Source organism: Phyllobates terribilis, unplaced genomic scaffold (assembly GCF_046119375.1).
Source record: "Phyllobates terribilis strain yellow unplaced genomic scaffold, ASM4611937v1 Scaffold_4__5_contigs__length_816908805, whole genome shotgun sequence".
In the NCBI taxonomy this organism is placed as follows: Eukaryota; Metazoa; Chordata; class Amphibia; order Anura; family Dendrobatidae; genus Phyllobates; species Phyllobates terribilis.
The window spans coordinates 6,949,701-7,010,648 of record NW_027362764.1 but is presented as its reverse complement, the minus strand read 5'-3'; the positions used below and the strand labels follow the sequence as shown (position 1 = coordinate 7,010,648).

Below are 60,948 nucleotides of genomic sequence, written 5' to 3'. Positions count from 1 at the left end.
CAGAGACGGCCGGAGCGTCAGGACCCTTCTCCAGAGACGGCCGGTGTGTCAGGACCCTGCTCCAGAGACAGCTGGTGTGTCAGGACCCTTCTCCAGAGACGGCCGGAGCGTCAGGACCCTTCTCCAGAGACGGCCGGGACGTCAGGACCCTGCTCCAGAGACAGCTGGTGTGTCAGGACCCTGCTCCAGAGATGGCGGGGGCATCAGGACCCTACTCCAGAGACGGCCGGTGTGTCAGGACCCTGCTCCAGAGACGGCCGGTGTGTCAGGACCTTGCTCCAGAGACGGCCGGTGTGTCAGGACCCTGCTCCAGAGACGGCTGGGGCGTCAGGACCCTGCTCCAGAGACGGCCGGGGCATCAGGACCCTTCTCCAGAGATGGCGGGGGCATCAGGACCTTGCTCTAGAGACGGCCGGTGTGTCAGGACCCTGCTCCAGAGACGGCCGGGGCATCAGGACCCTGCTCCAGAGACGGCCAGTGTGTCAGGACCCTTCTCCAGAGACGGCCGGGGCGTCAGGACCCTGCTCCAGAGACGGCCGGGGCATCAGGACCCTGCTCCAGAGACGGCCGGGGTGTCAGGACCCTGCTCCAGAGACAGCTGGTGTGTCAGGACCCTGCTCCAGAGATGGCGGGGGCATCAGGACCCTGCTCCAGAGATGGCGGGGGCGTCAGGACCCTGCTCCAGAGACGGCCGGAGCGTCAGGACCCTTCTCCAGAGACGGCCGGAGCGTCAGGACTCGGATCTTACACCGCTTATCTGAGCTAATGACGGATTCTCTCTCCTGCTCAGTCTGTATTGTCCATGTCCCTGTATTCTGCCTTCTCTTCTTCTTGTGAATATACTTAACATAGTAACATAGTTTTAAAGGTTGAAGGAATAAGTCCATCTAGTTCACCCCACAGCCTAACATGTTGATCCAGAGGAAGGGAAAAAAAACCATGTGGCAAACACCAAGCTCCACATTGGGGGAAAAAATTCCTTCCCGACTCCATACAACAATCAGACTAGTTCCCTGGATCAACGCCCTATCAAGGAATCTAGTATATATAACCTGTAATATTATACATCCAGGCCCTTCTTAAATGTTAGTAGTGAATCCCTCATTACACATCATGCGGCAGAGAGCTCCATAGTCTCACTGCTCTTACAGTAAAGAATCTGCGTCTGTGATTATGATTAAACCTTCTTTCCTCCAGACGTAGAAGATGCCCCCTTGTCCCCGTCTCTGGCCTCAGAGTAAAAAGATCAGTAGAAAGGTCTCTGTACTGTCCCCTCATATGCTTGTACATAGTAATAAGATCACCCCGAAGCCTTCGTTTCTCCACAGTAAATAACCCCAAGTGTACTAACCTGTCTTGGTATTGCAGACCCCCCAGTCCTCTAATAACCTGTCTTGGTATTGCAGACCCCCCAGTCCTCTAATAACCTGTCTTGGTATTGCAGACCCCCCAGTCCTCTAATAACCTGTCTTGGTATTGCAGACCCCCCAGTCCTCTAATAACCTGTCTGGGTATTGCAGACCCCCCAGTCCTCTAATAACCTGTCTTGGTATTGCAGACCCCCCAGTCCTCTAATAACCTGTCTTGGTATTGCTGACACCCCAGTCCTCTAATAACCTGTCTTGGTATTGCAGACCCCCCAGTCCTCTAATAACCTGTCTTGGTATTGCAGACCCCCCAGTCCTCTAATAACCTGTCTTGGTATTGCAGACCCCCCAGTCCTCTAATAACCTGTCTTGGTATTGCTGACACCCCAGTCCTCTAATAACCTGTCTTGGTATTGCAGACCCCCCAGTCCTCTAATAACCTGTCTTGGTATTGCAGACCCCCCAGTCCTCTAATAACCTGTCTTGGTATTGCTGACACCCCAGTCCTCTAATAACCTGTCTTGGTATTGCAGACCCCCCAGTCCTCTAATAACCTGTCTTGGTATTGCAGACCCCCCAGTCCTCTAATAACCTGTCTGGGTATTGCAGACCCCCCAGTCCTCTAATAACCTGTCTTGGTATTGCAGACCCCCCAGTCCTCTAATAACCTGTCTTGGTATTGCTGACACTCCAGTCCTCTAATAACCTGTCTTGGTATTGCAGACCCCTCAGTCCTCTAATAACCTGTCTTGGTATTGCAGACCCCCCAGTCCTCTAATAACCTGTCTTGGTATTGCAGACCCCCCAGTCCTCTAATAACCTGTCTTGGTATTGCAGACCCCCCAGTCCTCTAATAACCTGTCTTGGTATTGCAGACCCCCCAGTCCTCTAATAACCTGTCTTGGTATTGCAGACCCCCCAGTCCTCTAATAACCTGTCTTGGTATTGCAGACCCCCCAGTCCTCTAATAACCTGTCTTGGTATTGCAGACCCCCAGCCCTCTAATAACCTGTCTTGGTATTGCAGACCCCCCAGTCCTCTAATAACCTGTCTTGGTATGGCAGACTCCCCAGTCCTCTAATAACCTGTCTTGGTATTGCAGACCCCCCAGTCCTCTAATAACCTGTCTTGGTATTGCAGACCCCCCAGTCCTCTAATAACCTGTCTTGGTATTGCAGACCCCCAGTCCTCTAATTACCTGTCTTGGTATTGCAGACCCCCCCGTCCTCTAATAACCTGTCTTGGTATTGCAGACCCCCCAGTCCTCTAATAACCTGTCTTGGTATTGCAGACCCCCCCAGTCCTCTAATAACCTGTCTTGGTATTGCAGACCCCCCAGTCCTCTAATAACCTGTCTTGGTATTGCAGACCCCCCAGTCCTCTAATAACCTGTCTTGGTATTACAGACCCCCCAGTCCTCTAATAACCTGTCTTGGTATTGCAGACCCCCCAGTCCTCTAATAACCTGTCTTGGTATTGCAGACCCCCCAGTCCTCTAATAACCTGTCTTGGTATTGCAGACCCCCCAGTCCTCTAATAACCTGTCTTGGTATTGCAGACCCCCCAGTCCTCTAATAACCTGTCTTGGTATTGCAGACCCCCCAGTCCTCTAATAACCTGTCTTGGTATTGCAGACTCCCCAGTCCTCTAATAACCTGTCTTGGTATTGCAGACCCCCAGTCCTCTAATAACCTGTCTTGGTATTGCAGACCCCCCAGTCCTCTAATAACCTGTCTTGGTATTGCAGACCCCCCAGTCCTCTAATAACCTGTCTTGGTATTGCAGTCCCCCCAGTCCTCTAATAACCTGTCTTGGTATTGCAGACCCCCCAGTCCTCTAATAACCTGTCTTGGTGTTGCAGACCCCCCAGTCCTCTAATAACCTGTCTTGGTATTGCAGACCCCCCAGTCCTCTAATAACCTGTCTTGGTATTGCAGATCCCCCAGTCCTCTAATAACCTGTCTTGGTGTTGCAGACCCCCCAGTCCTCTAATAACCTGTCTTGGTATTGCAGACCCCCCAGTCCTCTAATAACCTGTCTTGGTATGGCAGACCCCCCAGTCCTCTAATAACCTGTCTTGGTATTGCAGACCCCCCAGTCCTCTAATAACCTGTCTTGGTATTGCAGACCCCCAAGTCCTCTAATAACCTGTCTTGGTATTGCAGACCCCCCAGTCCTCTAATAACCTGTCTTGGTATTGCAGACCCCCAGTCCTCTAATAACCTGTCTTGGTATTGCAGACCCCCCAGTCCTCTAATAACCTGTCTTGGTATTGCAGACCCCCCAGTCCTCTAATAACCTGTCTTGGTATTGCAGACCCCCCAGTCCTCTAATAACCTGTCTTGGTATTGCAGACCCCCCAGTCCTCTAATAACCTGTCTTGGTATTGCAGACCCCCCAGTCCTCTAATAACCTGTCTTGGTATTGCAGACCCCCCAGTCCTCTAACAACCTTGGTCGCTCTTCTCTGCACCCTGCCGCCTGATGAAGAGGTTGGAGCAGTCTGCAGCGCTCGCTCTGTCACGTCACTTATTGGATTCCTGTTGGCCATTACTAGGTCTCATATCTATAAGATTGTTACTTTGTGTCTCTTACTGAGAACAATCAATCTTTTTTTATCGGGTTAATAAGGAATCAAAAGCTTTTTTTTTCTTCTCACTTCCATAGACACATATTGAAATGCACCATCACATACACATGTATATATATATATACAGCTACATAGGCACAAAATGTATAATATATATAAGCAGCACGGTGGCTCAGTGGTTAGCACTGTACTATATATGGGGCAGCACGGTGGCTCAGTGGTTAGCACTGTACTATATATAGGCAGCATGGTGGCTCAGTTGTTAGCATTGTACTATATATAGGGCAGTACGGTGACTCAGTGGTTATCACTGTACTGTATATAGGACATCAAGGTGACTCAGTGGTTAGCACTGTACAGTATATAGGACAGCAAGGTGACTCAGTGGTTAGCACTGTACTGTATATAGGACATCAAGGTGACTCAGTGGTTAGCACTGTACTATATATAGAACAGCAAGGTGACTCAGTGGTTAGCACTGTACTATATAAAGAACAGCAAGGTGACTCAGTGGTTAGCACTGTACTATATATAGGGAAATACGGTGACTCAGTGGTTAGCGCTGCACTATATATAGGGCAGTACAGTGGCTCAGTGGTTAGCACTGTACTATATATAGGGCTGCACGGTGACTCAGTGGTTAGCACTGTACTGTCAGCACTTCACTGTGTAACTCCCTGTGCCAAGCGGGGAGTTACACAGTAGGTGAAATAAATATTGGACACTTCCCCAATTTTCTAAGTAAATCTATTTCTAAAGGTGCAATTGACATGAAATTCTCCCCAGATGTTAGTAACAACCCATCTAATCCACACAGGAAAGAAATCACCAGAGATGTCCATAAATTATGTGTAATAATGAGAAATGACACAGAGAAAAGTATTGATCACATGAAGAAAGTGAGGAGCAAAATGTCCTGGAAAGTCCTGACACCGGCTGAGATCGGTCACTGGTTAGAAAGCGATCCTCTGTGGTTCCTGTTTGGTTACTTTGTTTCCTGATCCTCTGCGGTTCCTGTTTGGTTACTTTGTTTCCCGATCCTCTGCAGTTCCTGTTTGGTTACTTTGTTTCCTGATCCTCTGCGGTTCCTGTTTGGTTACTTTGTTTCCCGATCCTCTGCGGTTCCTGTTTGGTTACTTTGTGTCCTGATCCTCTGCGGTTCCTGTTTGGTTACTTTGTGTCCTGATCCTCTGCAGTTCCTGTTTGGTTACTTTATGTCCTGATCCTCTGCGGTTCCTGTTTGGTTACTTTGTTTCCTGATCCTCTGCGGTTCCTGTTTGGTTACTTTGTTTCCTGATCCTCTGCGGTTCCTGTTTGGTTACTTTGTGTCCTGATCCTCTGCGGTTCCTGTTTGGTTACTTTGTTTCCTAATCCTCTGCGGTTCCTGTTTGGTTACTTTGTTTCCCGATCCTCTGCGGTTCCTGTTTGGTTACTTTGTTTCCTGATCCTCTGCGGTTCCTGTTTGGTTACTTTGTTTCCTGATCCTCAGCGGTTCCTGTTTGGTTACTTTGTTTCCCGATTCTCTGCGGTTCCTGTTTGGTTACTTTGTTTCCTGATCCTCTGCGGTTCCTGTTTGGTTACTTTGTTTCCTGATCCTCTGCAGTTCCTGTTTGGTTACTTTGTTTCCCGATCCTCTGCAGTTCCTGTTTGGTTACTTTGTTTCCTGATCCTCTGCGGTTCCTGTTTGGTTACTTTGTGTCCTGATCCTCTGCTGTTCCTGTTTGGTTACTTTGTTTCCCGATCCTCTGCAGTTCCTGTTTGGTTACTTTGTTTCCCGATCCTCTGCGGTTCCTGTTTCGTTACTTTGTTTCCCGATCCTCTGCGGTTCCTGTTTGGTTACTTTGTTTCCTGATCCTCTGCGGTTCCTGTTTGGTTACTTTGTTTCCTGATCCTCTGCGGTTCCTGTTTGGTTACTTTGTTTCTCGATCCTCTGCAGTTCCTGTTTGGTTACTTTTTTCCTGATCCTCTGCGGTTCCTGTTTGGTTACTTTGTTCCCTGATCCTCTGCAGTTCCTGTTTGGTTACTTTGTTTCCCGATCCTCTGCGGTTCCTGTTTGGTTACTTTATGTCCTGATCCTCTGCGGTTCCTGTTTGGTTACTTTGTGTCCTGATCCTCTGCGGTTCCTGTTTGGTTACTTTGTTTCCTGATCCTCTGCGGTTCCTGTTTGGTTACTTTGTGTCCTGATCCTCTGCGGTTCCTGTTTGGTTACTTTGTTTCCTGATCCTCTGCGGTTCCTGTTTGGTTACTTTGTTTCCCGATCCTCTGCGGTTCCTGTTTGGTTACTTTGTTTCCTGATCCTCTGCGGTTCCTGTTTGGTTACTTTGTTTCCTGATCCTCTGCTGTTCCTGTTTGGTTACTTTGTTTCCGAGATCCTCTGCTGTTCCTGTTTGGTTACTTTGTTTCCTGATCCTCTGCAGTTCCTCTTTGGTTACTTTGTTTCCTGATCCTCTGCGGTTCCTGTTTGGTTACTTTGTGTCCTGATCCTCTGCGGTTCCTGTTTGGTTACTTTGTGTCCTGATCCTCTGCGGTTCCTGTTTGGTTACTTTGTGTCCTGATCCTCTGCGGTTCCTGTTTTGTTACTTTGTTTCTTGATCCTCTGCAGTTCCTGTTTGGTTACTTTGATTCCTGATCCTCTGCGGTTCCTGTTTGGTTACTTTGTTTCCTGATCCTCTGCGGTTCCTGTTTGGTTACTTTGTTTCCTGATCCTCTGCGGTTCCTGTTTGGTTACTTTGTTTCCTGATTCTCTGCTGTTCCTGTTTTGTTACTTTGTTTCCTGATCCTCTGCGGTTCCTGTTTGGTTACTTTGTTTCCTGATCCTCTGCGGTTCCTGTTTGGTTACTTTGTTTCCTGATCCTCTGCGGTTCCTGTTTGGTTACTTTGTTTCTCGATCCTCTGCAGTTCCTGTTTGGTTACTTTTTTCCTGATCCTCTGCGGTTCCTGTTTGGTTACTTTGTTTCCTGATCCTCTGCAGTTCCTGTTTGGTTACTTTGTTTCCCGATCCTCTGCGGTTCCTGTTTGGTTACTTTATGTCCTGTTCCTCTGCGGTTCCTGTTTGGTTACTTTGTGTCCTGATCCTCTGCGGTTCCTGTTTGGTTACTTTGTTTCCTGATCCTCTGCGGTTCCTGTTTGGTTACTTTGTGTCCTGATCCTCTGCGGTTCCTGTTTGGTTACTTTGTTTCCTGATCCTCTGCGGTTCCTGTTTGGTTACTTTGTGTCCTGATCCTCTGCTGTTCCTGTTTGGTTACTTTGTTTCCTGATCCTCTGCGGTTCCTGTTTGGTTACTTTGTTTCGCGATCCTCTGCGGTTCCTGTTTGGTTACTTTGTTTCCTGATCCTCTGCGGTTCCTGTTTGGTTACTTTGTTTCCTGATCCTCTGCTGTTCCTGTTTGGTTACTTTGTTTCCCGATCCTCTGCGGTTCCTGTTTGGTTACTTTGTTTCCTGATCCTCTGCAGTTCCTGTTTGGTTACTTTGTTTCCTGATCCTCTGCGGTTCCTGTTTGGTTACTTTGTGTCCTGATCCTCTGCGGTTCCTGTTTGGTTACTTTGTGTCCTGATCCTCTGCGGTTCCTGTTTGGTTACTTTGTTTCCTGATCCTCTGCGGTTCCTGTTTGGTTACTTTGTTTCCTGATCCTCTGCGGTTCCTGTTTGGTTACTTTGTGTCCTGATCCTCTGCGGTTCCTGTTTGGTTACTTTGTTTCCTGATCCTCTGCTGTTCCTGTTTGGTTACTTTGTTTCCTGATCCTCTGCGGTTCCTGTTTGGTTACTTTGTTTCCTGATCCTCTGCGGTTCCTGTTTGGTTACTTTGTTTCGCGATCCTCTGCTGTTCCTGTTTGGTTACTTTGTGTCCTGATCCTCTGCGGTTCCTGTTTGGTTACTTTGTTTCCTGATCCTCTGCGGTTCCTGTTTGGTTACTTTGTGTCCTGATCCTCTGCGGTTCCTGTTTTGTTACTTTGTTTCTTGATCCTCTGCAGTTCCTGTTTGGTTACTTTGATTCCTGATCCTCTGCAGTTCCTGTTTGGTTACTTTGTTTCCTGATACTCTGCGGTTCCTGTTTGGTTACTTTGTTTCCTGATCCTCTGCGGTTCCTGTTTGGTTACTTTGTTTCCTGATTCTCTGCTGTTCCTGTTTTGTTACTTTGTTTCCTGATCCTCTGCGGTTCCTGTTTGGTTACTTTGTTTCCTGATCCTCTGCGGTTCCTGTTTGGTTACTTTGTTTCCTGATCCTCTGCTGTTCCTGTTTGGTTACTTTGTTTCCTGATCCTCTGCGGTTCCTGTTTGGTTACTTTGTTTCCTGATTCTCTGCTGTTCCTGTTTTGTTACTTTGTTTCCTGATCCTCTGCGGTTCCTGTTTGGTTACTTTGTTTCCTGATCCTCTGCGGTTCCTGTTTGGTTACTTTGTTTCCTGATCCTCTGCTGTTCCTGTTTGGTTACTTTGTTTCCTGATCCTCTGCGGTTCCTGTTTGGTTACTTTGTGTCCTGATCCTCTGCTGTTCCTGTTTGGTTACTTTGTTTCCTGATCCTCTGCGGTTCCTGTTTCGTTACTTTGTTTCCCGATCCTCTGCGGTTCCTGTTTCGTTACTTTGTTTCCTCATCCTCTGCGGTTCCTGTTTGGTTACTTTGTTTCCTGATCCTCTGCGGTTCCTGTTTGGTTACTTTGTTTCTCGATCCTCTGCAGTTCCTGTTTGGTTACTTTTTTCCTGATCCTCTGCGGTTCCTGTTTGGTTACTTTGTTTCCTGATCCTCTGCAGTTCCTGTTTGGTTACTTTGTTTCCCGATCATCTGCGGTTCCTGTTTGGTTACTTTATGTCCTGTTCCTCTGCGGTTCCTGTTTGGTTACTTTGTGTCCTGATCCTCTGCGGTTCCTGTTTGGTTACTTTGTTTCCTGATCCTCTGCGGTTCCTGTTTGGTTACTTTGTGTCCTGATCCTCTGCGGTTCCTGTTTGGTTACTTTGTTTCCTGATCCTCTGCGGTTCCTGTTTGGTTACTTTGTTTCGCGATCCTCTGCGGTTCCTGTTTGGTTACTTTGTTTCCTGATCCTCTGCGGTTCCTGTTTGGTTACTTTGTTTCCTGATCCTCTGCGGTTCCTGTTTGGTTACTTTGTTTCCTGATCCTCGGAGACGACACAATGTAACTAGTGCTGGCGGTGAATGATCTGGCGCAGCATTGCTCAGCACCCAGTGCTGCCACCCTGCTCCTTCACAGCTCAGGATCTACCCAGGGGTGAAGCTACTGGGAACTCTTCTTCTAAATGATGGACCTCCGCCCTCCTCTGTCATGTGGCTGTGAGCGCCCTCTGGTGGCACAAAGATCTTTAGCATCTTCCTTGTTTTTCATGAGCTGCTCAGACTGTATTTCTGGGCTCAAGAAATGTGGGGCTTCTATGGGGCCGTGTTGTACCCCAAATCTTCTCCCTGCTCCCAAAGGAGGAGATCAGCACTAGAGACGGTAGTTTCTGTTGCAGAATTTACATTGGGTCCTGGAGTTACACAATATCCAAGATTTGTAATAATGAATGTAACAACATCTTTTATGTTTCCATTCTTCATTTTAATGTTCATGCTTGCTGTCAGTGAATGGAAAGTTTGCTGTCCGGACTGTACAGACAGGACAGATCATCTATAAGGTCTGATAGATTATTACTGACTCGTCCCCTAATAGACGCAGGTGATTGCTCCGATGTCACCTACACCCGGGTTGTCTTCTGCTGGACCCTCACTGTGCGGCATCCTGGGCCCCTCGAGGATTCTTTGCCCTCTGGGGGCTTCTGATTAAAGTGTGACTTCTGCCCCCGTGTCCTTTCAATACGATTAGGATGTTGTAATAAAGCATGTCTCCATTCACATTAGACGTTCCACATACATCCGGATACATCTTGTGTCTAACGCTCCGTTGTTTTTGCAGAACGCTGTGAAGAACGTAATTAACGGGACGCAGGTTTCTGAATTCTCCCAGGACCCGGGAAAATTACATAAGCAGCAATGTCTGGGCTGTATCTTCAGCCTCCTCCCGACTCATGGGTCACAGTCGTCACCCCCTGACCCGTCCGGGTGACCAGAGCCCCGTCTGCTGGTATCCAGGATCACGTCACCATCAGATCGCACATCATCAACTCTGCCCAGCACCGAGTTATCTTCTCCCATATTCCAGAACACTCTGAAGTCCTCACATAATAAATGCACTGCTTGCTGCAAGTGAATGGAAACATTCATTGATTATAATAGTTTTTATTTTTATAATAGTTTTTATTTTTATAGTGCCAACATATTCCGCAGCACTTTACAAATGATTATGACCAAACACCCAAAACTTGTGCCAACTGCAAGCTTAATAGAAAGTATTTTCCCCAGTGGACAGAGACTGAAGGGGCCCCTGTGCAAGAACAGTATAGGGGCCCTCCGCAGCCCAAGAGCTCCTCTCATTTCACAATCCCACCTGCCGTGGGATGTGGCCCCCTGATCTCTTGGGCCCCTGTTTGGCTGCACAGATTGCACCAATGATATCCATCCATGGTCTTTTCTACACAACTGGCACATATGAAATTTACTTATAGCCCCAAAACATCCAGCACATTGCAAATCAGCGCCCTTTTTCCCGAATTGCGTCGTTCGCCTTCATTTTTAACCCATTCTGCTTTCCTACGCGGAGAGACAACATAAAAATCATATATCGCACTCAATATAATGGCCGACATGAGCTGCTATATATATATATATATAGATATATATATATATATATACTCCTGAGGTATAGAGTATGTGATCAGAGCCGTACAATGTATCAGTGTTTGTTACAATGTATCAGTCTGGAGTTCCGTCAGTTTAGCTCACAGAGGATTGTCTAGACTGGGTGCAATTGTAACAGAGCCTCAGACAGAAACCCACCATGGTCTAGTCCAGGGGTCTCAAACTCAGCTGGGTATATGGGCCGCACACGGAAAAACATTTAATTTGGGGGGCCGCATTATTTGCAGGACAAAGTGACATTTTTAGTGATACCATTTTTTTTTTCTATGCACATTTTGAACAGGTCCCCATATTGCAGACTAGACTCTAGTCCTTCCTATTCTCACAGGTGAGGGCTTGTTACAAAGTATCAGTGTCAGTAACAACTTACATCTCAGGTTAACATAGCGCTGATATAGGATTGTCTGTACTGATATATTGTAGCAAACCCTCAGCTGTGAGAAATATTAGATAAAGTCAGATTTTTAGCCTCAGGGTATAAACAAGGATGTTCCTATTGACTGACAGTGAGCAGTGATGGTGAAAAAGGACCTGAAGACAAAGAAGGGACATTACCAAGTCTTCCGCGGCACGCCGAGTCCTGATCCATGTTCCGCCCTTTGTCAGCTCAGAACTCTCCGATACATTCCACTGAACCCATCGCATGGAGATCGGACGTCCGCTCCTCCACCGAGCTTTTGTTATTTTAAGAAAATTATCGAGACTGCCGCAAAATCAGACAAAACACTTACAGAAATATTCATGACCACAAAGTCTACATCTTTTATTCCTTCATGTGATAGATACAGTTCAGGTGACAGATGTAATGTACAGGAGGAATAACACAGCGATGCAGCTAATCGGGGTCACGGACGGGTCTGGTTTTGTAGTGACTGATTTATCTGTTATCGGTTTATTCCCTTCATCTCCATATTATGTATAACGACCACTAACCTGGTGCTGAGAGGAGACCGGAGAGCTGTGCCGCCCTCTAATGGACATATCTGGTACTGCCACAATGACACGAGATTTGCCGAATTCAGGTGAGCAGGTTATTGAATAAAGTTAATAAAACTTCCTGATGTCCGTTGAACTCCTTTTTTTATACTTTATATCTCTGTTATGTCACTGACACTTGTGCAGCCACCAAACAACAAGCAGCAGCTGTCATACTGACGGGCTCCAGTTGTCACGAATGGTGACACGCAATACTACACTTCACCTGTAGAGGCCACTACAACCCCAGAATCTGCTTCCACTTGTGTCAGAAGTTTGCGGGTGCGTGACCTGGGGGCTCATAAGTCTGCAGTCACAGAGTGACACACAGAGGGACGGCACACTTATCAGTTTTGACCGAACAACTGCTTTAAACCTTTCACTGCTCAAACACTAATGTCACGGGTGTGTCAGATGTAACAGACAGTCCCTCTGGATCTGGCTGCAGAAGGTCACTGCGTTTGGCTTTGCAGACACCTTCTTAATCCTTCTCACTTTTGGACCTAGCGGCAACCTCCCTCCTGCTCTGATTGACACACCCTGGTCTGAGTGTTTATAAACTCTCTGTCTGCTCCAGGCAGTCGCTGGTGATATTCTCATTTTCCCTTGTGAAGGCTTGGAGTAATAGCAGTCGGCTAGCTCCCTCTCTGGTGCCCTTGGAGGATGTTTGGTGTTATCTCTCTGATGTCTGCTCAAGCTAAATCCCCCCCCCCCTTTGTTTGTCTCCCTTGTTGTCTCTAGTTTATAGTGGGGACAGACCAGTGCTCACCCCCCCCCCATCTAGGGCCTAGCTCTAGGGATATACAGGGATTAGGTTTCCTGTTTGGCGATAGGTGTGGAACCTATATAGGGACGGTAGGACAGGTAGAGTAATATTAGATCTGCCTAGGGGACTCCACCCCCCCTTTCCCTAGTGTTTGGGCTCTCTGCAGGTAGGCCAGTCCAGCTTGAACTCAAGTTTACCCTCCCGGACAGGTTTTCAGGAGGTAAGGACACGTGTTTTGTGTTCAACGAAGCATGCAAACTGTATTTTAAACTTTGTCCTTACTCCTGAGATGAGATGCAGCGAGTGGGGATTGTAGTAAAACTACTGTATTGTTACTGGAGCCGGTTGCTCAAGAAACTCAGACTGTACTGTAATGAAGATTGTTGCTGTAATATCCCTGAATTGCACTGGCCGTTCTTCAGATTAAATTCCACTGTTAAACTGTTGAAAAAGACTCTTGTCAGATGTGTCTGGTCAGCAACTGAATCTATCGTGTGCCTGAGAGAAGCTGCAGCACATGGTCTATGGTCGCCCTAAGTAACAGTTCCCTCAGGATTCCAAAGAATTCATGTAACCGGTCTCGCCCCTATCTGAAGCTAGCGGCGTGCGCGTAACACATAATTCACAAGCAATGTTTGATCGTCTTTAGTCGACAGTCTGTAAATTTAAATTCAAAATTACTTTTGTCAATTTCAAGTTATTTCAGTGGCCATTGTGGGATTTTCTTAGTTTAACAGAAGGGTATCGAACTGTGTCCACATCTGTATATCTAATGTTATAAAGACCTAATGTGTCCTATATCTCCAATATGATCTAAGGAAAGGCAGCAGCAGCGGGAATGTGAAAGAGGGGGCGCCGCCTCTAAGGATTTGATCCAACGGTCACCACATGCTCCAGAAAAGCTGAGTGGATCGGAAACGTCGCATGGGTTAATAAAAGCTTCATTTTGCTGGATGTGCTGCCTCACTCTCCTTATCTGCTGACTTTATCTCCAATAAATATTCAAAATTGTAATAGATTCATTCAATGGTAACCAATCCGATAGAGACACAATTATAGTATGCGGCATATGTGACATGTAAGTGGTTAGATACAGGTAATGAAAAATTGCAACTGCAATAAAAATATTATAAAAGGTAGATAATCTCCCAATAATTTAGTAGCGCATTTGGCTGTTCTATCCCATAGTGCTCAAAAGTGACTATGTAACAATCACAAATAGAGTAGAGCAATATTAAATAAGTGCAACCAATTGAACACATCTCTGCACAAATAATGTTAGAATGATCCAAATCAGACATAGAACGAGGGTCTGAAATATGAGAATATAAAAAGTTAACCTAGTAGAATAACTTTCAGAATTTGTCCCATGACATCACAGTGGAAAGGGTAACAAACATTATCCTTAACACGCGTTTCACTATGTCAACAGCTTCATCAGGAGGCCTTCTGACATAAGTTGTGCAGAAATGTGTTGAATTGGTTGCACTTATCCATTATGGGATACCTCATCTGAATTTGCTATTAAATTATTGTAAGATTATCTACCTATAGTAGTGCCTTTTATCATATTTGTATTGCAGCTGCACATTTTCATTAGTTGTACGTATTACTCGATGAGTTCATATTGCATTTGGTTATTGTGTTTCAGAATAATTCATGTGATCATTTAATAAATTTATTAATATGTAATGTATTTAATGGAGACATGAACATAGTTTAGATTTAGGTCTGTATATTTTATAAATATTTATAATATTACACATTTTTATAATTAGATATAATAGCTTAGATGAAATAGTGTACAGGCACCTTTACTTTCTGATAACTAAATACAATAGCTTGAAGAAAAAAAACAGTGTCTAGGCCCCATAACTGTCCCACATTAGACAACATGACTTAGACTGACTAGAGTGCAGAACCATTACACTACATGCAATACTTAGAGGGAACAGTGACACACCCATTACTGTCCCACTCACCAGGCAAAATGGCTTAAAAGGAATAGTGCCAGACCCATTACAGTACCACACTCTAGATACAATGGTTTAGAGGGATCAGTGCCAGACCCATTACTGTACCACTCACTAGATACAGAGGCTTAGAAAGATCAATGCCAGACCCATTGCTGTCCCACTCACAAGGCAAAATGGCTTAAAAGGAATAGTGCCAGACCCATTACAGTACCACACTCTAGATACAATGGTTTAGAGGGATCAGTGCCAGACCCATTACTGTACCACTCACTAGATACAGAGTCTTAGAGAGATCAATGCCAGACCCATTACTGTCCCACTCACCAGGCAAAATGGCTTAAAAGGAATAGTGCCAGACCCATTACAGTACCACACTCTAGATACAATGGTTTAGAGGGATCAGTGCCAGACCCATTACTGTACCACTCACTAGATACAGAGGCTTAGAGAGATCAATGCCAGACCCATTGCTGTCCCACTCACTAGATATAATATTTTAGAGAGATCAATGCCAGACCAATTACTGTACCACTCACAGGATACAATATTTTAGAGGGATCAGTGCCAGACCCATTACTGTACCACTCACTAGATACAATGGCTTAGAGGGATCAATGCCAAACCCATTGCTGTCCTACTCACTAGATACAATATTTTAGAGGGATCAATGCCAGACCCATTGCTGTCCCACTCACTAGATATAATATTTTAGAGGGATCAATGCCAGACTCATTGCTGTCCCACTCACTAGATTCAGAGGCTTAGAGAGATCAATGCCAGACCCATTGCTGTCCTACTCACTAGATACAATATTTTAGAGGGATCAATGCCAGACCCATTGCTGTCCCACTTACTAGTTACAATGACTTTGAGGGAACAGTGTCTAAACACATATTGACCATATTTATTAGCTAACATGGATTAGAAGAAACAGTTTCCATACCCCTTATTGCCCCACTGACTAGATGCCATACAATGGCTTAGATGAAAAGTGTGCGCAGACCAATTGCTTCCCCTTCATTAAGTACAGTTATTTAGAGGAAACAATGCCCTGACCTGTTGTTGCCCGCTTATTAGAAATAGTGGTACAGATGAAATAATGACCAGCCCCCTTAGTGCCCTCATTGATGGTGTTAGTATTACAGCTTTGTTTAACTCATTTGTTGCCCTTTATCAGATGATACATCCAAAAGAGTGGACAAAAGACAAGAGCAACCAAGTGGAAATGAGATAAGACAGTCGACCATTGCTCCAGAGTAGTAGTTCTTCAGGGATGAGCTGCTTGAGATGCTCCGCTGCAACTTTAAGATTGGTCGATTCTTACTTCTTAATGTGTCAGCACAGGTTTCATTATGAGATTTTGACACCTCTGGGATTGAGCCGTGTCGTCTGGACTTTCCCTCAAACATTAATTATTCCTATTAATAGTCAAGGAAGGAACGCTGAACTTATGCAAATGTCAACCTGTCTGGGCAGGAATGTCTCGTAAAGTGAGCTGAAGTCACTGGTATCACAAGTCCATGATTAACAGTCTCATGTCATCATCTCCAGGAGACATTTCTTGGAGAAGGAAATGAAGCTCCAGTAAAGTAATATCGTAGCGTCCGCTCGACCTCTATGATGTTAAGAGTGTGACCGGAGGGAGGAAGGCTGCACTTTAATGGAAAGGAGAACCACTCTCACACCACAATGGCAGGCAACTCTCAAACTCAGAACTGAGTGTGCGTCTTTAGTCTCAGCGTAAGATGTAGCATCATACAGAGTCCAAATTGTGCCAGGGACTAATGGGGAAAGTAATAAAAGCCGATGAAGTGTAATAAAAAAGCAAGAGGAATCCAAGCCAGGAAAAATATATAGGACAGATCGAAATTCAGATGAAGCTAAAAGTACAAAAGGTCCAGTAAAGGCTAAAAGAGAAGTTATCTAGGACAACAGCCGGAAGGTCCAGTCTATGTTAGAAGAAGGAATCTAGAATAAAAGAAGGAATTAAAAAAAGTTTCTAGGACGGAACAGAAGGAAGGTTTAATCCAGGCAAAGAGAATACATCTTGGACAATAGTCACAAGGTCCAGTCTTGGCTTGGAAGAAGGTGTCTTTCCCAACAAAAGATCGAGATCAGGTTAGAAGGTTAGGAGAAGGTTTTAAAGGGGTTGTCCTGTACTATTGATAATGCCCCAATGTATTTTTATGGTTAAAAGAAGTATCTTTGTAATTACCTTGCTCTGCTGTTCTTGCCTCCGATCGGCGCTATCGCCGGCAGCTCACAGGCATCACGTGACCCCGCGCTAACGTTACGTCAAGCGCCACTCACAGGCAGAAGCAGCAGCACACCGTATTTACAAAGATGCTTCTTTTAACCATAAAAATACATTGAGGCATTATCAATAGTACTGCATCTAGAACAAAAGAAGGTCCAGAAGATACAGATCAGGTTAGAAGGTTTCTAGGACATCCAAAGGCCCAGGTCAGGCCATGCCACGACAGCAGGCGGAAGGTCCAGTCTAAGCTGGGAAAAAATATCTAGCAAAATAGTAAATCCAGATCAGGTTAGGAGAAGGTTTCAAAACTGTAGTCATTTTTACACATTAAAAACCAAAACTGAGTAAAACACACAAACTCCTGGTAGAGAACACACAATCTTCATGTAGAGAACAAACTCCACATAGAGATCATACATCCTCCATGTAGAGAAAATTCAATAGTCCAAATAGGCGAAGTGAGAAAAATATAGACATAAATTTAATTTATGGGATCAAATAACTAAACATTGGCATGTGCATATTTATTCACCCATTTTTCATTGAAGCCCCTAAACATTTCTGCTTCAAGCAATTCCCTTCATAGGTCCCATGGTTAGTGAGAGGAAGTCCACCTGTGTGAAATATAAGTGTCACATGTCTGTCAGTATATACACTTTACCATTTCTGAAAGGCCACAGAGGCTGCAAAACCATTAACAAGAGACTCCACTAACCAAACACCATGAAGACCAAGGAGATCTCCATACAACACCATGAAGATCAATAAGATCTCCAAACAACACCTTGAAGACCAAGGAGATCACCAAACAACACAATGAAGACCAAGGAGACTCCAAACAACACCATGAAGCGAAGGAGATCTCCAAACAACACCATGAAGACCAAGGAGATCACCAAACAAAACCATGAAGACCAAGGAGATCACCAAACAAAACCATGAAGACCAAGGAGATCTCCAAACAACACCATGAAGGCCAAGGAGCTCTCCAACCAACACCATAAAGACCAAGGAGATCTCCAACCAACACCATGAAGACCAAGGAGCTCTCCAAGCAACACCATGAAGACCAAGGAGATCTCCAACCAACACCATGAAGACCAAGGAGATCTCCAACCAACACCATGAAGACCAAGGAGATCTCCAAACAAGTCAGGGACAGAGTTTTTGAGAAGTACAAGTCAGGGTTGAGTTAGAAAAAAATATCACAATTTCTGATGATCCCAGGAGCACCATCAAATCCCTTATCATCAAATGGAAAGAAAATGGTACCACAACAAACCTGCCATGAGAGGGCGCCCACCAAAACTCTCAGCCCGGGCAAGGAGGGCATTAATCAGAGAGGCAGCACAGAGACCAAAGGTAACCCTGAAGGAGACGCAGATTTCCCAAGCAGAGACTGGAGTATCTGTCCATACGACCACAATAAGCCGTACACTCCATAGAGGTGGAAGAGTGGGCAGAAAAAAAGCCTTTACTTAACACACAAAAATTGTAAGGCTCGTTTTAAGTTTGTCAAACGACATGTTGGACACATTTAACTTTTTGACCACCAAAGGTTAACGTTATGTCTTACAATACACAAACACAGCTCAACACCAAGAACACCATCCCCAAAGTAAAACATAGTGGTGGCAGCATCATGCTGTGGGTAAGTTTTTCGGCAGCAGGGACATGGAAAATGGTTCAAGTTGAGGGGAAGATGGATGATGCGAAATACAGGGTTATTCTTGAGCAAAACCTGTTTCAGTCTGTCAGTGATTTCAGACTGGGACAGAGGTTCAGCTTCCAATAAGACAATGACCCAAAGCATACTGCTAAAGCAACACTCGAGTGGTTTAAGGGGAAACGTGGAAATGTTCTGGAGCGGCCGAGTCACAGGCCAGACCTTAATGCAAGTGAGAATCTGTGGTCAGACGTGAAGATCGCTGTTTACCAGAGGAAACCATCTAACCTGAAGGAGCTGAAGCAGTCTTACCTTGAGGAATGGGCAAAAATTCCAATGGCCAGATGTGGAAAGCTCATAGAGACTTATCCAAAGTGACTGCAGCTGTAATTGCTGCAAAAGGAGGCTCCACAAAGTACTGACTTTAGGGGGGTTTATAGTTATACACACTGAAGTTTTCAGTTATTTTGTTCTATTTGTCACAATAAAAAGAAAACCAAATGTTCACAGTTGTCGGTATGTTTTTACATGAACTGATGCAAACCCTCAAAAAAATAGGGAAATTCCAGATTGTGAGGCAGCAAAACACAAAAAATGCCAAAGGGGGGTGAATACTTTCACAAGCCACTATACATGTGAACAGTGGAGTCTGGAGAGATGACGCTTGTGAGCTCCGGGGCACGGCCTGATCGGCCTCCAGAACTTGGCCGGGTGACATCTTTATATGGCGGTGATGCCTCATTGGTAAGAGATGTTCCTGATGGAGATTGGACAGGCTGCAAGTACGAGAACACCCCAATAGTGACACTGATGAGCACCGCTTTACACAGCCCTGTCCCCAACATCATCATTAACTTACACCTTTATGCTGAGGATTTGGAGCTTTGTAACAGAAAAATACAAAGAGATATTGTAAGACTAATTACTCAGAATATTGGACCCGAATAGACACTTCACCCAGATCATGTGTCTGACCCGGAATAATTCATACTATTAATTATACATTGGTAGAACTCATACATATCTTACTGCTGAATTAATTAACATAATATATTGTGTCGGGTTTTAATTGGTGTTTATAAATATTCCTGAATTGTAAAAAAACAACATGAAACCACCTCCTTGTAGACTGACTACACCCTATAATAAATGATCCGGGAGGAAGACGCAGCAAATAAATCCACAGCAGCGTCTGAAAATTCACCCAGAGAGTCCGACTCCAGCAAGACGACGGCAAGGAGACTGACAAGAAGGGAATATCCCCGAAGACATAAGGAAACCGGAAGGTTCAAAAAGAAGGAAAACAGATGGTGAGTACAAATCCTACAATACTGACATTAACAAGTGTAAGGTGCAGGCACAGGGGTCCTATACGCCGAGGAGACCATCTTATCACATAAGGAGAGCTGCACTCACTATTCTGCTGGTGCAGTCACTGTGTACATACATTACATTACTGATCCTGAGTTACATCCTGTATTATACTCCAGAGCTGCACTCACTATTCTGCTGGTGCAGTCACTGTGTACATACATTACATTACTGATCCTGAGTTACATCCTGTATTATACTCCAGAGCTGCACTCGCTATTCTGCTGGTGCAGTCACTGTGTATATACATTACATTACTGATCCTGAGTTACATCCTGTATTATACTCCAGAGCTGCACTCACTATTCTGCTGGTGCAGTCACTGTGTATATACATTACATTACTGATCCTGAGTTACCTCCTGTATTATACTCCAGAGCTGCACTCACTATTCCGCTGGTGCAGTCACTGTGTACATACATTACATTACTGATCCTGAGTTACCTCCTGTATTATACTCCAGAGCTGCACTCACTATTCTGCTGGTGCAGTCACTGTGTACATACATTATATTACTGATCCTGAGTTACATCCTGTATTATACTCCACAGCTGCACTCACTATTCTGCTGGTGCAGTCACTGTGTATATACATTACATTACTGATCCTGAGTTACCTCCTGTATTATACTCCAGAGCTGCACTCACTATTCTGCTGGTGCAGTCACTGTGTATATACATTACATTACTGATCCTGAGTTACCTCCTGTATTATACTCCAGAGCTGCACTCACTATTCCGCTGGTGCAGTCACTGTGTACATACATTACATTACTGATCCTGAGTTACCTCCTGTATTATACTCCAGAGCTGCACTCACTATTCTGCTGGTGCAGTCACTGTGTACATACATTATATTACTGATCCTGAGTTACATCCTGTATTATACTACAGAGCTGCACTCACTATTCTGCTGGTGCAGTCACTGTGTATATACATTACATTACTGATCCTGAGTTACATCCTGTATTATACTCCAGAGCTGCACTCACTATTCTGCTGGTGCAGTCACTGTGTATATACATTACATTACTGATCCTGAGTTACCTCCTGTATTATACTCCAGAGCTGCACTCACTATTCTGCTGGTGCAGTCACTGTGTATATACATTACATTACTGATCCTGAGTTAGCTCCTGTATTATACTCCAGAGCTGCACTCACTATTCTGCTGGTGCAGTCACTGTGTATATACATTACATTACTGATCCTGAGTTACCTCCTGTATTATACTCCAGAGCTGCACTCACTATTCTGCTGGTGCAGTCACTGTGTATATACATTACATTACTGATCCGGAGTTACATCCTGTATTATACTCCAGAGCTGCACTCACTATTCTGCTGGTGCAGTCACTGTGTACATACATTACATTACTGATCCTGTACTGATCCTGAGTTACATCCTGTATTATACTCCAGAGCTGCACTCACTATTCTGCTGGTGCAGTCACTGTGTACATACATTACATTATTGATCCTGAGTTACATCCTGTATTATACTCCAGAGCTGCACTCACTATTCTGCTGGTGCAGTCACTGTGTACATACATTACATTACTGATCCTGAGTTACATCCTGTATTATACTCCAGAGCTGCACTCACTATTCTGCTGGTGCAGTCACTGTGTACATACATTACATTACTGACCCTGAGTTACATCCTGTATTATACTCTAGAGCTGCACTCACTATTCTGCTGGGCAGTCACTGTGTACATACATTACATTACTGATCCTGAGTTACATCCTGTATTATACTCCAGAGCTGCACTCACTATTCTGCTGGTGCAGTCACTGTGTACATACATTACATTACTGACCCTGAGTTACATCCTGTATTATACTCCAGAGCTGCACTCACTATTCTGCTGGTGCAGTCACTGTGTACATACATTACATTACTGATCCTGTACTGATCCTGAGTTACATCCTGTATTATACTCCAGAGCAGCACTCACTATTCTGCTGGTGCAGTCACTGTGTACATACATTACATTACTGATCCTGAGTTACATCCTGTATTATACTCCACAGCTGCACTCAGTATTCTGCTGGTGCAGTCACTGTGTACATACATTACATTACTGACCCTGAGTTACATCCTGTATTATACTCCAGAGCTGCACTCACTATTCTGCTGGTGCAGTCACTGTGTACATACATTACATTACTGACCCTGAGTTACATCCTGTATTATACTCCAGAGCTGCACTCGCTATTCTGCTGGTGCAGTCACTGTGTACATACATTACATTACTGATCCTGAGTTACATCCTGTATTATACTCCAGAGCTGCACTCAGTATTCTGCTGGTACAGTCACTGTGTACATACATTACATTACTGACCCTGAGTTACATCCTGTATTATACTCCAGAGCTGCACTCACTATTCTGCTGGTGCATTCACTGTGTACATACATTACATTACTGATCCTGAGTTACATCCTGTATTATACTCCAGAGCTGCACTCATTATTCTGCTGGTGCAGTCACTGTGTACAAACATTACATTACTGACCCTGAGTTACATCCTGTATTATACTCCACAGCTGCACTCAGTATTCTGCTGGTGCAGTCACTGTGTACATACATTACATTACTGATCCTGAGTTACATCCTGTATTATACTCCAGAGCTGCACTCACTATTCTGCTGGTGCAGTCACTGTGTACATGCATTACATTACTGATCCTGAGTTACATCCTGTATTATACTCCAGAGCTGCACTCACTATTCTGCTGGTGCAGTCACTGTGTTCATACATTACATTACTGATCCTGAGTTACATCCTGTATTATACTCCAGAGCTGCACTCACTATTCTGCTGGTGCAGTCACTGTGTACATACATTACATTACTGATCCAGAGTTACCTCCTGTATTATACTCCAGAGCTGCACTCACTATTCTGCTGGTGCAGTCACTGTGTACATACAGTACAGACCAAAAGTTTGGACACACCTTCTCATTTAAAGATTTTTCTGTATTTTCATGACTTTGAAAATTGTCCATTCACACTGAAGGCATCAAAACTATGAATTAACACATGTGGAATTATATACTTAACAAAAAAAGTGTGAAACAACTGAAAATATGTCTTATATTCTAGGTTCTTCAAAGTAGCCACCTTTTGCTTTGATGACTGCTTTGCACACTCTTGGCATTCTCTTGATGAGCTTCAAGAGGTAGTCACCGGAAATGGTCTTCCAACCATCTTGAAGGAGTTCCCAGAGATGCTTAGCACTTGTTGGCCCTTTTGCCTTTTGCCTTCACTCTGCGGTTCAGCTTACCCCAAACTATCTCGATTGGGTTCAGGTCTGGTGACTGTGGAGGCCAGGTCATCTGGCGTAGCCCCCCATAACTCTCCTTCTTGGTCAAATAGCCCTTACACAGCCTGGAGGTGTTTGGGGTCATTGTCCTGTTGAAAAATAAATGATGGTCCAACTAAACGCAAATCGGATGGAATAGCATGCCGCTGCAAGATGCTGTGGTAGCCATGCTGGTTCAGTATGCCTTCAATTATGAATAAATCCCCAACAGTGTCACCAGCAAAGCACCCCCACACCATCACACCTCCTCCTCCATGCTTCACGGTGGGAACCAGGCATGTAGAGGCCATCCATTCACCTTTTCTGCGTCGCACAAAGACACGGTGGTTGGAACCAAATATCTCAAATTTGGACTCATCAGACCAAAGCACAGATTTCCACTGGTCTAATATCCATTGCCTGTGTTCTTTAGCAAAAACAAGTCTCTTCTGCTTGTTGCCTGTCCTTAGCAGTGGTTTCCTAGCAGTTATTTTACCATGAAGGCCTGCTGCACAAAGTCTCCTCTTAACAGTTGTTGTAGAGATGTGTCTGCTGCTAGAACTCTGTGTGGCATTGACCTGGTCTCTAATCTGAGCTGCTGTTAACCTGCGATTTCTGAGGCTGGTGACTCGGATAAACTTATCCTCAGAAGCAGAGGTGACTCTTGGTCTTCCTTTCCCGGGGCGGTCCTCATGTGAGCCAGTTTCTTTGTAGCGTTTGATGGTTTTTGCAACTGCACTTGGCGACACTTTCAAAGTTTGCCCAATTTTTCAGACTAACTGACCTTAATTTCTTAAAGTAATGATGGCCACTCGTTTTTCTTTACTTAGCTGCTTTTTTCTTGCCATAATACAAATTCTAACAGTCTATTAAGTAGGATTATCAGCTGTGTATCCACCAGACTTCTGCACAACACAAGTGATGGTCCCAACCCCATTTATAAGGCAAGAAATCCCACTTATTAAACCTGACAGGACACACCTGTGAAGTGGAAACCATTTCCGGTGACTACCTCTTGAAGCTCATTAAGAGAATGCCAAGAGTGTGCAAAGCAGTCATCAAAGCAAAAGGTGGCTACTTTGAAGAACCTAGAATATAAGACATATTTTCAGTTGCTTCACACTTTTTTGTTAAATGCATAATTCCACATGTGTTAAATCATAGTTTTGATGCCTTCAGTGTGAATGTACAATTTTCATAGTCATGAAAATACAGAAAAATCTTTAAATGAGAAGGTGTGTCCAAACTTTTGGTCTGTACTGTACATTACATTACTGATCCTGAGTTACATCCTGTATTATACTACAGAGCTGCACTCACTATTCTGCTGGTGCAGTCACTGTGTACATACATTACATTACTGATCCTGAGTTACATCCTGTATTATACTCCAGAGCTGCACTCACTATTCTGCTGGTGCAGTCACTGTGTACATACATTACATTACTGATCATGAGTTACATCCTGTATTATACTCCAGAGCTGCACTCACTATTCTGCTGGTGCAGTCACTGTGTACATACATTACATTACTGATCCTGAGTTACATCCTGTATTATACCCCAGAGCTGCACTCACTATTCTGCTGGTGCAGTCACTGTGTACATACATTACATTACTGATCCTGAGTTACCTCCTGTATTATACCCCAGAGCTGCACTCACTATTCTGCTGGCGCAGTCACTGTGTAGATACATTACATTACTGATCCTGAGTTACATCCTGTATTATCCTCCAGAGCTGCACTCACTATTCTGCTGGAGCAGTCACTGTGTACATACATTACTGATCCTGAGTTACATCTTGTATTATACTCCAGAGCTGCACTCACTATTCTGCTGGTGCAGTCACTGTGTACATGCATTACATTACTGATCCTGAGTTACCTGCTGTATTATACTCCAGAGCTGCACTCACTATTCTGCTGGTGCAGTCACTGTGTACATACATTGCATTACTGATCCTGAGTTACATCCTGTATTATACCCCAGAGCTGCACTCACTATTCTGCTGGTGCAGTCATAGTGTACATACATTACATTACTGATCCTGAGTTACATCTTGTATTATACTCCAGAGCTGCACTCACTATTCTGCTGGTGCAGTCACTGTGAACATACATTACATTACTGATCCTGAGTTACCTCCTGTATTATACTCCAGAGCTGCACTCACTATTCTGCTGGTGCAGTCACTGTGTACATACATTACATCACTGATCCTGAGTTACATCCTGTATTATACTCCAGAGCCGCACTCACTATTCTGCTGGTGCAGTCACTGTGTACATACATTACATTACTGATCCTGAGTTACATCCTGTATTATACCCCAGAGCTGCACTCACTATTCTGCTGGTGCAGTCACTGTGTGCATACATTACATTACTGATCCTGAGTTACATCATGTATTATCCTCCAGAGCTGCCCTCACTATTCTGCTGGTGCAGTCACTGTGAACATACATTACATTACTGATCCTGAGTTACATCCTGTATTATACTCCAGAGCTGCACTCACTATTCTGCTGGTGCAGTCACTGTGAACATACATTACATTACTGATCCTGAGTTACATCCTGTATTATACTCCAGAGCTGCACTCACTATTCTGCTGGTGCAGTCACTGTGAACATACATTACATTACTGATCCTGAGTTACCTCCTGTATTATACTCCAGAGCTGCACTCACTATTCTGCTGGTGCAGTCACTGTGAACATACATTACATTACTGATCCTGAGTTACATCCTGTATTATACTCCAGAGCTGCACTCACTATTCTGCTGGTGCAGTCACTGTGTACATACATTACATTACTGATCCTGAGTTACATCCTGTATTATACTCCAGAGCTGCACTCACTATTCTGCTGGTGCAGTCACTGTGTACATATATTACATTACTGATCCTGAGTTACCTCCTGTATTATACTCCAGAGCTGCACTCACTATTCTGCTGGTGCAGTCACTGTGAACATACATTACATTACTGATCCTGAGTTACATCCTGTATTATACTCCAGAGCTGCACTCACTATTTTGCTGGTGCAGTCACTGTGTACATACATTACATTACTGATCCTGAGTTACATCCTGTATTATACTCCAGAGCTGCACTCACTATTCTGCTGGTGCAGTCACTGTGTACATACATTACATTACTGATCCTGAGTTACATCCTGTATTATACTCCAGAGCTGCACTCACTATTCTGCTGGTGCAGTCACTGTGTATATACATTACATTACTGATCCTGAGTTACCTCCTGTATTATACTCCAGAGCTGCACTCACTATTCTGCTGGTGCAGTCACTGTGTACATACATTACATTACTGATCCTGAGTTACATCCTGTATTATACTCCAGAGCTGCACTCACTATTCTGCTGGTGCAGTCACTGTGTACATACATTACATTACTGATCCTGAGTTACATCCTGTATTATACTCCAGAGCTGCACTCACTATTCTGCTGGTGCAGTCACTGTGTACATACATTACATTACTGATCCTGAGTTACATCCTGTATTATACTCCAGAGCTGCACTCACTATTCTGCTGGTGCAGTCACTGTGTACATATATTACATTACTGATCCTGAGTTACCTCCTGTATTATACTCCAGAGCTGCACTCACTATTCTGCTGGTGCAGTCACTGTGAACATACATTACATTACTGATCCTGAGTTACATCCTGTATTATACTCCAGAGCTGCACTCACTATTTTGCTGGTGCAGTCACTGTGTACATACATTACATTACTGATCCTGAGTTACATCCTGTATTATACTCCAGAGCTGCACTCACTATTCTGCTGGTGCAGTCACTGTGTACATACATTACATTACTGATCCTGAGTTACCTCCTGTATTATACTCCAGAGTTGCACTCACTATTCTGCTGGTGCAGTCACTGTGTACATACATTATATTACTGATCCTTAGTTACATCCTGTATTATACTCCAGAGCTGCACTCACTATTCTGCTGGTGCAGTCACTGTGTACATACATTACATTACTGATCCTGAGTTACATCCTGTATTATACTCCAGAGCTGCACTCGCTATTCTGCTGGTGCAGTCACTGTGTACATACATTACATTACTGATCCTGAGTTACATCATGTATTATACTCCAGAGCTGCACTCGCTATTCTGCTGGTGCAGTCACTGTGTACATACATTACATTGCTGATCCTGTTCTGTTCCTGAGTTACATCCTGCATTTTACCCCAGAGCTGAACTCACTATTCTGCTGAAAATACTATATACTATACTATAAAATAGGGTAATTGTATACATATTGTATACATATTCCGAGGCGAAAAGTTATATTAAAAAAAAAAGAAAACTGAAAAACTATTGGAAAGTTGTTTCTTTTTCTCTATTTTTTTATCCTTTTTATTCCATTTCTCCTTATATAATAATGACACGCGGGTTTTGAAACGCAGTGATGAAAAAGTTGAAAAAAGTAAATAAAGTTTTTTTCACCCTTAGCAGTAAATCTGGGGGTGCTGAGGTTTCATTGTTTTGTCTTTTTCTGTAGCCTCATCCCGGATCCGTTATGTTTGGACGATACAAGAGAATAATCAGAAAATCTGAAGACGGCATGAAACTGAATAATGGAAAGTCGCCGGAATCCAACAGGCAGCGGGCGGCCGCAGAGTCCCCAAAATACCTCTACTATTTATCACTTATAAAGGGGGATCCACAAGTGTTTGACAACAGTATGAAAGCCCAGGGCGGCATCGGCAATATGGACGACTTGCTGTGCAAGTTAAACCCTAATATCTGCTGATCCCGGTGTGGGGGCCTGTGGGGGCCTGTGGGGGCCTGTTGTCAGGAGGGTCTGGGGTCGGGGAGCTTTGGGTTTCGCTGGCTATCAGTTCAGGCTCCTCCGGGGTCAGGGGTCTGGGATACGGGCGGATCTGGGGTTTAGGAGCCCAGTAGTCGGGGTCAGGGGTCTCCTGCTCTTTTTAACCTGTATCTAAAGCAAAGAAACTTGTTTGTGATGATGACGACTTTTATTACTAGATTGTTCTTCTTGATCTTCACCTACGTGGGCCGGCGGGGGGATCCAGCACCAGTGGGGTGTACAGATGTAATAAACATTTCCAGTGATATCCCTGTGTACCCCTCTACCTCTGTGAATGCTACACGACACCAACAGATCACCAAACTAACGAATCAGCGCGCCAAGGGAGATATCATGTGATACACATGCAGCGCCCTGAAAAAGTCTTCACACCCCGTGAACATTTCCACTTTACACCCACAAACTTAAATGTATTTTATTGGGATTTTATGTGACACCAACACAAAGTAACAAGTATCTGTGACACCAACACAAAGTAACAAGTATCTGTGACGTGTAAAGGAAATGATACAGGGTTTGTAATTATTTTAAAAACATAAATCTGAACACTGAGAGGAGCATTTGTATTCAGCCCCTGAGAACATTTTGTAGGACCACCTTTTTCTTCAGTCACTGCTGCAGTCTTTTGGGGCCACCTTTTTCTTCAGTCACTGCTGCAGTCTTTTGGGGTCTGTCTGTCCAGCTTTCTCTGCAGTCTTTTGGGGTCTGTCTCTCCACCTTTCTCTGCTGCAGTCTTTTGGGGTCTGTCTCTCCACCTTTCTCTGCAGTCTTTTGGGGTCTGTCTCTCCAGCTTTCTCTGCAGTCTTTTGGGGTCTGTCTCTCCCACCTTTCTCTGCTGCAGTCTTTTGGAGTCGGTCTCTCCCACCTTTCTCTGCTGCAGTCTTTTGGGGTCTGTCTCTCCACCTTTCTCTGCTGCAGTCTTTTGGGGTCTGTCTCTCCAGCTTTCTCTGCAGTCTTTTGGGGTCGGTCTCTCCAGCGTTCTCTGCAGTCTTTTGGGGTCTGTCTCTCCAGCTTTCTCTGCAGTCTTTTGGGGTCTGTCTCTCCAGCTTTCTCTGCAGTCTTTTGGGGTCTGTCTCTCCCAGCTTTCTCTGCAGTTTTTTGGGGTCTGTCTCTCCAACCTTTCTGTGCAGTCTTTTGGGGTCTGTCTCTCCCACCTTTCTCTGCAGTCTTTTGGGGTCTGTCTCTCCCACCTTTCTCTGCTGCAATCTTTTGGGGTCTGTCTCTCCAGCTTTTTCTGCAGTCTTTTGGGGTCTGTCTCTCCAGCTTTCTCTGCAGTCTTTTGGGGTCTGTCTCTCCAGCTTTCTCTGCAGTCTTTTGGGGTCTGTCTCTCCAGCTTTCTCTGCAGTCTTTTGAGGTCTGTCTCTCCAGCTTTCTCTGCAGTCTTTTGGGGTCTGTCTCTCCACCTTTCTCTGCAGTCTTTTGGGGTCTGTCTCTCCATCTTTCTCTGCAGTCTTTTGGGGTCTGTCTCTCCAGCTTTCTCTGCAGTCTTTTGGGGTCTGTCTCTCCACCTTTCTCTGCAGTCTTTTGGGGTCTGTCTCTCCATCTTTCTCTGCAGTCTTTTGGGGTCTGTCTCTGCAGCTTTCTCTGCAGTCTTTTGGGGTCTGTCTCTCCAGCTTTCTCTGCAGTCTTTTGGGGTCTGTCTCTCCAGCTTTCGCTGCAGTCTTTTGGGGTCTGTCTCTCCAGCTTTCTCTGCAGTCTTTTGAGGTCTGTCTCTCCAGCTTTCTCTGCAGTCTTTTGGGGTCTGTCTCTCCACCTTTCTCTGCAGTCTTTTGGGGTCTGTCTCTCCATCTTTCTCTGCAGTCTTTTGGGGTCTGTCTCTCCAGCTTTCTCTGCAGTCTTTTGGGGTCTGTCTCTCCACCTTTCTCTGCAGTCATTTGGGGTCTGTCTCTCCATCTTTCTCTGCAGTCTTTTGGGGTCTGTCTCTCCAGCTTTCTCTGCAGTCTTTTGGGGTCTGTCTCTCCAGCTTTGCACATCTAGAGGTGACATTTTGCCCGCTCTTCTTTGCCCCCTCGCTCTCGCTCAGTGATCGGATGGAGACGTCTGTGATCAGTGATTTTCACGTCTTGTCACAGATTCTCTGGGATTTGGGTCTGGGCTGTGACTGCGCCGTTCACACACATGAATATGATTTGATCTAAACCCTCCTTTGTAGCTCTGGCAGGATATTGAGGGTCGTTGTCCTGCTAGAAGGTGAACCTACACCCCAGTCTCAAGTCTTTTGCAGCCTCTAACAGGTTTTCCTCCAGGATTGCCCTGTATTTAGCTCCATCCATCTTCCCATCACCTCTGACCAGCTTCCCTGCCTCTGCTGAAGAAAAGCCTCCCCACAGCAGGATGCTGTCACCACCATGTGTGAAGGTGGGGATGGGGTTTTCAGGGTGTCAGTTTTCCGCCACTTATAGCATTTTTCATTTAGTCCAAAAAAGTTCTACTTTTGTCTCATCTGACCAGAGCTCTTTCTTCCAAATGTTCTCTGTGTCCCGTACATTGTTTTTTGCAAATGAGACTTTTTTATGGCTTGCTGGCGTGGATGACTAATAGTCGTCCTGTGGACAGATTCTCCCAGTGATCTGTGAATCTCTGCAGCTCCTCCAGAGGCCATGGGTCTCCTGGCTGCTTTTCTCATTAGTGCCCTCCTTGCTGTTATGTCAGGTTAGGTGGACGGCCATGTCTTGGTGGGTTTGCAGTTTTGCCATACTCCTTCCATTTTTGGGTGATGGATTGATGCTCCGTGAGATGTTCAGAGCTTGGGCTATCTTTATCCCTGACCTGTCTGGTGGGCTCCTTGGTTTTCAGCTTTATCCCTGACCTGTCTGGTGGGCTCCTTTGTTTTCAGCTTTACCCCTGACCTGTCTGGTGGGCTCCTTGGTTTTCAGCTTTACCCCTGACCTGTCTGGTGGGCTCCTTGGTTTTCTGCTTTATCCCTGACCTGTCTGGTGGGCTCATTGGTTTCTGCTTTATCCCTGACCTGTCTAGTGAACTCCTTTGGTTTTCATGATGCTGTTTGATCCCTAATGTTCTCACACAAACCTCTGAGGCCTTCACAGAACAGCTGTAGTTATACTGAGGATAAATCACACCCAGGTGGACTCAATGTACTAATAATGTGACCTCTGGAGGCGATTGGTCACTCAGGATTTTATTTAGGGGCATCAGACTACAGGGGGATGAATACTAATGCACAGAACAATTATCAGATTTATATTTTTAAAATATTTAGAAAACCCTGTATCATTTCCTTTACACGTCACAAATACTTGCTACTTTTTGTTGGTGTCACAGAAAATCCCAATAAAAAACATTGAACCCTTTCACGACCTTTGACGCACTTGTACATCAAAAGTCACGTCCCTGCCTTTGATGCAAGCTCGTACGCTGAGCCCGCATCTTTCCACGCACTTGATGGCTGATTTAATTAGCCATCATGTGCAACTGTTAACCTGTTAAATCCCGCAGTCAATATCTAACAGTGGCATTTAACTCTTGCCAACATGGGCGTGCATCGCTCCACTGTCCTATCGGCGCGCCTGTGATGTGATCGTGGGGGTGCCAATGGGCTGTCATGACATTCGGGGGTCTGCTTATGACCCATGTGTCTATCATTATGATACTTCTGTAAAGGCCAGCCTGTGACCGACGTTCATCGAAGATCATGATTTTAGCTATACATAGCAGTGCTGAAGCCTCGCTAGGTATAGCACAAGCGATCACATGAGATCACAGCTACAAGTATTTTTTAAAAATATAAAAAAAAAGAAAAACATTTCAAATCACCCCCCCTTTTTCCCCATTAAAATTAAAACTATAAAAAATACACATATTTGGTATTGCTGCATTCGTAAAAGTCCGATCCATCAAAATATAAAATAAATTAATCAAATCAGTGAACGGCATAACGAAAAAAGGAGTCAAAACACCAGAATTACTTTTTTTTTTCGCTGCCGCAACATTGCAATGAAAGGAGATTAAAATATTGTATCTACCCCAAAAAGGGTAAAAATGTCAGCTGGAGCCACAAAAATATAATCCCTCACCCAGACCCAGATCCCGAAAAATAAGAACGCGACGAGTTTCAGAAAATGGCGACATAAGAAAATATTTTTCCAAATTATTTTTCACTACTTAAATAAAAATAAAACTATACATATTTAATATCTGCGGCCCCGTACAGACCTGGGGAATCCTATTATCATACAGTCAAGATGATACATAAAAACGCCAATAAACCATTGTGGAATTGGACGACTTCTGCAATTTCAATGCAGTTCCATTTTTTTCCAGTGTATCACATCACAAAATGAATGAAGTTATTCAAATTTACAACTCGTTCCACAACAGCCAGTCATCCTACGGCTCTACTGACGAAAAAGTAAAAAAGTTATGGATCCTGGAAGAAAGGGAGGAAAAAATGAAAACGGAAAATAGTAAGGTCGTGAAGGGGTAAAGTTTGTTGGTGTAATGTGAAAAAATGTGGAAAGGTTCAAGGGTGTAAATACTTTTTCAAAGTGCTGGATACATTGTTTTCTGGAGGTTTTCACCAAAAAATTACCCTTAGATGGCAAAAAAAGTGACAAGTGGGACCCCTGGTACAATACTCCGACCATAGATTTCTAAGCAGCGCCTGTTCTGCCATTACATGTCACACTTCATTCCTCCTGCAGAGGGCGCTACAAGGTAACATGGGAGTAAACCTTCCTCCTGTAATCCCCGGGGTTACAGGAATAATTGATAATACAAGGGCGTCTATTATTAAAGTGATATGGGTCGTTCATTAACCTTCTTTCAGTCTTAATGAAGGCACCGGAGGTGTAAAAAGCGCTGAATTCATAAAGAAGTGCACATCGCTTAATGAACTCGGCACATCTAACGACCGCCGCACGCCTCGGCCAGAAGATTACTCCAGTCACTGCTGGCATAGTGTTCATTTTTCTGAATGTGCCTAACAAACAACATGAACGGGAGTTATCTCACAGCGAGTATCTTAGGGCGCAGTCAGACGGCCGTATAACACGGATGACGATGGCATCGCAATGCCCGGACTGGCCGGCGGCTCTCCGGACCGGGTCGTGACAGCACGTATTTCTATGCCGGTGTCATGCTCAGGTCAGGAGAGCAGACAGCCAGTCCGAGGATTGATCGTCGTCCGTGTGATACGGCCGTCTGACTGCGACCGTCCATTGTATCAGTCTGGACTGCAGGATAAAAAGCAAAGAGAGCAAAAGGACAAGACGGAACACGACTGTATGAAACTCCCAGCCGAGAGAACTGCAAGATATTCAGAGACTCATCGCCATTCACTGACAGCAAGCAGAGATGCCATAAGCATGAATCATGCTACAATTAAAGAAAGACATAAATTATGTATTAAACTTCATACAGTCAACACCATTATAACAAAGTCTGGTCAAAAGATGTAAGTACCAAACTCACCATGTGGATGAATAAAGGTGCAGTCACCGAAAAGTCTCAATACAGTTTTCAAAATGTAAGATATACAGATACATGATAAGAGCCTGTCTGCCGTCACCACCAGGGGGAGCTCCCTGTACACAGAGATACATAATAAGAATCTGTCTGCAACCACCACTAAGGGGAGCTCTCTGTATACAGAGATATATAATAAGAATCTGTCTGCAACCACCACTAGGGGGAGCTCCCTGTATACAGAGATATATGATAAGATTCTGTCTGCAGCCACCACTAAGGGGAGCTCTCTGTATACAGAGATGTATAGTAAGAATCTGTCTGCAACCACCACTAGGGGGAGCTCCTAGTATACAGATACATGATAAGATTCTATCTGCAGCCATCACTAGGGGGAGCTCCCTGTATACAGAATAAGAATCTGTCTGCAACCACCACTAAGGGGAGCTCTCTGTATACAGAGATATATAATAAGAATCTGTCTGCAACCACCACTAGGGGGAGCTCCCTCTATACAGAGATATATGATAAAATTCTGTCTGCAGCCACCACTAAGGGGAGCTCCCTGTATACAGAGATACATGATAAGGTACTGTCTGCAGCCACCACTAGGGGGAGCTCACTGTATACAGATACATGATAAGATTCTATCTGCAGCCATCACTAGGGGGAGCTCCCTGTATACAGAGATACAGAATAAGAATCTGTCTGCAACCACCACTAGGGGGAGCTCCCTGTATACAGAGATACAGAATAAGAATCTGTCTGCAACCACCACTAGGGGGAGCTCCCTGTATACAGAGATACATGATAAGATCCTGTCTGCAGCCATCACTAGGGGGAGCTCCCTGTATACAGAGATACATGATAAGATCCTGTCTGCAGCCACCACTAGGGGGAGCTCCCTGTATACAGAGATACATGATAACATTCTGTCTGCATCCACCACTAGGAGGAGCTCCCTGTATACAGAGATACATGATAATATTCTGTCTGCATCCACCACTAGGGGGAGCTTCCTGTATACAGAGATACATGATAAGATCCTATCTGCAGACACCACTAGAGGGAACTCCCTGTAAACAGAGATACATGATAATATCCTGTCTGCAGCCACCACTAGGGGGAGCTCCCTGTATACAGAGATACATGATAAGATCCTGTCTGCAGTCACCACCAGGGGGAGCTCCCTGTATACAGAGATACATGATAAGAACCTGTCTGCAGCCACCACTAGGGGGAGCTCCCTGTATACAGAGATACATGATAAGATTCTGTCTGCAGCCACCACTAGGGGGAGCTCCCTGTATACAGAGATACATGATAAGATTCTGTCTGCAGTCACCATCAGGGGGAGCTCCCTGTATACAGAGATACATGATAAGAATCTGTCTGCAGCCACCACCAGGGGGAGCTCCCTGTATACAGAGATACATGATAAGATTCTGTCTGCAGCCACCACTAGGGGGAGCTCCCTGTTTACAGAGATACATGATAAGAGCCTGTCTGCAGTCACCACTAGGGGGAGCTCCCTGTATACAGAGATACATGATAAGATACTGTCTGCAGCCACCACCAGGGGGAGCTCCCTGTATACAGAGATACATGATAAGATTCTGTCTGCAGCCATCACTACGGGGAGCTCCTTCTATAAAGAGATACATGATCAGATCCTGTCTGCAGCCACCACTAGGGGGAGCTCCCTCTATACAAAGTACATGATAAGATCCTGTCTGCAGCCACCATTAGGGGGAGCTCCCTGTATACAGAGATTCATGATAATATTCTGTCTGCAGCCACCACTAGGGGAGCTCCCTGTATACAGAGATACATGATAAGATCCTGTCGGCAGTCAAGAATTCGGGGAGCTCCCTGTATACAGAGATACGTGATAAGATTCTGTCAGCAGTCAAGACTTCGGGGAGCTCCCTGTATACAGAGATACATGATAAGATTCTGTCTGCAGCCACCACTAGGGGGAGCTCCCTGCATAGAGAGATACATGATAAGATCCTGTCTGCAGCCACCACTGGGGGGAGCTCCTTGTATACAGAGAAACATGATAAGATCCTGTCTGCAGTCACCACTAGGGGGAGCTCCCTGTATACAGAAATACAGGATAAGATTCTGTCTGCAGCAATCACTAGGGGGAGCTCCCTGTATACAGAGATACATGATAAGATTCTGTCTGCAGCCACCACTAGGGGGTGCTCCTTCTATACAGAGATACATGATAAGATTCTGTCTGCAGCAATCACTAGGGTGAGCTCCCTGAATACAGAGATACATGATACGATCCTGTCTGCAGCCACCACTAGGGGGATCTCCCTGTATACAGAGATACATGATAAGATCCTATCTGCAGCCACCACTAGGGGGAGCTCCCTGTATACAGAGATACATGATAAGATCCTGTCTGCAGCCACCACTAGGGGGAGCTCCCTGTATACAGAGATACATGATAACATTCTGTCTGCATCCACCACTAGGAGGAGCTCCCTGTATACAGAGATACATGATAATATACTGTCTGCATCCACCACTAGGGGGAGCTTCCTGTATACAGAGATACATGATAAGATCCTATCTGCAGACACCACTAGAGGGAACTCCCTGTAAACAGAGATACATGATAATATTCTGTCTGCAACCACCACTAGGGGGAGCTCCCTGTATACAGAGATACATGATAATATTCTGTCTGCAGCCACCACTAGGGGGAGCTCCCTGTAAACAGAGATACATGATAAGATTCTGTCTGCAGCTACCACTAGGGGGAGCTCCCTGTATACAGAGATACATGATAATATTCTGTCTGCAGCCACCACTAGGGGGAGCTCCCTGTATACAGAGATACATGATAAGATTCTGTCTGCAGTCACCACCAGGGGGAGCTCCCTGTACACAGAGATACATAATAAGAATCTGTCTGCAACCACCACTAAGGGGAGCTCTCTGTATACAGAGATATATAATAAGAATCTGTCTGCAACCACCACTAGGGGGAGCTCCCTGTATACAGAGATATATGATAAGATTCTGTCTGCAGCCACCACTAAGGGGAGCTCTCTGTATACAGAGATGTATAGTAAGAATCTGTCTGCAACCACCACTAGGGGGAGCTCCTAGTATACAGATACATGATAAGATTCTATCTGCAGCCATCACTAGGGGGAGCTCCCTGTATACAGAATAAGAATCTGTCTGCAACCACCACTAAGGGGAGCTCTCTGTATACAGAGATATATAATAAGAATCTGTCTGCAACCACCACTAGGGGGAGCTCCCTCTATACAGAGATATATGATAAAATTCTGTCTGCAGCCACCACTAAGGGGAGCTCCCTGTATACAGAGATACATGATAAGGTACTGTCTGCAGCCACCACTAGGGGGAGCTCACTGTATACAGATACATGATAAGATTCTATCTGCAGCCATCACTAGGGGGAGCTCCCTGTATACAGAGATACAGAATAAGAATCTGTCTGCAACCACCACTAGGGGGAGCTCCCTGTATACAGAGATACAGAATAAGAATCTGTCTGCAACCACCACTAGGGGGAGCTCCCTGTATACAGAGATACATGATAAGATCCTGTCTGCAGCCATCACTAGGGGGAGCTCCCTGTATACAGAGATACATGATAAGATCCTGTCTGCAGCCACCACTAGGGGGAGCTCCCTGTATACAGAGATACATGATAACATTCTGTCTGCATCCACCACTAGGAGGAGCTCCCTGTATACAGAGATACATGATAATATTCTGTCTGCATCCACCACTAGGGGGAGCTTCCTGTATACAGAGATACATGATAAGATCCTATCTGCAGACACCACTAGAGGGAACTCCCTGTAAACAGAGATACATGATAATATTCTGTCTGCAACCACCACTAGGGGGAGCTCCCTGTATACAGAGATACATGATAATATTCTGTCTGCAGCCACCACTAGGGGGAGCTCCCTGTAAACAGAGATACATGATAAGATTCTGTCTGCAGCTACCACTAGGGGGAGCTCCCTGTATACAGAGATACATGATAATATTCTGTCTGCAGCCACCACTAGGGGGAGCTCCCTGTATACAGAGATACATGATAAGATTCTGTCTGCAGTCACCACCAGGGGGAGCTCCCTGTACACAGAGATACATAATAAGAATCTGTCTGCAACCACCACTAAGGGGAGCTCTCTGTATACAGAGATATATAATAAGAATCTGTCTGCAACCACCACTAGGGGGAGCTCCCTGTATACAGAGATATATGATAAGATTCTGTCTGCAGCCACCACTAAGGGGAGCTCTCTGTATACAGAGATGTATAGTAAGAATCTGTCTGCAACCACCACTAGGGGGAGCTCCTAGTATACAGATACATGATAAGATTCTATCTGCAGCCATCACTAGGGGGAGCTCCCTGTATACAGAATAAGAATCTGTCTGCAACCACCACTAAGGGGAGCTCTCTGTATACAGAGATATATAATAAGAATCTGTCTGCAACCACCACTAGGGGGAGCTCCCTCTATACAGAGATATATGATAAAATTCTGTCTGCAGCCACCACTAAGGGGAGCTCCCTGTATACAGAGATACATGATAAGGTACTGTCTGCAGCCACCACTAGGGGGAGCTCACTGTATACAGATACATGATAAGATTCTATCTGCAGCCATCACTAGGGGGAGCTCCCTGTATACAGAGATACAGAATAAGAATCTGTCTGCAACCACCACTAGGGGGAGCTCCCTGTATACAGAGATACAGAATAAGAATCTGTCTGCAACCACCACTAGGGGGAGCTCCCTGTATACAGAGATACATGATAAGATCCTGTCTGCAGCCATCACTAGGGGGAGCTCCCTGTATACAGAGATACATGATAAGATTCTGTCTGCAGTCACCACTAGGGGGAGCTCCCTGTATACAGAGATACATGATAAGATTCTGTCTGCAGCCACCACTAGGGGGAGCTCCCTGTATACAGAGATACAGAATAAGAATCTGTCTGCAACCACCACTAGGGGGAGCTCCCTGTATACAGAGATACATAAAAAGAATCTGTCTGCAACCTCCACTAGGGGGAGCTCCCTGTATACAGAGATACATAAAAAGAATCTGTCTGCAACCATCACTAAGGGGAGCTCTCTGTATACAGAGATATATAAAAAGAATCTGTCTGCAGCTACCACTAGGGGGAGCTCCTTCTATACAGAGATACATGATAAGATTCTGTCTGCAGCAATCACTAGGGGGAGCTCCCTGAATACAGAGATACATGATAAGATTCTGTCTGCAGCCACCACTAGGGGGAGCTCCCTGTATACAGAGATACATGATAAGATCCTGTCTGCAGCCACCACTAGGGGGATCTCCCTGTATACAGAGATACATGATAAGATCCTATCTGCAGCCACCACTAGGGGGAGCTCCCTGTATACAGAGATACACGATAAGATCTTGTCTGCAGCCACCACTAGGGGGAGCTCCCTGTATACAGAGATACATGATAACATTCTGTCTGCATCCACCACTAGGAGGAGCTCCCTGTATACAGAGATACATGATAATATTCTGTTTGCATCCACCACTAGGGGGAGCTCCCTGTATACAGAGATACATGATAAGATCCTATCTGCAGACACCACTAGAGGGAACTCCCTGTATACAGAGATACATGATAATATTCTGTCTGCAGCCACCACTAGGGGGAGCTCCCTGTATACAGAGATATATGATAATATTCTGTCTGCAGCCACCACTAGGGGGAGCTCCCTGTAAACAGAGATACATGATAAGATTCTGTCTGCAGCCACCACTAGGGGGAGCTCCCTGTATGCAAAGATACATGATAAGATTCTGTCTGCAGTCACCACCAGGGGGAGCGCCCTGTATACAGAGATACATAATAAGAATCTGTCTGCAACCACCACTAAGGGGAGCTCTCTGTATACAGAGATACATAATAAGAATCTGTCTGCAACCACCACTAGGGGGAGCTCCCTGTATACAGAGATATATGATAAGTGTAACGGATCTGGGAGGCGGAACCTCTGAGCAACTTATACAAGGGGCGGTCCTTGTAAGGAAGCGGGTGGCGACCAGCGAAGACAGGCAGGTAGTCACAGCAGGTGACAGGGACAGTCTCTGGGTAAACGGGCTGGAGGTCATGGCAAGTGACCGGGACAGTCTCTGGGTGAACGGGCAGGAGGTCACGGCAAGTGACCGGGACAGTCTCTGGGTGAACGGGCAGGAGGTCACGGCAAGTGACCGGGACAGTCTCTGGGTAAACGGGCAGGAGGTCACGGCAAGTGACTGGGACAGTCTCTCGGTAAACGGGCAGGAGGTAACGGCAAGTGACCGGGACAGTCTCTGGGTAAAGGGTAGGTACAACCTGTGACGGCTGAGCCTCCAGGTAGGCTAGCAGGCAGATGGTAGATGGTTGCTCCCAGGTGAGCAGGCGAGAGTCTCTGGATAAGCAGGTGGTCACAGCATGTGACAGCGGAGCCTCCAGGTAGGCCAACAGACAGGCAGCAGATGAGCGCTCCCAGGTGAGCGGGCAAGAGTCTCTGGATAAGCAGGTGGTCACAGCATGTGACAGCGGAGCCTCCAGGTAGGCTAACAGGCAGGTAGCAGATGAGCGCTCCCAGGTGAGCGGGCAAGAGTCTCTGGATAAGCAGGTGGTCACAGCATGTGACAGCGGAGCCTCCAGGTAGGCTAACAGGCAGGTAGCAGATGAGCGCTCCCAGGTGAGCGGGCAAGAGTCTCTAGACTGGCAGGTGGTCACAGCACGTGACGGCGGAGCCTCCAGGTAGGCTAGCAGACAGGTAGCAGATGAGCGCTCCCAGGTGAGCGGGCAAGAGTCTCTAGACTGGCAGGTGGTCACAGCACGTGACGGCGGAGCCTCCAGGTAGGCTAGCAGACAGATGGCAGATGTGTGCTCCCAGGTGAGCGGGCAAGAGTCTCTGGACAGGCAGGTGGTCACAGCATGTGACGGCGGAGCCTCCAGGTAGGCTAGCAGGCAGGTAGCAGATGAGCGCTCCCAGGTGAGCGGGCAAGAGTCTCTAGACTGGCAGGTGGTCACAGCACGTGACGGCGGAGCCTCCAGGTAGGCTAGCAGACAGGTAGCAGGTGAGCGCTCCCAGGTGAGCGGGCAAGCTGGTCCATAGACAGATTGACAGGTGTAGGAAGGCAGACCGTCGGACCTCAGGCTAGCAAGCAGGTAAGCGGATAACAGGCAGGAATCAGGCAGCAAACTGGCAGGAAACTGTCAGGTAACTGGCAGGTAACTGGAAACGGGACCTGAGGGCTGAAGCAGAGTAGTGAACAGTGCCACAACATTGCTCAGGCACCTCCATTTTGGAGGACGTGCCTTATATATGGAGGGATCCTCCGGCCATTGGCCGGGGACTCCTTAGGGCGGCGCGCGCGGCCCCTTTAAGAGAGGGGGAGCGCGCGCGCGCGCCCTAAGCACAGTGGCCGGGGGAGAGCGGGCGCTGCAAGCAGAGCGGGAGGAAGCCGCCGGGCACGGAGCAGAGAGGTGAGGGGAACAGCGTCCCTGCCTAGCAGGAGGCAGGGACGCCGACGCTACAGTACCCCCCCCTTTAGGCCCCCCTTTTTTAAGCCAGACAGAAATTTAGCTAGGATGAGAGGGGCATGGATGTTCTCCCGGGGCTTCCACGTTCTCTCCTCAGGACCAAACCCCTTCCAATCTACTAGAAAAAAGGTCTTTCCTCTTACCCTTTTGGTGGCAAGAATGTTCTCTACCTCAAACTCGTCTTCAGCAGAAACCGGAGCAGGAGGCGTACCTGTAGACTTGGAAAAGGAGTTAAGTACCACGGGTTTGAGAAGAGATACATGGAAAGAGTTAGGGATCCGTAAATTGGCCGGGAGTTTCAATTTATAGGCCACCGGGTTGATCTGTTCGATAACCTCCAGTGGACCGATGAACCGAGGCCCTAACTTATAGGAAGGTATCTTGAGCCGGACATATTTAGAAGAGAGCCAGACTTTATCTCCAGGACGAAATTGTGGGGAATCCAGACGTTTTTTGTCGGCGTGTCTCTTCATCCGCTCGGACGACTGAAGGAGTGCGGATCGGGTACTCTCCCAAATGGAGGAAAATTTGCTAACGAGAGATTCCGCGGCCGGGTTGTCCACAGAGATGGAGACAGGAAAAGGGATCCGAGGATGCTGACCGAAGACTACAAAAAACGGGGATTTAGAGGAAGATTCGCTCTCATGATTGTTGTAAGAGAACTCGGCCCATGGTAGTAGATCCACCCAGTCTGAATGGTGTGCATTAATGAAGTGCCGGAGGTAACTGGTCAGGTTCTGATTGATCCGCTCCACTTGACCATTGGACTGGGGGTGGTAAGCGGAGGAGAAGTCCAGGGTGACGTCGAGCAGTTTACATGTGGCCCTCCAGAAGCGTGAGATGAACTGAACCCCACGATCCGACACGATGTGGCGAGGCAGACCATGAAGACGGAAGATGTGGCGGATAAAGTCTTTAGCTAGCTCGGGTGCAGACGGGAGGCCTGGCAGGGGAATGAAATGAGCCATTTTGGAAAAGCGGTCAGCGACCACCCAAATGACCGTACAACCGGTAGAGACGGGGAGATCTGTTATGAAGTCCATAGCTATATGTTGCCACGGGGCAGCAGGTACTGGCAGAGGAAGAAGGCGGCCGGCAGGCAGGTGTCTCGGAACTTTGTTGCGGGCGCAGGACGCACAGACAGAAACAAAGTCTATTACGTCCTTGTGCAGGGTAGGCCACCAGTAGTGCCGGGTAATAAGCTGGAGGGTCTTTTTCTGACCGGCGTGGCCAGCTAGTTTAGACGAGTGACCCCAGTGTAGAATCTTCTCCCGATCGAACACCGTTACGAACGTCTTACCGGGAGGGAGACGATTTAGGCCCACGGGGGCTACCTGCATTACTCTGGCGGGATCAATGATGTGTTTAGGCTCCTCCTCAAGATCAGACACCTGAAAGGATCGGGACAGAGCATCAGCTTTGATATTTTTGTCAGCCGGGCGAAAATGAAGAATGAAATCAAAGCGGGCAAAAAACAAAGACCACCGGGCTTGGCACGGGTTAAGTCTCTGGGCGTTCTGGAGGTATGCCAAGTTCTTGTGGTCAGTGTAAATTATAACCGGGTGAAGAGCCCCCTCGAGCAGGTAACGCCACTCCTCCAGTGCCATCTTAATGGCCAACAATTCTCGGTCTCCAATAGAATAGTTGCGCTCAGAAGAGGAGAAAAGTTTGGAAAAAAAGCCGCAGGTTACCTTTCTTCCGGACGATGACTTTTGGGTAAGTACCGCCCCAGCTCCGGAGGAGGAGGCGTCAACTTCTAGGAAGAATTGTTTGTTGCCGTCCGGACGATGCAGCACCGAGGCGGAGGAGAAGGCCTGTTTTAAGGAAAGAAAGGCCTCCTCTGCTTCGGGCGGCCATTCTCTGGGGTTCGTACCTTTGCGGGTGAGCGCAGAGATAGGGGCGGTCCGGGAAGAGAAGTGCAGTATGAACAGGCGGTAATAGTTGGCGAAGCCCAGGAACTGCTGAATAGCCTTCAACCCCTCTGGACGGGGCCACTTCTGGATGGCAGACAGTTTCTCAGGATCCATTTGTAGACCTGTCTGAGAGATTATGTAGCCCAGAAATGGAAGAGAGGTCTGCTCAAAGATGCACTTCTCATATTTAGCGTAGAGGTGGTTCTGCCTGAGCCTGAGCAGGACCTGACGAACGTCCCTCCGGTGAGTAGGAAGATCCGGAGAGAAGACCAAGATGTCGTCCAGGTACACCACCACGCAGGAGTAGAGAAGATCACGGAAGATGTCATCGACCAACTCTTGAAAGACGGCAGGAGCGTTACAGAGACCGAAGGGCATCACAAGGTACTCATAGTGGCCATCCCGGGTGTTGAATGCCGTCTTCCACTCATCCCCCTGACGGATACGGACCAGGTTATACGCCCCACGGAGATCCAGTTTGGTGAAGATTCTAGCCCCCCTCAGACGGTCGAATAATTCAGGAATAAGCGGAAGGGGGTATTTATTCTTCACAGTAATCTGGTTTAGGCCTCTATAGTCTATACATGGACGAAGTGAGCTGTCCTTCTTTTTGACAAAGAAGAAGCCTGCTCCCGCCGGGGAGGTAGATTTCCGGATAAATCCCCGGGCCAGATTCTCCTCAATATATTCTGACATGGACCGGGTCTCTGCAGCGGACAAAGGGTAGATTCGCCCACGGGGAGTCGTATGGTCTATGAGGAGGCAAAGTCTCTGCTTCTTTTTTATTGAAGACATCCGCATAAGACCAATAGGGAACCGGAAGGCCAGGCAGATTGGCTGGGGTAGGAGAAGGACGGGCAGGACGAACGGAAACTAAACAAGTCTTATGGCAGTTCTGTCCCCAGCGAAGGACTTCTCCGGTCTGCCAGTCAAGCACGGGTGCATGTTTCTGGAGCCAAGGCAGGCCAAGCAATAGTGCGTGAGAGAGTCCAGGCAGAACATGAAAGGAGATGCTCTCAGAATGCAGCATTCCCACCTGTAGAGTCAGAGATTCGGTGATGAGTTGGATGGGATGTGGTAAGAGACCCCCATCCACGGCGGCGACCGATAAAGGTATGGCCAGAGGTTTGGTGGGAATGCGGTATTTCTCTACCAGGGATTGAGAGATAAGATTTCCAGCAGCTCCTGAGTCAAGTTGAGCCAGTTCAAAATAGCGGTTCTCTCCGCAGGTGATAGAGACTGACAGCATCAGGGATGGAGAGGGTTTACTTTTGTCTAGGGCGACCTCTCTGAGCGATCCTAGACACAGGCGTTTCCCGACCTCTCTGGGCAGGAACGGATCCGGTGCTCCTTACTGCCACAGTAGAAACAGCTCCCCTCGGCACGACGCGAGTCTTGACGGGTCTTGACCATCTTGGTCTGGTCGACCTGCATAGGCTCAGGTGCCTGGGGAGTAACAGAGGGAGTGACGGGTCTCTGGAAGGTAGGAGCTAGACGTGGAAGCCTCCTCTCACGGGTGACCTCCCTAGCACGCTCCTGGAACCGGATGTCAATCCGGGTGGCAAGTGTTATTAAGTCGTCGAGAGTGGTAGGAATGTCCCGACCGGCGAGTTCATCTTTAATACGGCCGGACAGACCCTCCCAGAAGACGGACACCAGGGCGTCGTTATCCCAGGCAAGCTCCGAAGCAAGGGTACGGAACCGTATGGCATATTGGCCCACGGTGAGACTCCCTTGACGGAGGCGTAGCAGAGATGAGGCGGATGAGGTCTTCCGTCCGGGTTCGTCGAAGACTTTCCGGAAAGCCGTGAGAAAGGCTGGCAGGTCGGATACCAGGGGATCTCCTCTCTCCCATAGAGGATTTAGCCAAGCCAGTGCCACTCCCGTGAGATGGGACATGATGAAGGCTACTTTGGCCCGGTCGGAATTAAACTGGTGGAACTGGAGTTCAAAGTGCAGGGTGCACTGGTTAATGAAGCCCCGAGCTTGAGCGGAGTCGCCTCCGAAGCGAGGAGGTGCAGAAAGCCGGGTTCCAGAGCAGGAAACTATGGTATTGGTGGACAGCGGAGCAGCCGGACTGTGAGTCCTGACACTAGCGGTGGTTGCTGGCGGAGCAGACAAAGTGTCCAGGCGAGAATTAACATTCCGCAGGTGACCCAGGATGGACTCCTGTTGGGACCTCTGTCGGGACAGTTCAAGACAAAGGTCCGAGAGCGAGGGAGCTTGGGTGCCACCGGGTTCCATGGCCCGAGCAAACTGTAATGGGTCTGGGAGGCGGAACCTCTGAGCAACTTATACAAGGGGGCGGTCCTTGTAAGGAAGCGGGTGGCGACCAGGGAAGACAAGCAGGTAGTCACAGCAGGTGACCGGGACAGTCTCTGGGTAAACGGGCAGGAGGTCACGGCAAGTGACCGGGACAGTCTCTGGGTGAACGGGCAGGAGGTCACGGCAAGTGACCGGGACAGTCTCTGGGTGAACGGGCAGGAGGTCACGGCAAGTGACCGGGACAGTCTCTGGGTGAACGGGCAGGAGGTCACGGCAAGTGACCGGGACAGTCTCTGGGTAAAGGGTAAGTACGACCTGTGACGGCTGAGCCTCCAGGTAGGCTAGCAGGCAGATGGCAGATGAGTGCTCCCAGGTGAGCGGGCGAGAGTCTCTGAATAAGCAGGTGGTCACAGCATGTGACGGCGGAGCCTCCAGGTAGGCTAACAGGCAGGTAGCAGATGAGCGCTCCCAGGTGAGCGGGCAAGAGTCTCTGGAATAGCAGGTGGTCACAGCACGTGACGGCGGAGCCTCCAGGTAGGCTAACAGGCAGGTAGCAGATGAGCGCTCCCAGGTGAGCGGGCAAGAGTCTCTGGACAGGCAGGTGGTCACAGCACGTGACGGCGGAGCCTCCAGGTAGGCTAGCAGACATGTAGCAGGTGAGCGCTCCCAGGTGAGCGGGCAAGCTGGTCCATAGACAGACTGACAGGTGTAGGAAGGCAGACCGTCGGACCTCAGGCTAGCAAGCAGGTAAGCGGATAACAGGCAGGAATCAGGCAGCAAACTGGCAGGAAACTGGCAGGTAACTGGCAGGTAACTGGAAACGGGACCTGAGGGCTGAAGCAGAGTAGTGAACAGTGCAACAACATTGCTCGGGCACCTCCATTTTGGAGGAGGTGCCTTATATATGGAGGGATCCTCCGGCCATTGGCCGGGGACTCCTTAGGGCGGCGCACGCGGCCCCTTTAAGAGAGGGGGAGCGCGCGCGCGCCCTAAGCACAGTGACCGGGAGAGAGCGGGCGCTGCAAGCAGAGCGGGAGGAAGCCGCCGGGCACGGAGCAGAGAGGTGAGGGGAGCAGCGTCCCTGCCTAGCAGGAGGCAGGGACGCAGACGCTACAATAAGATTCTGTCTGCAGCCACCACTAGTGGGAGCTCCCAGTATACAGATACATGATAAGATTCTATCTGCAGCCATCACTAGGGGGAGCTCCCTGTATACAGAGATACAGAATAAGAATGTGTCTGCAACCAACACTAAGGGGAGCTCTCTGTATACAGAGATATATAATAAGAATCTGTCTGCAACCACCACTAGGGGGAGCTCCATCTACACAGAGATCTATGATAAGATTCTGTCTGCAGCCACCACTAAGGGGAGCTCCCTGTATACAGAGATACATGATAAGGTACTGTCTGCAGCAACCACTAGGGGGAGCTCACTGTATACAGATACATGATAAGATTCTATCTGCAGCCATCACTAGGGGGAGCTCCCTATATACAGAGATACAGAATAAGAATCTGTCTGCAACCACCACTAGGGGGAGCTCCCTGTATACAGAGATACAGAACAAGAATCTGTCTGCAACCACCACTACGGGGAGCTCCCTGTATACAGAGATACAGAATAAGAATCTGTCTGCAACCACCACTAGGGGGAGCTCCCTGTATACAGAGATACATAAAAAGAATCTGTCTGCAACCACCACTAAGGGGAGCTCTCTGTATACAGAGATATATAAAAAGAATCTGTCTGCAGCCACCACTAGGGGGAGCTCCCTGTATACAGAGATACAGAATAAGAATCTGTTTGCAACCACCACCAGGGGGAGCTCCCTGTATACAGAGATACATAATAAGAATCTGTCTGCAACCACCACTAAGGGGAGCTCTCTGTATACAGAGATATATAATAAGAATCTGTCTGCAACCACCACTAGGGGGAGCTCCCTGTATACAGAGATATATGATAAGATTCTGTCTGCAGCCACCACTAAGGGGAGCTCTCTGTATACAGAGATATATAATAAGAATCTGTCTGCAACCACCACTAGGAAGAGCTCCCTGTATACAGATACATGATAAGATTCTATCTGCAGCCATTACTAGGGGGAGCTCCCTGTATACAGAGATACAGAAAAAGAGTCTATCTGCAACCACCACTAGGGGGAGCTCCCTGTATACAGAGATACATGATAAGATCCTGTCTGCAGCCACCACTAGGGGGAGCTCCCTGTATACAGAGATACAGAATAAGATTCTGTCTGCATCCAGCACTAGGGGGAGCGCCCTGTATACAGAGATATATGATAAGATTCTGTCTGCAGCCACCACTAGGGGGAGCTCCCTGTATACAGATACATGATAAGATTCTATCTGCAGCCATTACTAGGGGGAGCTCCCTGTATACAGAGATACAGAAAAAGAATCTGTTTGCAGCCACCACTAAGGGGAGCTCCCTGTATAGAGAGATACAGAATAAGATTCTGTCTGCAGCCACCACTAGGGGGAGCTCCCTGTATGCAGAGATACATGATAAGATTTTCTCTGCAGCCACCACTAGGGGGAGCTCCCAGTATACAGAGATACATGATAAGATTCTGTCGGCAGCCACCACTAGGGGGAGCTCCCTGTATACAGAGATACATGATAAGATCCTGTCTGCAGCCACCACTAGGGGGAGCTCCCTGTATACAGAGATACATGATAAGATCCTGTCTGCAGTCACCACTAGGGGGAGCTCCCTGTATACAGAGATACATGATAAGATCCTGTCTGCAGCCACCACTAGGGGGAGCTCCCTGTATACAGAGATACAGAATAAGAATCTGTCTGCAACCACCACTAGGGGGAGCTCCCTGTATACAGAGATACATGATAAGATTCTGTCTGCATCCACCATTAGGGGGAGCGCCCTGTATACAGAGATACATGATAAGATCCTGTCTGCAGTCACCACTAGGGGGAGCTCCCTGTATAGAGAGATAGAGAATAAGATTCTGTCTGCAGCCACCACTAGGGGGAGCTCCCTGTATACAGAGATACATGATAAGATCCTGTCTGCAGCCACCACTAGAGGGAGCTCCCTGTATACAGAGATACATGATAAGATTCTGTCTGCAGTCACCACTAGGGGGAGCTCCCTGTATACAGAGAAACATGATAAGATCCTGTCTGCAGCCACCACTAGGGGGAGCTCCCTGTATACAGAGATACAGAATAAGAATCTGTCTGCAGCCACCACTAGGGGGAGCTCCCTGTATACAGAGATACAAGATAAGATTCTGTCTGCATCCACCACTAGGGGGAGAGCCCTGTATACAGAGATACTTGATAAGATTCTGTCTGCAGTCACCACTAGGGGAGCTCCCTGTATAGAGAGATACAGAATAAGATTCTGTCTGCAGCCACCACTAGGGGGAGCTCCCTGTATGCAGAGATACATGATAAGATTCTGTCTGCAGCCACCACTAGGGGGAGCTCCCTGTATACAGAGATACATGATAAGATCCTGTCTGCAGCCACCACTAGGAGGAGCTCCCTGTATACAGAGATACATGATAAGATCCTGTCTGCAGTCACCACTAGGGGGAGCTCCCTGTATACAGAGATACATGATGAGATTCTGTCTGCAGTCACCACTAGGGGGAGCTCCCAGTATACAGAGATACATGATAAGATTCTGTCTGCAGCCACCACTAGGGGGAGCTCCCTGTATACAGAGATACATGATAAGATCCTGTCTGCAGTCACCACTAGGGGGAGCTCCCTGTATACAGAGATACATGATAAGATCCTGTCTGCAGCCAACACTAGGGGGAGCTCCATGTATACAGAGATACAGAATAAGAATCTGTCTACAACCACCACTAGGGGGAGCTCCCTGTATACAGAGATACAGAAAAAGAATCTGTTTGCAGCCACCACTAAGGGGAGCTCCCTGTATAGAGAGATACAGAATAAGATTCTGTCTGCAGCCACCACTAGGGGGAGCTCCCTGTATGCAGAGATACATGATAAGATTTTCTCTGCAGCCACCACTAGGGGGAGCTCCCAGTATACAGAGATACATGATAAGATTCTGTCGGCAGCCACCACTAGGGGGAGCGCCCTGTATACAGAGATACATGATAAGATTCTGTCTGCAGTCACCACTAGGGGGAGCTCCCTGTATAGAGAGATACAGAATAAGATTCTGTCTGCAGCCACCACTAGGGGGAGCTCCCTGTATACAGAGATACATGATAAGATCCTGTCTGCAGCCACCACTAGAGGGAGCTCCCTGTATACAGAGATACATGATAAGATTCTGTCTGCAGTCACCACTAGGGGGAGCTCCCTGTATACAGAGATACATGATAAGATCCTGTGTGCAGCCACCACTAGGGGGAGCTCCCTGTATACAGAGATACAGAATAAGAATCTGTCTGCAGTCACCACTAGAGGGAGCTCCCTGTATACAGAGATACATGATAAGATTCTGTCTGCATCCACCACTAGGGGGAGCGCCCTGTATACAGAGATACATGATAAGATTCTGTCTGCAGTCACCACTAGGGGGGGCTCCCTGTATAGAGAGATACAGAATAAGATTCTGTCTGCAACCACCATTAGGGGGAGCTCCCTGTATACAGAGATACATGATAAGATTCTGTCTGCAGCCACCACTAGGGGGAGCTCCCTGTATACAGAGATACAGGAAAAGATTCTGTCTGCAGCCACCACTAGGGGGAGCTCCCTGTATACAGAGATACATGATAAGATCCTGTCAGCAGCCACCACTAGGGGGAGCTCCCTGTATACAGAGATACATGATAAGATTCTGTCTGCAGCCACCACTAGGGGGAGCTCCCTGTATACAGAGATACATGATAAGATCCTGTCTGCAGTCACCACTAGGGGGAGCTCCCTGTATACAGAGATACATGATAAGATCCTGTCTGCAGCCAACACTAGGGGGAGCTCCATGTATACAGAGATACAGAATAAGAATCTGTCTACAACCACCACTAGGGGGAGCTCCCTGTATACAGAGATACATGATAAGATTCTGTCTGCATCCACCACTAGGGGGAGCGCCCTGTATACAGAGATACATGATAAGATTCTGTCTGCAGTCACCACTAGGGGGAGCTCCCTGTATAGAGAGATACAGAATAAGATTCTGTCTGCAGCCACCACTAGGGGGAGCTCCCTGTATACAGAGATACATGATAAGATCCTGTCTGCAGCCACCACTAGAGGGAGCTCCCTGTATACAGAGATACATGATAAGATTCTGTCTGCAGTCACCACTAGGGGGAGCTCCCTGTATACAGAGATACATGATAAGATCCTGTGTGCAGCCACCACTAGGGGGAGCTCCCTGTATACAGAGATACAGAATAAGAATCTGTCTGCAGCCACCACTAGAGGGAGCTCCCTGTATACAGAGATACATGATAAGATTCTGTCTGCATCCACCACTAGGGGGAGCGCCCTGTATACAGAGATACATGATAAGATTCTGTCTGCAGTCACCACTAGGGGGGGCTCCCTGTATAGAGAGATACAGAATAAGATTCTGTCTGCAACCACCATTAGGGGGAGCTCCCTGTATACAGAGATACATGATAAGATTCTGTCTGCAGCCACCACTAGGGGGAGCTCCCTGTATACAGAGATACAGGAAAAGATTCTGTCTGCAGCCACCACTAGGGGGAGCTCCCTGTATACAGAGATACATGATAAGATCCTGTCAGCAGCCACCACTAGGGGGAGCTCCCTGTATACAGAGATACATGATAAGATTCTGTCTGCAGCCACCACTAGGGGGAGCTCCCTGTATACAGAGATACATGATAAGATCCTGTCTGCAGCCACCACTAGGGGGAGCTCCCTGAATACAGAGATACATGATAAGATCCTGTCTGCAGCCACCACTAGGGGGAGCTCCCTGTATACAGAGATACAGAATAAGAATCTGTCTGCAGCCACCACTAGGGGGAGCTCCCTGTATAGAGAGATACAGAATAAAATTCTGTCTGCAGCCACCACTAGGGGGAGCTCCCTGTATGCAGAGATACGTGATAAGATTCTGTCTGCAGCCACCACTAGGAGGAGCTCCCTGTATACAGAGTTACATGATAAGATCCTGTCTGCAGCCACCACTAGGGGGAGCTCCCTGTATACAGAGATACATGATAAGATCCTATCTGCAGTCACCACTAGGGGGAGCTCCCTGTATACAGAGATACAGGATAAGATTCTGCCTGCAGCCACCACTAGGGAGCGCTCCCTGTATACAGAGATACATGATAAGATTCTGTCTGCAGCCACCACTAGAGGGAGCTCCCTGTATACAGAGATACATGATAAGATCCTGTCTGCAGTCACCACTAGGGGGAGCTCCCTGTATACAGAGATACATGATAAGATCCTGTCTGCAGTCACCACTAGGGGGAGCTCCCTGTATACAGAGATACATGATAAGATTCTGTCTGCAGTCACCACTAGGGGGAGCTCCCTGTATACAGAGATACAAAATAAGAATCTGTCTGCAGCCACCACTAGGGGGAGCTCCCTGTATAGAGAGATACAGAATAAAATTCTGTCTGCAGCCACCACTAGGGGGAGCTCCCTGTATGCAGAGATACATGATAAGATTCTGTCTGCAGCCACCACTAGGGGGAGCTCCCTGTATACAAAGTTACATGATAAGATTCTGTCTGCAGCCACCACTAGGGGGAGCTACCTGTATACAGAGATACATGATAAGATCCTGTCTGCAGTCACCACTAGGGGGAGCTCCCTGTATACAGAGATACAGGATAAGATTCTGCCTGCAGCCACCACTAGGGAGAGCTCCCTGTATACAGAGATACATGATAAGATTCTGTCTGCAGCCACCACTAGGGGGAGCTCCCTGTATACAGAGATACATGATAAGATCCTGTCTGCAGTCACCACTAGGGGGAGCTCCCTGTATACAGAGATATATGATAAGATCCTATCTGCAGTCACCACTAGGAGGAGCTCCCTGTATGCAGAGATACATGATAAGATCCTGTCTGCAGTCACCACTAGGGGGAGCTCCCTGTATACAGAGATACAGGATAAGATTCTGCCTGCAGCCACCACTAGGGGGAGCTCCCTGTATAGAGAGATACAGAATAAGATTCTGTCTGCAACCACCACTAGGGGGAGCTCCCTGTATACAGAGATACATGATAAGATTCTGTCTGCAGCCACCACTAGGGGGAGCTCCCTGTATACAGAGATACAGGAAAAGATTCTGTCTGCAGCCACCACTAGGGGGAGCTCCCTGTATACAGAGATACATGATAAGATCCTGTCAGCAGCCACCACTAGGGGGAGCTCCCTGTATGCAGAGATACATGATAAGATTCTGTCTGCAGCCACCACTAGGGGGAGCTCCCTGTATACAGAGATACATGATAAGATCCTGTCTGCAGCCACCACTAGGGGGAGCTCCCTGTATACAGAGATACAGAATAAGAATCTGTCTGCAGCCACCACTAGGGGGAGCTCCCTGTATAGAGAGATACAGAATAAAATTCTGTCTGCAGCCACCACTAGGGGGAGCTCCCTGTATGCAGAGATACATGATAAGATTCTGTCTGCAGCCACCACTAGGGGGAGCTCCCTGTATACAGAGTTACATGATAAGATCCTGTCTGCAGCCACCACTAGGGGGAGCTCCCTGTATACAGAGATACATGATAAGATCCTATCTGCAGTCACCACTAGGGGGAGCTCCCTGTATACAGAGATACATGATAAGATTCTGTCTGCAGCCACCACTAGGGAGAGCTCCCTGTATACAGAGATACATGATAAGATTCTGTCTGCAGCCACCACTAGGGGGAGCTCCCTGTATACAGAGATACATGATAAGATCCTGTCTGCAGTCACCACTAGGGGGAGCTCCCTGTATACAGAGATACATGATAAGATCCTGTCTGCAGTCACCACTAGGGGGAGCTCCCTGTATACAGAGATACATGATAAGATTCTGTCTGCAGTCACCACTAGGGGGAGCTCCCTGTATACAGAGATACAAAATAAGAATCTGTCTGCAGCCACCACTAGGGGGAGCTCCGTGTATAGAGAAATACAGAATAAAATTCTGTCTGCAGCCACCACTAGGGGGAGCTCCCTGTATGCAGAGATACATGATAAGATTCTGTCTGCAGCCACCACTAGGGGGAGCTCCCTGTATACAGAGTTACATGATAAGATCCTGTCTGCAGCCACCACTAGGGGGAGCTCCCTGTATACAGAGATACATGATAAGATCCTGTCTGCAGTCACCACTAGGGGGAGCTCCCTGTATACAGAGATACAGGATAAGATTCTGCCTGCAGCCACCACTAGGGAGAGCTCCCTGTATACAGAGATACATGATAAGATTCTGTCTGCAGCCACCACTAGGGGGAGCTCCCTGTATACAGAGATACATGATAAGATCCTGTCTGCAGTCACCACTAGGGGGAGCTCCCTGTATACAGAGATACATGATAAGATCCTATCTGCAGTCACCACTAGGAGGAGCTCCCTGTATACAGAGATACATGATAAGATCCTGTCTGCAGTCACCACTAGGGGGAGCTCCCTGTATACAGAGATACAGGATAAGATTCTGCCTGCAGCCACCACTAGGGGGAGCTCCCTGTATACAGAGATACTGTTATGTTCTGCTACCAGAGCTAAGGAAAGAGAGGAGATCTGTCCCTACGATAGAACTCAGCTGAATCCCTACGATGTAACAGGGGACGTGATCCTGCGATCAGACCTGCTAAAGTCCTAAGCTAGTCTGTACGGAGACCTATAGATGTGGGGAAGGAATCCCTACAAGAACTAAGGACTGGGAGGAAAATGGGACACCTCCTAACAGAAATAGTAGCAGACAGACGAACAAGCAAAATATATAGAACATAGAGGTCCGTAGACCAAGCAAACTAACAGAGTTAGATACAGAGCACAGGCTAGCTATAAAGTAGTTAAACAATGAAGTCCAGCAAAGCCAGAAGGGCGGAGCAGGACTAAATAGGCCAACAAGGTCATGTGACCAGCAAAGGAAAAAAACCTAAGAGCAAGGTTCTAACAGTACCCCCCCTTCTAAGAGGATCCTCCGGATCCCCTAGGACCAGGCTTATCAGGAAATCTCCTGTGAAACGCTCTGATATGTCTGGACGCGGAAACATCATCTGACCTCACCCAAGAGTTATCCTCGGGTCCGAAACCTTTCCAGGCCACAAGATACTGCAAACTACCTCTATACCGTCTAGAGTCAAGGATGCGAGAAATTTCATATTCCCCGTCCTCCACCACCGGAGGAACAGAGGCAGAGGCGTCACCATCCTACACATCTGCTTTTTTCAACAGAGAGACATGAAACACCGGATTAATTCTCCAGGAGGTAGGAACCTCCAACCTAACAGCAGATTGGTTGATAACCTGAAGCACCTTAAAGGGCCCTACAAACTTGGGACCCAATTTCTTAGAAGGAATCCTCAACCGCAGATTCCTAGAGGACAACCAAACCATGTCACCGACAGCGAACAAAACCTCCTGTCGTTTCCTATCAAAGTAGTCTTTAGATTTTCTGTTGGCCTCCTGAAGATTACCACGCACATCCGTCCAAACTCTCTCCAAATCACCGGAAAAAATCCCCTCCTCAGGCACGGCAGATCCCAACTTGGAGAACGACCCAAACGACGGATGTCTCCCAGAACAACAAAAAAAAGGTGAACAACCAGCAGAAGAAGATGTATGATTGTTCAGAGCAAATTCAGCAAGTGGCAGAAACTCAGACCACCCCTCTTGATTGTCTGCCACAAAACAACGCAAGAACTGCTCAACATCCTGGTTTTTCCTTTCTGTCTGGCCATTAGATTCAGGATGATATCCGGACGAGAACGACAAATGAACTCCCAACCTGTCACAAAAGGCACGCCAAAAACGAGCCACAAACTGAGGACCCCTATCAGAAACAATGTCAGTAGGAACGCCATGAAGTCTGACAATTTCCTTGACAAAGGCCTTAACGAGAGTTTTAGCGCAGGGCAGTTTGACGAAGGGAACCAAGTGACACATCTTGCTAAAACGGTCCATGACCACCCAGATGACAGTAAAACCCTCAGAGAGGGGAAGGTCAGTTATAAAGTCCATAGCCAAATGTGTCCAAGGAGCACTGGGAACCTCCAAAGGACAAAGCAACCCCGCAGCAGGAGTATGTGAGGACTTAGATCTAGCACATATAGTACATTGGCGCACCCACTTAATGACTTCCTTCTGCCATCCAGGCCACCAAAAACTGCGACCCACCAGTCTCTTGGTCTCAGAGATTCCGGGATGACCTGCCAACCGAGATTGGTGACACTCAACAAACAAATCTCTCCTAAAGGTCCCAGGCACAAACAACCTCCCATGAGGAGTGTTAGATGGGGCATTCTCCTGTGCTTTAAGAATCTCATCTTCCAAAACGGAGTCCAAAGCAGCTATCACAACACCTTCTTGTAAAATGTTCTCCTCTTTCTCAGCACCGACTATGGGAGAAAAACTGCGAGACAAGGCATCCGCCTTAACATTCTTAGTACCAGGGATGTAAGTAACGGAGAAATTAAACCGCGAGAAAAACAGTGCCCACCTAGCCTGACGGGCATTCAGGCGCTTGGCAGCATCAAGATAGATCAGATTTTTATGATCCGTAAAAACCTGAACTTGAAATTCAGCACCTTCCAAGAAGTGGCGCCAGTGTTCAAATGCGAGTTTAATAGCCAATAATTCCCGATTACCAATATCGTAATTCAGTTCAGTCTCCGAAAATTTTTTTGAAAAAAAGGCACAGGGATGTAATCCATCCCCGTTATCCTGAGACAATACTGCGCCAACCCCCACAGAGGAAGCATCAACCTCAACCAAAAACGGCTTAGTCACATCAGGCTGCATAAGGATGGGAGCAGAGGTGAACCTCTCCTTGAGATACACAAAAGCTTCAATGGCCTCAGAAGACCACTGAACCGCATCAGCACCTTTCCTGGTGAGATCGGTCAGAGGTTTGACAATAATAGAAAAATTTTTTATGAATTTTCTGTAATAATTTTCGAAACCCAAAAACCTCTGTATCGATTTCAAACCAATAGGCCTAGGCCATTCCTGCACAGCTTGAACTTTAACCGGGTCCATCTCAAAACCTTCACTGGAGATAATGTAACCCAAAAAACTAATTCTCTGTACAGAGAACTCACATTTCTCCAGCTTAGCAAAAAGCGAATTGTCCATTAATAACTGTAATACCTCACGCACGCTCCGCCAATGAGACTCCAGATCCGGCGAATAAATCAAAATGTCATCCAAATACACAACCACATTTTTGCCGATCAAAGGTCTAAGGATGTCATTAATAAGATTCTGAAAAAATGCAGGAGCATTAGTAAGACCAAAAGGCATAACCAGATTCTCAAAATGACCCACAGGAGTGTTAAAAGCAGTCTTCCATTCGTCACCCTCCTTCATGCGCAACAGATTGTATGCCCCCCGGAGATCAATTTTAGAGAACCACTTGGCCCCCATTAACTGGTTAAACAGATCAGGAATCAATGGCAGTGGGTAAGGATTGCGTACAGTAATTTTGTTAATCTCACGAAAATCCAGACAAGGACGTAAACCGCCGTCCTTTTTTTTTACAAAAAAATATCCAACCGCCACAGGAGACTTAGAGGGCCTAATGTGACCGGCGGCCAAACTTGTCTGTATGTATTCCTCCAAAGCCTTTCTCTCAGGAATAGTAAGGTTAAATAAACGACTTTTAGGAAGAGTCGCTCCAGAGACAAATTCAATAGAACAATCATAGTCTCTATGGGGAGGCAAAACCTGCGATTCCTTCTCAGAAAAAACTCTCCAAAAATCCTGAATAGGAACAGGCAATTCTCCCCTATCCAAAGCTGCAATACGCCCGTTACAACACTTGTCATAACATTTATGGCTCCAGGATTTAATTTCATTGGTAGACCAATCCAGTACAGGATTGTGCAATTTTAACCAGGGCAATCCCAACACCACCGGAGAAGGCAAATTATTCAAGACTACCAAATCCAAATTCTCATAGTGAACACCATTAATAGTGAGAGGAAATTCACAGACCTTGAGAGTAACATTCTTCAAAGGGGAACCATCCACAGAAACCACAGCAATGGGGGATGATAAAGATTCAGGTTTTAAATTGAGTCTTTCCAAGAATCCCCCATCAATAACATTCAGAGTAGACCCACAATCGACAAACACCCGAAATTCCATTAATTTTTCCTGAGCAATAGTGGAAGCAGCTAAAAATACACCCTTGGAATTTAAACAGGCAATACGGGCATGACTGACCATTTTTTTTCTTTCTTCATACGAAGCTCACAGCTTTTAATCAAATGACCAGAACTTCCGCAATAGAAACACAAACCTTCAGAAAATCTGCGGTCCTTTTCCTGAGAGCGAGGTGCCATCGCTCCAATCTCCATCGGATCTCCGCTGTTAGTGCACACATTCTCATAACCAGAAGCTGACATAGCAGAGGATTTGCTCTCATTAACCCTTGCATGCAGTCTCCTATCCACCCGTATAGCTAACTGCATAGCCTGTTGCAAATCTTCAGGTGTAGGATAAGCAATGAGCAGGTCTTTAACCCTTTCATTGAGCCCAGCAAGAAACAGACTCTTCAGAGCAGAATCGTTCCACCCTATTTGAGTAGACCACCGACGGAAATGAGTACAATATTTTTCCACATTACCTGATCCCTGTCTCAAACGTCTTAACTCAGTCTCAGCTGATGAGACACGGTCAGGATCATCATATAATAGCCCCAAAGCAGAAAAAAACTATCCACTGATCTGAAGCATGTATCACTAGGTTGCAAAGAAAAGGCCCACTCCTGAGGCTCTTTGCGCAAAAGTGACATTATGAACCCAATGCGCTGGGATTCATCCCCAGAGGACCTGGGTCTCAAATGAAAATACAATAAGCAAGCATTTTTAAATGAAAAAAATTCTCGGTGTTCACCAAAAAATATATCCGGCAAACATACCTTAGGCTCCAAGAAATGTGCTCCCGGACAGTTACTCACGTGCTGACGGAGCTCGGCCACCTACAGAGAGAGTCCCTGCAGGCGATGAGCCAAATCCTGAACCGACACCACGATGGAACAGAAAAATCTTTCCTTAGAGAATTTGCAGGCTGGACTTACTGTTATGTTCTGCTACCAGAGCTAAGGAAAGAGAGGAGATCTGTCCCTACAATAGAACTCAGCTTTATCCCTACAATGTAACAGGGGACCTGATCCTGCGATCAGACCTGCTAAAGTCCTAAGCTAGTCTGTACGGAGACCTATAGATATGGGGAAGGAATCCCTACAAGAACTAAGGACTGGGAGGAAAATGGGACACCTCCTAACAGAAATAGTAGCAGACAGACGAACAAGCAAAATATATAGAACACAGAGGTCCGTAGACCAAGCAAACTAACAGAGTTAGATACAGAGCACAGGCTAGCTAGAAAGTAGTTATACAATGAAGTCCAGCAAAGCCAGAAGGGCGGAGCAGGACTAAATAAGCCAACAAGGTCATGTGACCAGCAATAGAAAAAACCTAAGAGCAAGGTTCTAACAGATACATGATAAGATTCTGTCTGCAGCCACCACTAGAGGGAGCTCCCTGTATACTGAGATACATGATAAGATCCTGTCTGCAGCCACCACTAGGGGGAGCTCCCTGTATACAGAGATACATGATAAGATCCTGTCTGCAGTCACCACTAGGGGGAGCTCCCTGTATACAGAGATACATGATAAGATTCTGTCTGCAGCCACCACTAGGGGGAGCTCCCTGTACAGAGATACATGATAAGATTCTGTCTGCAGCCACCACTAGGGGGAGCTCCCTGTATACAAAGATACATGATAAGATCCTATCTGCAGTCACCACTAGGGGGAGCTTCCTGTATACAGAGACACATGATAAGATCCTGCCTGCAGCCACCACTAGGGGGAGCTCCCTGTATACAGAGATACATGATAAGATCCTGTCTGCAGTCACCACTAGGGGGAGCTCCCTGTATACAGAGATACATGATAAGATTCTGTCTGCAGCCACCACTAGGTGGAGCTCTCTGTATACAGAGATACATGATAAGATTCTGTCTGCAGTCACCACTAGGGGGAGCTCCCTGTATACAGAGATACATGATAAGATTTTGTCTGCAGCCACGACTAGGGGGAGCACCCTGTATACAGAGATACATGATAAGATTCTGTCTGCAGTCACCACTAGGGGGAGCTTCCTGTATACAGAGATACATGATAAGATTCTGTCTGCAGTCACCACTAGGGGGAGCTCCCTGTATACAGAGATACATGATAAGATTCTCTCTGCAGTCACCACTAGGGGGGAGCTCCCTGTATACAGAGATACATGATAAGATTCTGTCTGCAGCCACCACTAGGAGGAGCTCCCTGTATACAGAGATACATGATAAGATTCTGTCTGCAGCCACCACTAGGAGGAGATCCCTGTATAGAGAGATACATGATAAGATTCTGTCTGCAGTCACCACTAGGGGGAGCTCCCTGTATACAGAGATACATGATAAGATTCTGTCTGCAGTCACCACTAGGGGGAGCTCCCTGTATACAGAGATACATGATAAGATTCTGTCTGCAGTCACCACGAGGGGGAGCTCCCTGTATACAGAGATACAGAATAAGATTCTGTCTGCAGTCACCACTAGGGGGAGCTCTCTGTATACAGAGATACATGATAAGATTCTGTCTGCAGTCACCACTAGGGGGAGCTCCCTGTATACAGAGATACATGATAAGATTCTGTCTGCAGTCACCACTAGGGGGAGCTCCCTGTATACAGAGATACATGATAAGATTCTGTCTGCAGTCACCACTAGGGGGAGCTCCCTGTATACAGAGATACATGATAAGATTCTGTCTGCAGCCACAACTAGGGAGAGCTCCCTGTATACAGAGATACATAATAAGATCCTGTCTGCAGTCACCACTAGGGGGAGCTCCCTGTATACAGAGATACAGAATAAGATTCTGTCTGCAGCCACCACTAGGGGGAGCTCCCTGTATACTGAGATACATGATAAGATCCTGTCTGCAGCCACCACTAGGGGGAGCTCCCTGTATACAGAGATACATGATAAGATCCTGTCTGCAGTCACCACTAGGGGGAGCTCCCTGTATACAGAGATACATGATAAGATTCTGTCTGCAGCCACCACTAGGGGGAGCTCCCAGCATACAGAGATACATGATAAGATTCTGTCTGCAGCCACCACTAGGGGGAGCTCCCTGTATACAGAGATACATGATAAGATTTTGTCTGCAGCCACCACTAGGGGGAGCTCCCTGTATACAGAGATACATGATAAGATCCTGTCTGCAGCCACCACTAGGGGGAGCTCCCTGTATACAGAGATACAGAATAAGATTCTGTCTGCAGCCACCACTAAGGGGAGCTCCCTGTATACTGAGATACATGATAAGATCCTGTCTGCAGCCACCACTAGGGGGAGCTCCCTGTATACAGAGATACATGATAAGATCCTGTCTGCAGTCACCACTAGGGGGAGCTCCCTGTATACAGAGATACATGATAAGATTCTGTCTGCAGCCACCACTAGGGGGAGCTCCCAGTATACAGAGATACATGATAAGATTCTGTCTGCAGCCACCACAAGGGGGAGCTCCCTGTATACAGAGATACATGATAAGATTTTGTCTGCAGCCACCACTAGGGGGAGCTCCCTGTATACAGAGATACATGATAAGATCCTGTCTGCAGCCACCAC

General features: G+C 46.7%; 1 long non-coding RNA gene across 1 annotated transcript; it reads left to right on the top strand.

The window, feature by feature from the left end:
- The first annotated feature begins 19,448 nt into the window (after positions 1-19,448).
- On the top strand, positions 19,449-28,141 carry LOC141264143 (uncharacterized). Its single transcript, XR_012319806.1, has 2 exons — positions 19,449-19,647; positions 27,565-28,141. It is a non-coding gene; the product is annotated as an uncharacterized lncRNA (long non-coding RNA).
- Positions 28,142-60,948: the final 32,807 nt, after the last annotated feature.